Source organism: Peromyscus californicus, unplaced genomic scaffold (genome assembly GCF_007827085.1).
Source record: "Peromyscus californicus insignis strain IS unplaced genomic scaffold, ASM782708v3 Scaffold_9__1_contigs__length_137607984, whole genome shotgun sequence".
Taxonomy (NCBI): domain Eukaryota; kingdom Metazoa; phylum Chordata; class Mammalia; order Rodentia; family Cricetidae; genus Peromyscus; species Peromyscus californicus.
The window spans coordinates 71,196,720-71,268,492 of record NW_026294617.1 but is presented as its reverse complement, the minus strand read 5'-3'; the positions used below and the strand labels follow the sequence as shown (position 1 = coordinate 71,268,492).

Below are 71,773 nucleotides of genomic sequence, written 5' to 3'. Positions count from 1 at the left end.
ATCAATCAATCAATTGGCTAATTTCTTAGCACAAATTTATTTATTTACTTGGGATGGGAAGCCTGAGTGTATGAGAAAGTTGGGTTCTAAAAAGTGGAAGGGCACAGGAATGTATGGAAGAAACATCTATCTTTAAAAAATATACACAGATTTAATAGATTTATGATGCCCTAGTTCAAAAGTTTATTCCTTGGGTTTTCTCAAAATCAGCTGGGGCTGGGCACTTTCCCACTAATTTTGATCTTTACAGAACCCCAGAAGCCTTCAGACTTGGCCTATACCTTCAAAATTGGACGAAACTCTTTCTCCAGAAGTTCCTTTAGCTCATCCTTGCTCAGTGTGCCACATTCTCCATCTTGCTTGGTGTATTTGTAGAATATATCAATGACAGTGACAACACTTCTTAAGAGGTCTGTCATCTTGTTTTCCCCAAGTTTAAATGAACCTAGAGAGAGAAAGAAACAGAGATAGAGATAGAAAGAAAGGGTCAGAAAGGGGTCTCATTATCTTTCAATTTACTAACAGGTCTTATTTTAATGTAATGTAGTGGTTCTCAACCTCCCTAATGCTGAGACCCTTTAATACAGTTCCTCATGTTGTAATTATTTTCACTGCTACTTCATAACTGTAATTTTGCTACTGTTATGAATCATAATGTAAATATATTATATGTAGGATATCTGATCTATGATCCCTATGAAAGGGGTCATGACCTACAGGTTGAGAACTGCTGGTAAAATAACTTAAAACCTCTTCTCTTTCTTCAACCTCCACGTATAAGTATGGCTCAGGGTTTCTGTAACGTCAGTCAACACAGTGGGGACTTTGGGCATGTTCCTAGACCAGCTGGGATGATCTCAGCTCTACATATCATTTATTTGATTAATATATTCTCGATATAATATCTCTGAGTATATTGGTGTCCGGTGTTACTGTGGACTTTCAAATTTCCAAGTCTGTCTTGTCTCTTCTGCTTTCTCCTATTCTTTTCTCTCCATACCTCTTCTTGCCCCTTCTTTTCTTTTCTCTCTTTTTTTCCTTTTCATTTATTTCCTGACATGTGTGTGATACATGTATGTGTTTGTGTGGGTGTGCATGCACATTTGTGTTTGGGGATACAATGTGTATATATGGGCATGTGTGTGGAAATCAAATCATCCTTCACATTGTTTTTATATCTTTCCTTTATATGCGAGTGAATCATGTATGTTATGTAAGTGTGTGTATGATATGTGAGAGTTTGTATGTGTGTTTGTATTTGTGCATGAGATCAGGCACACATGTGCCATGGTGCATGTGTGGAGATCAGAGGAAAACCTCAGCACTTTCCACATTGTTTGAGTCAGGGTTTCCTCCCCCCCCCCCCCCCCCCCCCCCCCCCCCCCCGCCCCAGGCAGAGTTTCTCTGTGTAGTTTTGGAGCTTGTCCTGGATCTCACTCTATAGACCAGAATGGCCTCAAACTCACAGAGATCCTCCTGGCTCTGCCTCCTGAGTGCTGGGATTAAAGGCATACGCCACTGCCGCCTGGCCTCTTGGTTTCCTTTTTGTATGATGTGTGTTGCCAGATTAGCTATAGGAACATTGGGATTTTAGATGTGCACTACTGTGCCCAGCTATGTATGGGTTCTAGGCATTTGAACTTGGGCCCCCACATTTGTACTAGAAGTTCTTTAGACACTGAGCCGTTCCTCCAGTCTTCCACCTTGTATTTGAGACAAGGTCTCTCAGGGAACCTGGAGCTCATTGACTTGGCTAGATTGGCTAGCAAATGAGCTCTGGAGAGCCAGCAGCTTCTCTCCCTAACCCAGCACTGGATTACAAACACATGCTACCACACCCAGCTTTTACATAGGTGCTCAGATTGGCTAGCAAATGAGCTCTGGAGAGCCAGCAGCTTCTCTCCCTAACCCAGCACTGGATTACAAACACATGCTACCACACCCAGCTTTTACATAGGTGCTCAGATTGGCTAGCAAATGAGCTCTGGAGAGCCAGCAGCTTCTCTCCCTAACCCAGCACTGGATTACAAACACATGCTACCACACCCAGCTTTTACATAGGTGCTCTGCATCTGAACGCAGGCCCTTATGCATGTGTGGCCGGCACTTTAACCTGTTCAGTTATTTGCTCAGGCTCTTTTCTTTTCTCTCTTCCTTTCCTTTCCCTTCCTTCTGTTCTTTCTTCAGTCCTTTCTTTCTTTATTTTTATTTTAGAGACAGGATCTCATGTAGCTCAGGATGGCCTCAAAAAGTTCCTTGGTAGCAAAGTTTGGCAATTGACTCCTGATCTCCCTTGCTTCCACCTCCCAAGTGGCAGAATTACATGCATGTTCCCCCATTCCCAGCTGGGGCAAAAGTGGCAGATGCCTTAACATCTAAATCCTTTTTGTTCATCAGAAAGCAAACTAGACCCAAAAGTCCTAAGGAAAATTAAAAATGGGCAAAGTGTCTCAATAATACCTTGGTACTTTAGAACCTAGAGATAGTATCGCCCTTATCCCAAGTCAGAAACTGGCACAATACCAGCCCTCAATCAAACACTATTCCTTTTAAACATTAGCAATCCAGACAAGATGACATATGGAAAAATTAGGGAGACTATGAGATGGTCTAGAACAGCGGTTCTCAACATTCCTAATGCTGTGATCCTTTCATATAATTCCTCAGGTTGTAGCGACCCCCCCCAATCATAAATTTATTTTTGTTGCAACTCCATAGCTCTAATTTTGCTACTATTATGGATCACAATGTAAATATCTGATATACAGGATATCTGACATGCGGCCCTGGTAAAAGGTTGTTTGACCTCCAAAGGGGTCATGACCTGCAGATTGAGAACCTCTGGCCTAGACAAAGACAGACTTCTACTCGATTTATTCTCCTCAATAAAGACATATCGATTTCTAAAGACTCAGAATAAACTAAATTAACCAACCCAAACAGCAAACCAAAAATAAAAGAAGCAACAACAAAAGGAAAAGTAGCAAAATATGATAGTTTCTATGCCTGAGCTCAGACTTAGCTCAGGATATCTGGCACAAGAGCACCAAATCCTATAGATTTAAATTCCTCTCACCTGGTTCACCAAAGGAACAAGTAGGATAAGGCCTGATGCAGCTTGCAGGGTGTCGATAGATTGGGACAGTGACCCTTATATAGCTTCTAGCTTGGGTGCTGTCTTCTGTGGGATGGGCTGATTCATTTCTAATCTAACTTGACTCCACCCCTTGCATGTTTATCTTCCTTCTTCACATTCTCGTCTGTAAGGTGATTGCAGAAAGGGTGTTAATGGCCTCGCCTTCCACAACAGAGACCTGCTCTGGACACTCTCCTTTAGGGTCCTACACAGTGAGAAGCAGAGACCTCGCTGTGGAGGACTGATTTGTGCAATTGGTTTTCATTATCTAGTGTTCAAAGAAGATAGCAGAATGTAAGATACTTGGCAGGTGCACAGTGAAGGGTTTTTTTTTGAATTGCAAATGACCCAGGCCACTAAGCTTACTCAATTCACGGCTTTTGCAATAATATTATGCTACCATTTGTTGAGAATTTACTGTATTCAGATACTGTGTTGAACATAACTCTCTTATCATGTTGTCTCATAACATTTGCATGTGTATGTTTTTCGCCACATCACAAATGAAGACATAGGTTTAAAAGCATTCAAAGTCATAGTTATATGCTGAAAGTGTCGAGATTTGAACATATAACTATCTTATTGAACGCTGTTGCTGTAACCATTATGTTAGTGCAACCTTATTATATAACCATTATGCATAAATGAATCAGATTTATACCATATGTACACCATTTTAAGAATGCCAGGTCTACTGAAACACAATAATATGAAAGGCTAAAGTATGAGATGCTGCAAGCCATGAAAAGAAGAAATATTCTCTGGTTCTGTGTTAGCTACTTTTTTTGACTATCCAAGTGTAGGGTCTGTAAGTAAAAGTAATGTTTTTAAAAATAAGTGTTTAAGATGACTTTAGAGCAGGACTTTCTTCCAGTGCCCTATATTCACTGGTAGTCTGGCATCTCTTGGGAAAGTATGTGTACATAATGTATATCATGTGTGTTTAAGGGTAGCAAAATAATTAGAAAACTGCATTAGGCATGATAAATCACCTCTTCTGTACTCACCACCACGAAATGGTAACAGCAGCTGTCATTAGTGAAGTGATTACTGTCTTCTGTTTTTGCTTACTTTTCTATTTTTATTTCTCAAGTAAATTTGTAAGGTCAATACTATTGTCGCCTCCTTTACAGATCATGAAATGGAAGCATAAAAAAAATTTAAATTGGGACAAAAATCACAGTGGCATCAGAAGGAAAAGTGACTCACCCTACTGGATGCTAAAGCCTGGCCTAGAGTTTCAGGTTCACCACATGTCTGGGGTCTGTCATCTTCTGTCTGGGTACTGCCTTGGGGACAGGTATTATCCAGGCAGTCCCTAGAGCTTGGCAGCCACATAGAATGAATATCTTTTCACAGACCTGCTAATGGATTTGCCCCTGAAAGACACCATTGCTCCTATAACCAAGGGACTCCTAAGCTAACACAGCCACAGAAAGTTAGGTTTTTCCCATGGATATTATAGTCCTTCTAAGTTGTGTGGCTCCTTTGGAATGGTGTTTCTTTTTTGTGAAAGTAGTTTTATCAGGAAGACTTTGGTGCCTTTCATCTATCCTGAATTAAATTTAGAGCCAGTCCTGTACTGGATCCCAGCATTCATTTAGAACTTGGAAACTTTTCCATAGCCTGCTGACTCAGAACTTTAGCAATTCATTTTTTTTTTGATATTCTTTGTGTTCAGTCTTTCTTCTTTTTTTTACTTGCTTAGCATAATGGATAAAATTATAGTCTTTGTAGTCAGAAAGACTTGAGTTCAACTTTCAGCTCTGCCTCTTACCAGCTGCATTCCCTGAGGAACTGAAAATTCTCTTGGCTTGGGCTTCCCAGCTTAAAGAACCTGAATGAAAGCACTTACTCGCTGATGGAGGTGGTATGTGCCCTGTCATAACCACCTAGTAAACTATAAAAGCTCATTTTGGGCAAGTGTTTCATGCCATCCAAATTTATACATAAGAATTGATTTTTAAAAGTGAGTTAGGGGCCTATAATAGGCTCTGAAAAGGCAGAAATACTAAGCCTTTATCAAAAGCATTGTCCAGAAGGTAATTCCAAACTTTTAAAAAAGAACATATCTTTTGAGATATATTTCATATACCATAAAAGTTGGACTTTGAAAGTATACAATTTAGTGGATGATAGTCATGCTGGGCTGTGAACTAAAATGGCCCCTACAGAGTCAATATTCTTGGGAAGTCTCCATGAACTTTCCATTGCTTCTGTTTCCCTTTTGGATAACCACCAAATGTTATTATTGTCTGGGTACAAGTGGATATGTCAGGCCATTTGAGCAGCAGTATGGAATAAGTATTGTCCCTACCTAAGAGGGGCCTAAGTGCCTTCTGTGAAGGAACACCATGTCTGGTATTTTAGGGTATAAAGGTTGCTGTGGTGATATCTGCAGAGACTTTTGCTTACCTAACTTCAACAAGTTACAGTCTGAGGAAGCAGAAGCCCAGAGCACCATCAGGACAGTCTCAGGTATGCAGCTCCTCTGTCCTTGGGCCTCCTTCCTCTCCATTCTCTCATCACCCACTGCTTACCCACTCACACCCACCCTGCTCTGGGTAGTCAGGGGCCATTTGGTGAAACTCATGTGCTATTATATAAGCATACACATCCCATACTATTAAAACAAACTTTAACTGCATGTGTGAAAGTCCCAGCCATTAGCTCTACTGAATGTCTGATTCATTTGTTACTGCATATAATTATACCCATGGGGTCACCTTATCAAAATTAAAGTCATCTTTTCAGATTAAGATCCTGCAATAGGATCCAAGTAAGAATTACTTCTTTGCCGGGCGGTGGTGGCGCATGCCATGCCTTTAATCTCAGCACTCAGGAGGCAGAACCAGGCAGATCTTTGTGAGTATGAGGCCAGCCTGGTCTACAGAGCGAGATCCAGGAAAACAGGAAAGGCACAAAGCTACACAGAGAAACCCTGTCTCGAAAAACCAAAAAAAAAAAAAAACCAAGAATTTCTTCTTCATGAGAACCAAACATTTCCACTCACTGTGGTTCTCAGGAGTCCCTATTCCAGGAATACTTAGTGAACTCAACTGAGAGCTGCCCCTAAGACTTCCTGCAGGTCCATCAGCATGAATTAACTGTCTCTTCTCTTGGAGCAGTTTAAAGATCTGTTCTGGAAGCTTAGAATGATAGACTGGCGGCGGCGGCAGGTGGGCGGGGGAGGGCATTGATTTTTACATCAAGACACATAGATCACTTTTGTACTAGATTTCAACACATACTACCAGTAAAATTTGGGAACATCTCTATATCTGATTGTGTTTACACGTTTGGGAAGTGGGGATAATTACACAACTCTGAGGATAACTTGGTTTAACATTCAGATAATGCTTAGCGTGTAACAGGGGTTCAGCGTATTTCTTTTCTTCTTTCTGTCCAGTTTAATCTTACAAATGAGTAGAGTTGATGGTTCCTAGAGATGATTCCTAACTTGATTCTCTTCTTCCGGCCTCTGTAGGTAAAATCAGACATCAGCATTTGGGATTTGGCTTTCAAAGACACTAAAGAATTTCATTATGAAAAGTCCATGACGAAGATAGGAACTACTAGCTGCATTATATAAGAATGGCTTTCACTTCCAGAGCCCTTTTTCAGTTTTCCACATGATGATGGATATCTGGAGTTCCACGCACCAGGGTAATGGAATCCAGAGGAGAAGCCCACCCACACACCCAGGCTTCAGGAACACCCAGGCTTCAGGAATGCAGCATGGGGCTTCCATAACTTGCTTAGTGCAGATTTAACTCACATATCCCGTCTGGAACCTTCGAGTGTTCACTGAAGCTGACAGAACTGCACATCTCCAAGCTAGGTCTCAGAAGTTCTAAAGGTCCTTGCAGTCAGAAAACCACTAACCCGTGGCACTAGGGTGGAAATAAATTGCTTCAGGATAGATTTGGAAACTTACTGAAAGTCAAACCTGACTGAAGAGAAAGAGTCAAATTAGTACTGACATGATAGACTTCACTCGATGGGCTGGGAGTTTTATTCTGGCAAGTTGAAAGGGATTGCTGTTAAGTAAAGCTGTTGAGGTTTTGTTGCTTGTTTACACAGTCCAGAACCACTGCAGTCAACGTGAAGTCACTGGAAGACATATGTGCATTTTTGCATTTTTTAAAAATGTCGCTTGGTGGATAAAAAAAATTGGCCTTTTAATCATGAATGTGATTTGGGAGCCATTTGTAAGCATTTGGTACTGGGTTTGTAAGTAAAAAAAAATCAAATTAATATTGATTATTACTGTTGGGTATGCTCCCTTTAAGAAATTAATTATGTTTTTTTTTTTAGCCTAGTATAAATAAAGTAATCCACCCACTGACTCATACCTTCTCTCTGGCACTAATTAAGCTAAGTGCTTAAATCTTCTCTGCTCCGTTTAAGTCACCTCTGAACATACAGACTCTAAGAAGCGTGATAAAGTGGGATGTGCGCGAAACCCATCTTCCCTGTCTCATTTTCCCTCAGTGAGAATTCTCGTCCTTAGTGAGTCACGTCTTAGAAGAGGGACACTAGGTCACTAATTTAGAAAGATAATTGCAAAACTCAGATAGAGTAATTATTTTATGTACCTATGATAAGGTGACTAATGTCTCAGGGATCCCCTGTGCTCCCTAATCCAACTGCCCCACCTTACATCCCCAGTTTGGTTCAAGTGACACTTGCAGCTGCAGAAACCCTGGCCTAGGGAGACCGATGCTTCACTTGTAAGGTGTTAAAGATGATGTTTATTCACCTCTGGGGTGGACCTGCCTTGAAAGGGAGGAATCCACACGGAGGGAGAGGAGGGGGCGTTGCTCCAGTAGAAATAGTTTTGAACCTAGGTGCCCACCAGGGCCACCCTCATACCTGCTTCCTGAATTTGCTCCAACTAGAAGACTTGACTACAGATATGACATAGAACTATTAAATTTGTGATTCTTGGGTTATGTCTAAAGAACCAAACCAAATTCCACTGCACAGTGATTGAGCCCTGTCGTTAGCTGTGTAGACCTGTGTTTGTGGATAGCTGACATTTTCTTCAGTGTGTTGTTTTAAAGCCTAAAAGTTTACAGTGTCTAAAGCAAAAAAGTAGTTAAATAACACAGAAATTACAATTTTAACTCAAAATTAAAAAGGTCCTATTTTGTTTCATAGATTTTATTAAAATAATTAGATTTTCTCTTTTAGTGATAATATTGTTATGAAAAATACTGTTACCAGTTTTGTTTTGAGAGCTAAAAATCATATGATAGATACTGCACTTGGGACTAATCATCATCTTAGCATATCTATTATTAAAAAAAAAACAAAGCCTGGCTTATAATTGATCTGCTTCAAAGTTGATTGTACTTCTGGCTCTGTTGGCTGATGAGCCCATGATTAAAAATGACTATTATGCCAGTAATTTTTATGCCACTAGTAATGGTTATGATAATGATGAAAACTCTCCCCCAAAAAGAGAGAATCCTCAGACCAGAAGCACTGATTTTGTGGATACCAGCTTGGAGCTTATCCCTGAATTCATGATACAGAGACTCTATGTTTCTCTTCCACTGGGGCAGGTATGTATGGGGTAACTTACCCTGTTTCTCTAATCTTATATGTGTTTCAACTCTGCCCCCTAAAAGCTCCTTCATGGCTAGTTGCGATCTTTGCCACCTCACCTTCTCCATGAATGCTTACCCATCGATTCTTGAAATCAGGGATTCTTCTTTGTTTTTCTACATAGAAAAATTATATACTTTCTCTTCAAAAAATAGCCAGATACTCAGTAGTCTCTGCTGGATCATAAATTTCTGGATGTCTACTTTCTTCCTCCTGCTTCTCCACCCCATAGGATTCAGACAGATGAACAGTGTTAAGCAGGTCACTCAAAGTGACAGGGAGACATTTCCTGACTAAGATCTGGGTACGATTGGATACTTTGCAACTTTAAGTATTCTTCTCTCTAAATACAAATTGACTTATCAAGCTTCACTGTTATTTCTCCTGCAAGCTACTCAAGGTTGTAAGCTGGAGTTCATTTGAAGCAAAACCCAATCCTTTCAGGTCTCAGAAGCCAGAGGCAAGTTGAGTCAGGTACATACCAGCCAGGTTCAGAACCTGCCTCTTGTTGATCTGGTTCACTTACCTATTACTTCCACAACTCAGCATTCTGGAACCTATTTGTCAGGCAGGGTTCTCTATTTTCAGATGATAGTAAAGGGAGGGCCCTTTGGATGGTTGCTCTTACACTAACAAACATAAATACTGGCAGTTTTGGTCCCCATTTCCATCCATTCCATTTCAGAGATGGCCAATTGAAAAGAGAGTCCTATATGCTTTGGTTACTATACCTGAGAAATTGTCACTAAGGGCAGATGTGCATTGTACCATTGGAAAGGACATGGAAAAGCCTCAAATGCATACCTATTGCTTATTTGGTAGTCATAATAAGAGAGTTAATCCATAAAATTATCTCTGAGATATAAAGCACTATTGCCAGTGGTCATGTCAGAGAAGCTTCAGACAGCAATGAAGCTTATGGAATACAGTCCAGAGTATAACAAAGCTACTCTGGGTCCATCCTGGAGAGGCAAAGCCCCAGGAGGATTGTTTCCAGAATGTCCCTTGCTTCTGCTGTTTCCTTCTCTTTGCTGTTGCCATGTTCCTGCTGCTTTTGGCATGGTGTGATTACTACATGAAGGAATTCCATTGTATCTAGCATAGTGTGATTGTTTCTTGAGAAAATCTCACCCCTCACTGGGCAATTTACTTGCAGCTCATAATAAAGATGATTTTTATAAGAGCAATGAGGATTAGTTTAATCTTTGACTTAATTGGATTTTCTGAGTCACCTTAAGGGATACAGGTGGTTAAGACAATTAGTGAAGATGATTAGGAAATGGTTTAGTTTATTCTGCCAATTGCTCTTAAAAGAGATACAAAAAAGATGAAAATAGGCTAGAAGTTACCTTCTCTTTTGTTAGATATGAGATTTACAGGAGATGAACAATAAGAACAAGGAAGTTTCATGCATTATAGACTCATGAATTCCTCCTGTGGGAAAACAGGCTGATGATCAAAGAAAACAATTATGTCCCTACACCCAAGATTAGGCCTGAGTTCCTTGGTCATGTAACTTACAGAATTAACAACAGGCACCACCTTGAAAAGTTGTAAAAATAAATTAAATGACTCTATTGCGTGTAAAGGAAAATAGATGGTAAATTGACACTCATTTAAAGTTTCTCTAGAGTAGAAGTAAAAATAGAATTCTTTTCCACTAAAGCCACAAACAGCTGCCTGCCAGTATAAAAGGAACTTGCTGAAATATACTTAGCTTGCTAAAACTTTGTTAATCAGTTATAAAAGAACCATTGCGTTTGGGTGAAGATGTTATGGTGGGAAAATTAATACAAAGAAAAATGTCTAACTACTTGTGGGCTTCTAAGGAAAATGTGTAACTTACGATCTTAATATGAATTCTTCTTATGTAAAGATTTTAATTTGTTTTTGTAAAATATGTAACTTATGGTTGTATATTAATTTTTTCTTGCATAAAGATCTTTGTATTAGGAGGTATAAAAACCCTGTCTCGAAAAACCAAAAAAAAAAAAAAGGGATAAGAGAAAAATAAGAGATATAGGAGAAGGAGAGATATAGAAGAAAAAAAGATCAGGGAAGAAATAGAAGGGAAACATCAAAGGGATAGAAGGAGAGAAACTGGAAAAAATATAAAAAAAATACACAACAGGGTAAAGGAACAGAACAGAGTAGGAAGGACAACCAGCAGAGAGAAAAATAAAATAAAGAATTAGGCTTTGGCTCTCCGATAAGGATCCTGTGTGTGTCTGTGTTTCTGATCCAATAGTTCACCTATCCACATCTCCTTTCCAGTTTCTCCGACCTGCTAGAGACCCTGCTCTTGGCAGCGTGCTATTATGATTCAAAATAGTGCAAAGTTCTCTAGAGCTGTAGACATCTGGCTTTTGTTCATCACAGGCTAATAGTCAACAAATGATGTTGCTTTGTATCATGTCCTCCATGTTAAGGTGAGAATTGGCTTTCTTGGCATTTGCACTGCTATAGTTTTGTTCAGCTCCATCATTTGGTGCTGGTACTGTTGGCCTTCTAACTGATTTGCTTGCTTCTGTTTTTATTCTCTACAGTCACAGCATAGTACAAGTTCACAATGGAACACACTAAAACAGGGGTGTGGGCATGTCACTCCTCAGTTTAATGACATTGTTAGTGTCCACTGTCCTTTTCAAAATAAGCCGCAGGTCTGACTAAAGGGAACTAAATATCTCTGCTTTCATCTCTTGCTATTCCTGTTATTATTTTTGCTATGTCCACCTTGGCCTCCTTATGGGCCAGGGGCTTTCTCTTCTCTATTTCCTCTCTCTGAAGTGATAGTTTTGGATATTAGTCTTTCTTCTCCTTTCTGTCTCTGCTCAGTTACTGCCTTCAGGATTTTTGGAAGGATGGAGTAACATGGACTAGATAAACTCTTAACTTTTGACAACTATTATCCAAAAAGAACGAAAAAATCCACAATAGTTTTCACTTCTTGAATAATAAAGAAGGTAAACGAAGTAAGTAAGTACTATGATTGTCCAAGCTTAAAGCCTAGTGCTATTTCCTTGCCAACAGGACAGTAAAGGAAGCTCAGGCAGGATCAGTATCAGTAGGACAGTACAATCCTAAGTATCATATGAACTGATGGAAATTGAAAAAAGACATAGTTATAGTCAGAGATTAAAAAACACTTAATAATTACTAAAAAATCAGAACATTGACAAGGATATAGAAATCTTAAAGAATGCTGTCAACCAGCCTGGTTTAATCAGTATATATGGAATAATTTCTTCAGCAATACCAGAATGTAAACATGAACAGTTATTAAGTATGCTCATTTTGAGTCATAAAATAAGCCTCAATAAACTTTTTAAAAATCCTATGAAGTGTAACCTCTGATCACAATGAAATAAAGATACATAGCGAAGCATGCCTGTTTTCTAGCACTTTAGAGACTGGGGCAAGAGGATCACAGCAAGTCCAAGGCCAGCTTAGGCAAAATACCGAAACCTTTTTCTCAACAAATAAAGAAACAAACAAAAACTGGGAAGGGGGGCGGTGAAATGGCTCTGTAAGTAAAGATACTTGATATCAAGTTTGATGACCAGAGCTCAATCCCCAGGATCCACATAAGAGAATTGATTCCTGCAAGGTGTCCTCTGACTTCCACATGCACACACGTGCGCACAAACATGTAACAAGCAAGTAAATGTAATAATGATGAAAAGCCCAAGAAAAAAGATAGAAACTAACAGAAAAATCCATGAAAACTAAAGGATTTAGAAACTAAAACACAAAATAGATTGTGGCTCAAAGAAAATCAGAAATTTCTCTGAACTAGTTAGAAATGAATATACATTTCAAAATTTGTGAGTTGCAGTCACACCAGGACTTAGAGGAAAATTCATAATACTAAGTATCTGTGTTAGAGAACAAGAATGACATTTCCATCAAGTTCTGGAGAGCATGCAATAGTCTGTAATGTTTGAGGTTCTTTGGGTACTCACTGTTCAACAATCCCATAAAAGAAGACACATTCCTGGCACTTGGAAATTTATTTCTTAGTCTGTGGTGTCTAGGAGGGGCATTGTTGTCCCACTATTGAGTAACTACATTTTTTTCTTTTGCTTTTTTTTTTTTACTTTCTTTTTAAACTTTTTTAGTAATTTTTTTAATTCATTTTACATACCAGCTACAATTTCCCCTCCCTCCTCTCCTCACATTCCTTCCCCCAACCTCCCTTCTACTCCTCCCCTCCATTCACTCCTCCTCCTTCTCCATTCAGAAGGGGTAAGGCCTCCCATGGGAGTCACCAAAACATGGCATATCAAGTTGAGGCAAGACCAACCTCCTCCCCCTTGCATCAAGCCTGAGCTAGGCATCCCACCATAGGGAACAGGTTCCAAAAAGCCAGCTCATGCACCAGGGACAGGTCCTGGTCCCACTGCTAGAGGCCCCACAAGCAGACCAAGCTACACAACTGTCACCCACATGTAGAGGGTCTAGGTCTTTCCCTTGCAGTCTCCCTTGCTGTCAGTCTAGAGTCTGTGAGCTCCTACGAACTTGGGTCAGCTGTCTCTGTGGGTTTCCCTGTCGTAATCTTGACCACCACCCCCTGCTCATATAATCTCTCCTCTTTCTCTTCAGCTGGATTCATGGAGCTTGACCAAGTGCTTGGCTGTGGATCTCTGCATCTGCTTCCTTCAGTTACTGGTTGAGGGATCTATGATGACAATTAGGGTAGTCACCAGTATAACTACAGGAGAAGGTCAGTTCAGACACCTGCTCTACTATTGCTTAGAGTCTTATCTGGGGTCATCCTTGTAGATTCCTGGGAGTTTCTGTAGTACCAGTTTTCTCCCTAACCTCATAATGGCCCCCTCTATCAAGATATCTCTTTAATTGCTCTCCCTCTCTGACCCTCCCCCAACTCGACCATCCAGATTCCTCATGTTCCCATCCCCCATCCCCTCCCCTGTACCTCCCCCCCAGCCCTCGGTTTACTCAGGAGATCTCATCTATTTCCCCTTCCTAGGGCAATTCATGTATCCCTCCTAGGGTCCTCCTTGTTACCTAGCTTGTCCAGGGCTATGGATTATAGCCTGGTTATTCTTTGCTTTATATCTACTATCTACTTTTGAGTTAATACATACCATGTTTGTCTTTCTGGGTCTGGGTTATCTCACTCAGGATCTTCTTTTCTACTGCCATCCATTTGCAAGCAAATTTCCTGATGTCATTGTTTTTCACAGCTGATAATACTCTATTGTGTAAATGTACCACATTTTCTTTATCCATTCTTCGGTTGAGGGGTATTTAGGTTATTTCCAGGTTCTGGCTATTACCAATAATGCTGCTATGAACATAGTTGAGCAAGTGTCCTTGTGGTATGATTGACCATCCTTTGGGTATATGCCCAAGAGTGGTATCTCTGGGTCTTGAGGTAGACTGATGCCCAATTTCTTGAGAAACCACCATACTGATTTCCAAAGTGGCTATACAAGTTTTGCACTCCCACCATCAGTGGAGGAGTGTTCCCCTTACTCCACATCCTCTCCAACATAGGCTGTCATCAGTATTTTTGATCTTAGCCATTCTGACAGGTGTAAGATGGTATCTCAGAGTGGTTTTGATTTGCATTTCCCTGAATAGGTAAAGAGGTTGAGCAATTCTTTAAGTGTATCTTGGACATTTGAGATTCTTCTGTTGAGAATTCTCTGTTTAGATCTGTACCCCATATTTTAATTGGATTATTTGGTATTTTGATGTCTAACTTTTTGAGTTCTTTATATATTTTGGAGATCAGCCCTCTGTCAGATGTGGAGTTGGTAAAGATCTTTTCCCATTCTATAGGCTACTGTTTTGTCCTATTGACAGTGTCCTTTGCCTTAGAGAAGCCTTTCAGTTTCAGGAGGTCCCATTTATTAATTGTCAATCTCAATGTCCGTGCTACTGGTGTTATATTTAGGAAGTGGTCTCCTGTGCCAATGTATTGAAGGCTACTTCCTACTTTCTCTTCTATCAGGTTCAGTGTAACTGGATTTATATTGAGGTCTTTGATCCACTTGGATGTGAGTTTTGTGCATGGAAATAGAGATGGATCTATTTGCTTTCTTCCACATGCCACCATCCTGTTATGCCAGCACAATTTATTGAAAATACTTTCTTTTTTCCATTGTATATTTTTGGCTGTTTTGTAAAAAACCAGGTGTTCATAGGTGTGTGGATTTATGTCAGGGTCTTTGATTATATTCCATTGATCCATGTGTCTGTTTTTATGCCAATACCAAGCTGTTTTTATTACTATAGCTCTATAGTTGAGCTTGAAGTCAGGGAGGGTGACATCTCCAGAAATTCCTTTATTGTACAGGATTGTTTTAGCTATCCTAGGATTTTTGTTTTTCCATATGAAGTTGAGTATTTTCTTTTGAGGTCTGTGAGGAATTGTGTTGGGATTTTGATGGGGATTGCATTGAATCAGTAGATTGCTTTTGGTAAGATTGCTGTAAGATTTTACTATGTTAATCCTACCTATCAGTGAGCATGGGAGATCTGTAGCTGGAGGGTTTCTCTCTGGGTCCTGCCAAGCCCCCATAGTACTGCAACCCACTTATAAAATAAACACTCAGAAGCTTATATTACTTATAAAGCGTCTCCTGACTCAGTCTTCCTGTTCCCAGAATTCTCCTCTCTCTTTGTCCCACCTATACTTCCTGCCTGGCTACTGGCCAGTCAGCACTTTATTTATTAACCAATCAGAGTAACACATTCACAGCATAGAGAACATCCCACATCAGATATCTTTCCATTTTCTGATATCTTCTTAGATTTCTTTCTTCAAAGACTTGAAGTTTTTGTCATACAGGTCTTTCACTTGTTTGGTTAGAGTTACCCCAAGATATTTTATATTATTTGTGGCTATTGTAAAGTGTGTTGTTTCTCCTATTTCTTTCTCAGCCTCTTTATCATTCGTATATAGGAGGGCTACTGACTTTTTGAGTCATCTTGTATCCCACCACATTACTGAAGGTGTTTATCAACTGTAGGAGTTCCCTGGTAGAATTTTGGGGGTCACTTATGTAGACTACCATATCATCTGCAAATAGCAAAAGTTTGGCTTCTTCCTTTCCAATTTGTATTCCCTGATGTCCTTTTGTTGTCTTATTGCTCTAGCTAGAACTTTGAGTACTATATTGAATAGATATGGGGAGAGTCAACCACCTTGTCTTGTTCCTGATTTTAGTAGAATCATTTTGAGTTTCTCTCTATTTAATTTGATGTTGGCTGTTGGCTTGCTGTATATTCCTTTTATTAAGCTTAAGTATGTTCCTTGTGTCCCTGATCTCTCCAAGACCTTTTTAATGAAGGGGTGTTGGATTTTGTCAAAGGCTTTTTCAGCATCTAATGAGATGATCATGTGGGGTTTTTTTTCCTTTCAGTTTGTTTATATAGTGTATTACATTGACAGATTTTCCTATGTTGAACCATCCTTGCATCCCTGGGATGAAACCTACTTGGTCATGGTGGATAATTTTTTTTTGATGTGTTCCATTGATCCTTCTTTAAGCCTTTATAACACTGTTTTCTATCTCCTCTTCTTGAAAGCTCCAGACCCATGGTACCTTACTAATTTTCTGACCTCTATGGTTATTCCAATGAAATATATCTGAAGATACAAGACTACCATCCACAGATGAGAGAAAAAGTGTGACATTTATCTTTCAGGATCTAGATTACCTCATTCAGACCCTATTTCTGAGGATGCCTGGTTCTGGTTCACAGAACGCAGCATATTCTGGCACTGATATCGAAGCTTCATACCTACTGGCTAGGTTTTATGGTGCTGGAAGATGCTGTGCATGCTACCACAGAAAAGTAACCATCAATCTTACCCAGCTGTAAATGATTTCAGCACAATAACAACTGGCCTGGTAGGCCATGACCCCTGGTGCAATAGGGGCATGAAGATCACAGGAGTAGGCTGCTATATAGGTCGCTCTCTCCAAACTGATGACAAGGCCACATTGTTGAAGACAACACCCACACAACTCATTAAACATGGAGAAGTCAAGCTGGAAACTACATAGAGCCTTTATCCCTATGTGCTAGCATGTTTGGTACAGATAGGTACTCTACATGCTACCAAAAGAGAAAAATAAACACTAAGACAGCCACAAACCCTTTGATCTACAGTGGTATTCTGCCTTCAAGATTTAATGGAGCTTGCTAGGCTGTGGGAGTGCACACATTTAATCCCAGCACTCAGGAGACAGAGGAAGGCGGATCTCTGTAAAATTTTTTTGGCCACCGTGGTCTATAAAACAAGTTCCAGGACAGCCAAAGCTATTACATGAAAAATCCTTCCCCCCAAAAAACATACTGGGGCAGTTGTGGGACAAAGCTTGTGCAAGTAACCAACTAATATCTGCCAATATCTGATTTGACTTAAGGCCTCCCTCCATGAGATGGAACCCATACCTGACACTGCTTGAATAACCAAGAACCTGGGACTAGATAGCCTAGGGACCTAGGATAAAACTAAATACTACTGTTCTTAAAACAATAATAACAACAAAAAATGTAGCAATTAAATGACTCCTAATGACATTCTCCTCTACTCATAGATCAGTGCCTTGCTAAGTCATCATCAGAGAAGATTCCTCCTTCAGCTAATGAGAACAAATACAGAGACTCGCAACCAGACTTTATGCAGAGAGGAGAGACTTTGGAAAACTCAGCCCAAAACAGGATGTCTCTATCAAATCCCTCCTCTCAGGAGTCAGGTAATTGTGGTGGTATTGTGTTCCCCAAAATATCGTGCACCCTAATAAACTTCTCTGGAGTCAGATACAGAACAGCCACTAGATACAAAGGCTAGAAAATGGTGGCACTCACACCTTTAATCCTAGCATTCCAGAGGCAGAAATCCATCTGTTCAAGGATACAGCCAAGCATGGTGACTCACGCCTTTAATCCCAGAAAGCAAGCCTTTAATCCCAGGGAGTGATGATGGTAGAAAGCAGAAAGGTATGTAAGGTGTTAGAACCAGAAACTAGAAGCATTTGGCTGGTTAAGCTTTTGGCTGGTTAAGCATTCAGGCTTGTGAGCAGCACAGTTCAGCTGAGAACCATTCGGATATGAGGACACAGAGGCTTCCAGTCTGAGGAAACAAGTTCAGCTGAGGAATTGGCAAGGTGATGAAGCTGTGGCTTGTTTTGCTTCTCTGATTTTCCAGCATTCACCCCAATAACTGGCCTCAGGTTTGATTTTATTAATAAGAACTTTTAAGATTCCTGCTACAGGTAACTTAGTGAAAGAGGAGGCAGAAAGAGTGTAAGAGCCAGAGGGGATGGAGGACACCAAGGAAACAAGACCTCCAAGTCAACATGATCAAATCACATATGAACTCATAGAGACTGAAGCAGCATGCATAGGGCCTGCATGGGTCTGCACCAGGTCCATCTATCTATCTATCTATGTATCTGTCTGTCTGTCTGCCTGTCTATCTACCCACCCACCTATGACTTGCAGCTTAGTGTTTTTCTGGGATTCCTGAGTGTGCAAATTAGTGAGTATCTGTTTCTTGTGCCTTCTCTTGCACTCTTTTCCTTCTGTTTGTTTGTCTTAACCAAACTCTGATGGGTTAGTTTTTGCTTAATCTTATTTTATTTTATTATTATCCCTTAGAAGCCTGTTTGTTATCTGGATATGATGGAAGGTGGGGAAGAACTGAGAGAAGTAGAGGAAGGGGAAACCATAATCAGGATATATTATGTGAGAAAAAGTCTATTTTCAATAAAAGGGAAAAATTAAAAAAAATCTTAATACATGTACATGTATGCATGCAGTAATAATTAGTGAAAAATAAGGCCATGAATTTGAAGGAGAGTTTGAAGGGGTATATGGGAGGAGTTGGAAGCACAAAAGGAAAGGGAGAAATGTTCTGATTATATTATAATCTCAAAATAAAATTAAAACTTTTTTCCTGCTTTTTTAAAGAAAGACCATACAGTTTATATCTCTTTATATGTTGCTTCAATTTATAGCTTATTTTAATCAGTTATTCAATTATCAGAAATTTATATTTATTTAATATTAATAAATAGTCACATACTTTTAAAAAAGATCATGGGAGTAACCAATCACTTTCTGATTAGATTTATGTTTCCCTGCACAAGAAAACCCATATTTGGCACCATTGTTGGACTAACAACCTGTGACTAGACAATTAATAAGCCCCAGGGCAAAACCTATTATCATTATTCTACTAAATGGACATAATATTAAACCTACTTCTAATGGCTTGTTATACCCCTAGATCAGTACATCTCTCAACCCTCATTAGGAAAGCTTCTGTTTGCAGTAGATAGTGATTAAGACCGAGACCCACAACTTACCAGGGTGCAGAGAATAAGAACCTACAGGATGCTCAGTCCTAACTGGATCATCTATTCTCCACCCTCTCCTTCCAAGACTCAGGGATCATTGTGGAAGAAGGGACAGAAATGATGGTAAGAGCCAGAGGGACTTATGAATAGAAGGAAATGGTGTCCCCTAGATACAGCGAGACATGCACATATGAACACACAGTGGTTATGACAGCATGCACAAGTTTTGTGCAGGCTCCAGCCAAACTAAATCTCAACATGGAGATGGGAGGTGGCTATGAAGTGTCACCCCTAGCCAAGGAGTTACTGGAAATCGACGGCTGCTGGGAAGGGGAGAGTCAGTTTTTAAGGGTTTCCACTTGCAGGTCAACTACAGTCCAATAGAATACCACACATTGATGAATACATGGGCAACCCAAAATAGACTTTATGGATTCAAACAAACAAACAATAGAGAGGCCACAAAGTTGGGTGTGGAAAGGGCTGGATCCAGAAGTTGGGGCAGGGGTAAATATGACCAAGACATATTGTACAAAGTTGTCAAGTAACTAAAGAGAGAGAAGAGAGGTGTCAACAATGCATGCTTTCAAACCTAAGAAAATAGAAAAAAAAGAAAAGAACATTGTGCATAATGTGAAAATAAAATGACTAATAAAGATAATGGAATAATTCTTGAAAGTAGAAAAATAGTGGAGAAAAGGAATACAACTGGAATTTAGTTCTTGGCAGTGATAAATAAAATTGAAAGACTGGTTAGAATTACTAGGGATAAAAAGAGATGACAAACATCTAATATCAAGGATGAGAAAGGGGCATGATAAAGTCTATATACCTTAAAAAGATAAAAAAGGGAAATTATAAGTAACTTTATGTCAATAGTTTTCACAGGTTAGGGGGAATGAATAAATTCCTTGAAAGATACTAACTACTAAAGGTTACTCAAAAAGAAATAATATATGTAACTTTGATTTGTCAATATATAATAAAATTAAGCACAAGGAAATGACTAAACTGAATAGCCTTGTATCTATTAAATCAGTTAAATGTGTAATTAAAACATATAGTTTAACAAATTGTCACAAAGAAGCCTTTGGGCCCAGAAGGCTTCATTGGTGAATACTACCAAATATTTAGGAAAGAAATAATACAAATTGTCCATAGAAACTCTTCCAGAAGGTTGAGGGGGATGTAAAACTTTTTAACCCATTCTATGAGGCCAGTGTGAAAGCTCGAGACAAGAGAAAAGAGATCTATTGTCTGATATTCTTCATAAATATACCAATAAACTCTTTTGTTAAAGTCTCATGTAGCTCAGGCTGGCGTCAAACTCATTGGGCAGCAGAGGTTGGCCTTGAATTCCTGGCCATCCTGTTTCTACCTCCTGAAGGCTAGGATTATAAGTGTGTGCTATGTGGTGAGGTGACAAAATTGCTAATGAAAGTTTATTAAATCCTATATAATAATGTGTTTAGATGTGCAATGTGTAATGATCAACTAGAGTTTATTTTTGGAATGCCAGGATGGGTGTCCATTCCAAATCTATCAAGGTACTTCATTATATTAAAAAAAAACTAGTGTAGATTAACTACATATTATCTAGGTAGATGAAAAAGAGATATTGATTAAATTCAACATCCATTTGTGGAAAAATCTCTAGCCTAAAATGGAATAGAAAGGAACTTTCTCAACCTGAAAGTAGTCATCTACAACATTCCTAAAGCTTGCATCTTGCTGAAAGATAAAGACTGAGTGTTCTGCCTTTTAAATTGAAAACATACATCTCCCTTGCCCATGGTCAGCATCCTCACGAAGCTGGTAGCCAGTGTAGCAAGGCCATAGGCTAGAAAATCATGATCACTGATGTGAAAAATCCCAAAGAAACTACCACACAAAAGCAACCAAAAGACCTATTAGGACTAATAATAAGTGAGTTTATCTAAGTCCTGGGATATGATCAGCCCCCCCCTAATTAATCATTTTCCACATACTATCAACAATTAAATTTTTAATTTATTTTTAACAGTTTTTTCTTTCCTTTATTATTTATTTATTAAAGAAATATTTACTTACTTATTTATTTATTTTACATCCTGGCCACAGTTTCCCCTCCCTCTTCTCCTCCCAGTTCCTCCTCCCCATTCCCCTCTGTTCTCACCTCCCCAATCCTCTCCTCCTCCTCCATTTGTTTAGGAAAGGGCAGGTCTCCCATGAGTGTCAACAAAACATGGCATATCAAGTTGCAGTAAGACTAAGTACCTCCCCATGTATTAAGGCTGAGCAAGGTGACCCAATATGAGGAGTAGGGTCCCAAAGTCAGTAAAAGAGTCTGAGACAGTCTCTGTTCCCACTGTTAGAAGTCCCACAGGAGGACAAAGCTATACAACTGTAATATATATGCAGAGGGCCTAGGTCAGATCCATGCAGTCTCCCTGGTTGTTGGATCAGTTTCTGCAAGCCCCTATGAGCCCAGGTTAGTTTGTCCTGTGAGTTTTCTTGTAGTGTCCTTGACACCCCTGGTTCCTACAATCCTTTCTTCCCCTCTTCTGCAGGATTTCCCAAACTCTGCCTAATGTTTTGCTCTGGGTCTGCATTTGTTTCCATTAGTTGCTGGATGAAGCCTCTCTGATGACAATTGGACTAAGCACCAATACGGTCACAGGAGAGGGCCAGTTCAGGATACATATCTGCTATTACTACTGCTAGGAGTCTTAGATGGGGTCATCATTACAGATTCCTGGGAGATTCTCTTCTACCACATTTTCTGAAATTCCATCTTCCACCTGTCAGAATGGGCTAAGATCAAAAACACAAGCAACAGCTCATGCTGGAGAGGACATGGAGCAAGGGAAACACTCCTCCATTGCTGGTGGGAGTACAAACTTGTACAACCACTTTGGAAGTCAGTGCGTTGGTTTCTCAGAAAACTGGGAATCAATCTAGATCCAGCTATTACTGCTCTTGGGCATATAATGCTCAATTAATATATATTATTATATATATATTTTATATTGAGCAATATAAAAATGCTCAATCATACCACAAGGACACTTGCTCAACTATGTTCATAGCAGCTTTATTTGAAATATCCAGAACCAGGAAACAACCTAGATGTCCCTCAACTAAGGAATGAATAAAGAAAATGTGGTACATTTACACAATGGAGTATTACTCAGCAGTTAGAAAAAGGACACCAGGACATTTGAAGACAAATGGATGGAACTAGAAAAAATTATCCTGAGTAAGGTAACCCAGACCAAGAAAGACAAACATGGTATGGACTCATTTATAAGTGGATATTAGTTGTAAAATAAAGGATAACTATGCTACAATCCACAGACCCAGAGAGACTAGATAACAAGGAGGGTTAATGGAGGGATGCCTGTATATCCCTGGGAAGGGGAAATAGAAAAGATTTTGTGAGTGGACTGAGGGCAGGTGGGGATGGGAACATGAGCAATCAGATTGTGGGAGGCGGGTAGAGGAAGAGTACTGAAAGAGACTAGTGGAAAGGGGGGATATTTCAAGATCAGGAAAAATTTTAATTTAAATTACCATTTGTAATACTGAAATTATGAGCTACTTAGGTACAATTTTGAAAAATATATGTGGGGTGTGTGTGCTAAAAACTATAAAACACAGATGAAAGAAATCAAATAAGAACTTGAATAAATGAGGAGTTATACATGTTTACAAAGAGAAAACAGTACTGTTTTCAGTTTCCCCTCAAATTATTTTATAGATAAAACAGTATCATAGTAAAAATCCCAGTGGTATTGTTACATGTTTTATTTTTTTCTTTTGTATATGTAGGCAAATTGATTATAAAATTTATGCAAAGGAACTATAATAACCAAAACAAACTGAAAAAAATTGGAAGATTGACACTGATTGACTTGAGAACTTACTATGAAGCTGCATTAATCAAGAAAATGTCTTGTCAAAAGTTAGTTATTTCGGAAACTGAGGAAGATCGTCTCTGTGGTACTGGAACAAGTGTACAGGAAGTGGAGGGAAGGAGAAAATAGGGATTGTGTGGCTTCGGTTAGGTCAGTGCCCCTCCAGCTCTCAGTTTCCACGTTTCCCAGGCTGGATTTGAACTCCTGGTTCTTGTGCTCCATGTCACAAGTGCTGGGATTAAAGGTATGCACTACCACATTCAGCTAGGTAAGGTTTCTTGGATATTACACTTAAGGCACAGTCCATTTAAAGAGAGAGAGAAAAAAGAAAGATAAATGGGTTTAAATGGGTTTCATCAGAAGTTAGGATTTTAAAAAAAAATACCATCAAAAGAATTATGTAAAAATCACAGACTGACTGGTAAAATGTACTTGAAAATCACATATCTGATAAGATGTGTGTATCTGATTTGTGTAAAGAACTCTTAAAATTCAATGGTAGGATCTGGGGAGCTGGATCCATGGGTAACATACTTGCCATGCAAGCATGAGGACCTGAGTTTGGGGGCCCACCACCCATGTAAAAAGCTGGGCATGGTGACATAGTTTGTAGTCTCAGCAGAGAGAGGTAGAGATAGGAAGGCCCCAGGGCCTTGCTAGCCAGCCAGGATAGCCAGTTGGTTAATTCCAGGTTCAGTGAGAGACCCTGTCTCAAATTGTGCGGAGCACAGTAGAAGAAGGCACAGACATTACCCTCTCATTTCCACATATGCACACACTTATGTGCACCCAACAAACATGCACAAACACACACGTGCATATATCACACAAATAAAACTTCAAGGAGAGAAACAACCCTGGGGAAAAATGGGTGAAAGTTTTTAATGGACAGACACTTTGCTAAAAAAGATACACTCATGGTGAATGAACATATGAAAAGATGCCTACATTATCAATCCCTAAGGAATGCAAGTCAACACCACGAGATGCCATTTATAAACCTATAGAGTAACTTTTAAAATATTTTATTAATTATTCAAGAATGCCGTACAATATATTTTGATCTTACTCCCTACTCCTGTCCCCAACTCTGTCCAGATCCAACCACACCTCCCTACCCGACCCCCCCCCCACTCCCGTTTTCCTTCCTCAACTTCATGTCCTCTTTTTAAAAATAATTCATTGAGTCCATTTTTGGCTGCTCATGTACTCCTGGATGTGGGGCACTCCCCTGGAGTGTGGTCTGCCAGCCAGTGGCTGCAAGCTGAAAGAAAACTGGCTTTCCTTCCTTCAGGAGCCATTGCCTGTCAATAGCTCTTCAGAGGTGAGGGCTCTGCCCCTTCAGTCCTGGAATGTTGACTGGCTCGATCTTGTGTAGGCAGCCACAGTTGCTGTGAGTTCATGGGTGCAGCAGTCCTGTAATGTCCAGAGACACTGGTTTGTTCCAGTCTTCTCCAACCTTTGGCTCTTACAATCCTTCTGCCTGCTCTTCTAAATCCTGAGCATTTGGAGGGGAGGGGAGAAGCATTTGTGGCAGAGAATTCCACAGATGTTTGTTTTCTGCCCTTTGACTGCTTGTGAGGTGTTTTTGTTTTGTTTTGTTTGTTTTGTTGTTGTTGTTGTTGTTAATTGCCATCCACTACACAAAGAAACTTTTCTGATCAGGACTGAGAGCTGTGGATAGAGAGAGATGAATTTAGAGGGCAGTTTGATACTGTGTCCATTTAACGAAGTAATGATGGTAGGTTCACCTGTGAACTCCCCAGCCATGGGTTCTTGGCCATATCTGCAGGACCAGGCATGTGCTTCCTTTTGTGGAGCAGGGCTTAAATCCAATCAGAAAGTGGATGGTTACTCCCATAACATAGGTGCCACTGGTACACCATGAGCAGGCAGTCTTGCCAGGCTGATCATTATTGTAGTTCACTAACAAAGACAGACTAATGCTAAATGAGCCTGTGAAAAGATGACTAACATTATTAACCTCTAGGAAAATGCAAACTAAAACCCCAAAGGTGTAACATTTATAAACCGGGAATAACGTTTTAAATTATTACATTAGTAATACCAAGTACAAAGGAGATGCAGGGGACCTACACTCTGGGAATGAAGGAAGGTACATCTAACATTGGAAAACTGAGTTCTTTACAGGGTAAATGTATTTATGATTTAACTAGAAACAACGTGCTAGTCACTCCAGTAAAGAGAAAACTTACGTTCAAATGAAGCTCTGCGTGTAAATATTTATGGAAGCTTTTCTTGTGATAACCAGTGACCAGCAAACTTCCCAATGCCCTTCATCCAGTAAACAGATGGTCAAAATGTATGGTATATTATCAGGCTATGTAATAAAATGAGTCTCAGATAAATTATGCTAAGTGAAAATCCAGGTTCAATTTCATGCATATGACATTCTGGAAAAAACCAAAACCATATGGACAAATCAGAGCAGTTGGTTGCTAGAGCCTGGATTTGAGAGTAGAGATAAAGGCTGGCTGTGAAAGGGCATGGAGATGCTTTAGGGTGACCTTTACATAGCTATTTTGTCCAAGTTTTCAGAATGATGGAAAAAAGGGTTAAATTCCAATATGAGTAAGTGTCACATGAGGCAAAAATTTTAAAATTTAAAACATTACCTTTATAGTAATACCTCTAACTTAATATTACATATTCTTTTTAGAATGCCAATTATATCTATGCCTTGCTTTATGTTGTTCAAAGCACTTACTGCTAACATCTAATCTAATTTATTACATAGTCTGACGTCTCTACCCTAAACCAGCACACACATTCTGAGTCTCTGCCTATTTCATTTGCTGCTGTCTTCCAAATACATAGGACAGTTCTTGACACATTGTCAGCACTAAAAATGTTTGTTGAATTAGTGACTAAATAAATGAACAAAATCATTGTTTTGCCTATGCCCTTTTGAGAAGGCTGAGTAGATCACACAACTCCATTCATCTGCCTTATCTATAAAATGGGGTTTTTGCTCATCGCGAGGGAGCAGTTATGAGGGTAAAATGGGAACAAAAGCTTAAAACTTTGCTATAAACTCAATAGGACTGCATAAACTAGCATCCTTTTGAGAGTCACACAGCCTTTAACTTTTGCTATTTCCCTTTACTATACTTACAGGACAGCATTTATAGTTGCAGACTGCATTAGTTACATTTCTCATTGCGGTTACAAAATGCTTGGCAACAGACAAGCAGACAAAATTGTAAATTTTTGTCTGCTGGGCCATCTCAGTGGCTCTTACTGACTGGAGAGTAGACTGAGTGGGTTAGAAGACTTTGGGAGAGTAGGAATGAGCCATTGCAATGAGGCAGGAAAGATTTGATTTGTGAAATACGTAATATGAAAAATGTATCCTTCTTTGTATAAATTAACACAGTAGGAAAATATTTTGTCGAATCCCTGTTCTCCAACTCTGAAAATGTGGACATTTTACTATATTTAGTCTGAGTGTGCAACATAGTAACATAGGTGTTGAAGAGGCGCTTCTTAGTTGGTAGATTTGAATTGTTACATGAAGGGGATTAAAAAACGGCTTACCCTTCCGAAATAAGATCGTCTCATTTAGCTTTTGGGGCCCGTAGGCAGTGACACAGCTGGGACCTGGTCCAGCTGGCAGTTTTAGGTGTACGAGGATCAAGCCACGTGACAGCAGTGCGTAGGACTGCTGTAACAGGAATGCCTGCCTCCCTTGTCTCATGCCCTGCCAACACTAGTCATGCCTACTTGTTCCAGAACAAAGAGCTAGCCTCCAGCTCCTTGTGTGAGTGTGTTGAGGATAAGCTTGGTTCCAGCAGAGTAGAACTGGATCCTCTATTATTAGTTAACTCCTGAAGTCTGGAAAAATTCAAGCATGTTTTTTGAGGAAATGTAAGTTTTCAGAGTAGCAGGGAGGTCCTTGTCCAAAGTGAATTGTTCTCAGTAGAGATGATAAAGTCTAATGTGGACCAGGTTTGGATTAAATTCCTCAATGTTACCCATCTGTATCAACTCTTGAGAAAAGGAATGACTCTCCCTGACCCCAATCCCCTCAAACATAAAATTGAAGTCCATTCCATTCAGTCACTCAGTTATATAAAAGTCACTTATTAAGCATGTTCTGGGTATTGGAGAAGGCAGCTCATGGGAAGGGTTGGAAGGAAGAAAGGGAAGAGGGAAATGATGTAGTGTTTCAATTACAAAAAAAAGTAAAGTAAAAACAAATACAATGGTAACTAAATTGGCATGGTCTCCTCTGACAGAGGATTTACCATCTCAAGGATAGCAATAATAATTCACAGAATTATTTTAATAATAAATAGTCTTGAGTGTAATGAATACTTTGGACGGTTTTCCCTAATGATAACTTTCACGAGAAAAAAGACAATGAATGGCTTTCCTCAAAGTCAGTGTAGTGTGGTCGCCTTGTTCATCTTAGCATGGTGTTTCCAATGGGGAAAGATTAACTCTAGGCCCAAGCAGCTTGTGAACAGCCGTAGATCCTGGGGGGCAGGAATACACATCTCACAAGAAAGAGCAGTGAAGCAAGGAGCAGAGGCAGATGATGAAGGACCCCAATGTCTTGAGCCTTCCTGCCTCCGGCTTTGTCTTTGCCCTTGGGTTTATGGCAAATCCCAGTGTCTTTATCTGTGTAGTAATTCAAACTAGCCCCTACAAGCAAAATACAACACTAACAGTCACTCAATAAATGTCAGCCAGTCAACTCACTTTGCTTTCTCTACCTCTGTCTACTGGCATACTGTCTACTGTCTACAGACCCACTCTCCCAGTTACTCTACATCCTCAGAGTTATTCATAGTTTCTCCTTCCTCAGTTTCTACATCCAGCCATTCTATAAGCTATGCAGATTTTGCTTCCTAAATACTTGGTAAACTCCTCTTCTGGACTTGCTCTCCAGTAGGGCCTCATCTTTCCCCAGGACTAAAGCCACAGAATCTTATCAATTTTCTTTCTTTTTGTCATTTCGTTGTTTTTAGTTTGCCCTCCTTACGTAAGGTGCAGTGAATTACATAGAAAGTTGATAAAGTCATCTCTCCCACAGAGTGAACAACTGTCCTAGTTGTACTTGATTTCCCTTTCAGAGGGGATTTCCTCGACCATCCTTGCTACAACCAGGATAATACCAAGCAAAGGGAAATGGTTACCTATTAAAATTAAGCTGTTAAAATAATTTTTTCACTACCTACAGAATCCAGGTTTTTAGCACAGCATGGGAAACATCTCTTTACTTCCCCTCCTCTAGTTTCTTACATAATCCCTGCCTTTTTGCTTCACATGAAAACACTAGTATTAAAGCCCTGTGTGATTCTCTAAATTTATGGTGCTGTTGCATACCTCTGTGCTTCTGCATGGGGATTTTCTGCCTAGAGTAGCCTTTCTTCAACCTTTCTGAGAAGTGATTCATGCCTCTAGACATTGCTTAAGTCTTCACTTGCTCTATTACATCTTTATACTCGTTTCTTCCTTTAAAAGACTGCTCTTTTATCTACTGTCTTAATGCATACTCATTTTTTTTGGTGATTATGTTACATATGCTCTTTAACTTGTGTTCTGATAATCAATCATGAGCAGGAAGTCTGAGGTTAAATTATGTAATACACCCAAACTACTGAGAACTGCAGCTTATAAGGCAGTGCACAGGCGCGTGTTTGCTGGTCACTCTCATGATGTGCCTGACTTACTACCCCTACCCAATAGTCTAGTACTATACCACACAATGCTAGCTTGGTGAAAGTTCAATTTGTACTATATTAGTATTTTTCTTATACAATCTTAAAGTCAGTAAGTCCTAAGTCAACCTATTATAAGTTGGGGACTAGCTATAAACTCTAAGAATTTTGGTTACAGGTCTTCTAGAACATTTCTTGACATTGGTATTTCAACATTTACATGTCATAGGAGCATAATATGAGATAAGGAAATATTTGTTGAGTAGAACCAAACCAAGTTTTAATAACTTCTGGTTGACAAAGTGTGTTTCTATAATTAGTTCATTTGGTCCTCGCAATAGCCATTAGAAGTATTATCTTCATATTGACTGAGGAAATGGGCTAAAGAGGCCAGCTGAATTGCCTAAGATAATACAAGCATAGTCCAAGCTATGGCATCTGGCTTGAAGTCCCTTGTTATTAGAACTGTATGCTTATTTATCTAAATTAGGTCATAATGGTAGACAGAATAATGGCCTTTCAGAGATGCCTACTTCTTAATTACTGGAACTTCTGAGTTATATGACAACATGGGTAAAGCAAATTTGCATGTGTATTAAGAATCTCTAACTGTGGAAGTGATCAGACTGTCTGCATGGCTTGCTGAAATCAAAAGGGACCTGAGAAAAGGTAGATAAGAGGGTCAAAGTCAGAGAGGAGATGTGACGATGGGAGCTGAGATTGAGGAGGAAGGTCACAGCCAAGGAAGGGGGCTGCCTCTAAAAGCTGGAGAAGTCAAAGAAATGGGCTTTCTCTAAGGACTGCCAAAGATCACAGCCCTGATAGTACCATTCACCTTGTAAAGTGCTATAACATTTACCTAGCATGCACAGGCCCAGAGTTTGATTCATACCTTCTTCCCCTCTCCCCAATGATTCACCTTGTAAAACTCACTCCAAACATCTAACCTTCAAAACTGAAAGAGAAAAATCTCTGTTGCTTCTAAACCACTAAATTTGTGGCAATTTCTTATAGTGGGAATAGGAACTGATGTAGTTATTTTTCATTGTTTGTCTCTGTCAGTGTTTCATGCCTTTATATACTCCCAGATGGCATGGTTCTTGTCTCTTAAATTAACAGGTGCCATGTCAAGAGTCATGGCGTGACTGTTTTAATCAAGTTTAGGATAGTCTGAGAAATGCTTACTAGTGATTTTTGTAATATTGATGTAGACACTAACTCTCTATTGGTTGGTTGACATACAGTCTATCATCTATAAATATGTTTCCAGACTCAGACGCAAAGTACCTCCCAGTCTGTGAGCCTTCCTCCACTCTGAAGTACTATTTGTCGTTTTCCACTAGAGAGATTAACTCACTATGAGATAAATCATCAGTGGGAATGTAGAAAAACCATTTAGACAGATTTCTAAGGGGCTAACATATTTTTATACAGTTTAGGTCAGTAACATTAAACCTGGACACATGTGACATTTTGGATCATCTCAATTTCCACTATCTGCCTGTCAGTGTTACTTATTTTATAACTTTACATCTGTATACAAACTAATTTGCCTTATTTGGGAAGAACAATCCTACTACTTTTAAAAGTGACATTTTATGTTTTCCAATGGGAGAAGAGTCAAGAATTGAGGATATAACTCCATGCTAGAACATTTACCTAGTATGTACAAGTCCTAGTATGTACAAGAAAGAAAGAGAATTAGGAAAGTCCAGAGACCTGTGTCTGATTGGATTTTTATGAATTATGTGGGTGGCTTCCTCCCTAGCAATATATGTAGATGGAGAACGTTCATTAGGGATGGGAATGAGGGGAAATAGACAGTGAATGGATGAGTAAATATATGTTAAGACAGATGGTGATAGTTACCATGGAGTAAAATAAAACAGGATCCGGATGCTAGGAGCTAAAGAGAAGGCTATTTTACATGGAGGCAGGAACAGGAAAGTTCTAAACGAGATGATGTTTGAGCAAAGAGACCTATGTCAGTGAGGGATCAAACAGAAAAAGAAAACATCAAGTGCCCGATGGTAAGAGCTGTTTGGTGCATGTAAAGGATAACAAAGAATCATTGTAGCTGCAAGGGGGAGAAGGTGTAAGTGCTTATGAAGCAACACTTGGGTAGGAAAGTTTAGGGATATAAGTCAGTTCAAAGAGTAACTTTACTCAAGCACAAGTGGAAGCTGTTTTGCAGTGTTTCTTATACACTGGGTGGAGGTCAGGGTGGAGAATACATCTGATAAGCCTAGACTAAAATACCTCTATTTCTCCCTTTTCTGAGAGGAAACAGAATGTCAGTGAGAGCAAGAATAGAAGTCAGGTTTTAATACAGAGCCTCTAAAGACATTATTTGAAAGTAGAAATATAAATAGCACTTTAAATATATTATCCCTTTAATCTTCTGTTATTATCTCTATTTTACAGGTAAGAGAGTTAGCTTACTTCAAATCAAACAAAGACTTAACTTCTGGTAGTCTGGCCATAGAGTCTACACTATTAGTCACAAGAATTGGTTGCTAAAGAGAATTCTGAAGCCCAGGTTCTATACAACCCAGGTAAATCATGTCCTGTATGGTTCAAACTAAGTAGGACTTGCCTGCTAAACTAGATAAAGTTTGCTCTCTAAATTCTGTCACATCCTACCAATGTGCCAACTTACTCTGTGTACATAGCTGCCTTGGAGCCTGCACCACCTGGGACATGAGATTCCAAGTGCTGTGGAAAGAAACTATTTTGTCTTCTAAACAACGGTTAAGTCATGGTGAATCATGACTTAGGAAGGTGCTAACAAGGATCCAGGGCCAGCCCTATGATGTTCCAGATCCTACATCCATTGCTGGTGTTCTGTTGGTGAGTGTTGCCAAGAATGCTGAGGTTTAGCCTGAGATGACAGTACCCAATTATGTGGGACACTGTGGGAATGATGACACTCAAGAAGCCAACTCACAAGAATGCAGAAAGCATTCTAGGTGGCAAGACGTAGGAATCCAAAGCTGTAGTATGTGTCTTCCAAGCAACACTGCCAAGGAAAACAGAGTTGAGTGGAGGTCAGTGTAAATAGATCATGTTTCTTCATTCTTTGATGTCAGCCCTAAGCCTGGTGCATCAAGTTTGGACTCAGTCAGGAAATGAGTATCATTAGGATAAGTGATATGATGTAGGAATCAGAGCTCACATAAGCGCAAGAGGGACCAAGAGAATGAGGCTTGGTTGGCCTCCGAACATTTATAGAAAATAATTATTTTGGAGAAGTTCTAGAAGCCACCATATCTGGAAAAATGGCTTCACTGCTCCCAACTTCCAAATCTCATGTATTTTTTTTCTTTTTTTTTTTTTTTTTTTTTTGGTTTTTTTGAGACAGGGTTTCTCTGTGTAGCTTTGCGCCTTTCCTGGAACTCACTTGGTAGCCCAGGCTGGCCTCGAACTCACAGCGATCCGCCTGGCTCTGCCTCCCGAGTGCTGGGATTAAAGGCGTGCGCCACCACCGCCCGGCTCATGTATTTTTTTTCATTGGTAAAATATAGAGATCCAAACAGGGAACAAGATTTGAAAGGATTGAAAGGATTGGTGATGGTGTCAACTTTGTCTTACATAATGCTGCACACCTGGTGTAGAATTTCCATGAGTCCAATGAGTCCAATTCTCCTGCAATGGGAAGAGGTTACAACTCTGGCTCGGGGCTTGGCCTTGGTGTTTTGAATCCCATCGTCTCCCATATTCTCATTAAGGTTCACTTCTGACAGTTTTATTCACAGCTCCATTCTCTCCATTTGTGCAATGCCACCATCCTCTAATTCTGATAATATTCTCAGAATTTTTTTTTTGTACCTCTTCTTCCCTTTATGCATACTTTTAAAGACTGTATTGTTGTGTACCATCTAAAGTCATTTTTTCCCATTTATTTGTATAGGTTTTAGGAGAGACTCATTCAGGTCCATGGCTTTGACCTTAGCACAATTTGATTATAACTGATAACTCTCCTCCTTTCCTGAACCTTAAGCTAATATAGTGGACTATCCATATCTCTATGTAAGTATTGTATGAGGTAGGCTAAGTTGCTGTAACAAAGGACTCTAAAATTTGGTAGCATAAAGAAAAATAAGCATATTTGGCTATCAGGTTAACAACCAAGATGAATATTTAAGTGAGTGGATAGCTCTGGTATTTGGGGACCCAGACTAAGGGAGGCTTTGTTATTCTCCAGGTCATTATGATTATTACCATCCTAACCAGCAGAAGGAAGGAGAGGTGGAGAGTCAGGATTGGTGTTTTCTTAACAAGTCAGAAGCTGCACATGCTGTTCTTTGTCATAGCCCATCAGCAACATCTTAGGCATATACCCATTCCCTGCTACATGGAAGGCTGGAAAATGTAGTCACAAAGGAGTACTGGGCAGTCATGTCTTAGCTCCCATGTGGAAGAAGGAGAAGTAGATTCTAATAGACAACTAGCAGAATCTTCTACAGGTTTCAACATGTACAGAGTGGAATTCACACCCTTTCTCATGTCAGGATTATTTTCCTCCCTGTCCTTTTCTGTGTTCATTACAATTTACCCTTGTTGCACTGAACAGGAACCTGAGAACCACCCTGAAACCCACTCTCCTTGTGCTTCCCAAGCCAACATACCATAACATCCTGTCAACTTTGTGTCTTAATACTTTCTTGACCCAGGACCTCTCTCTTGCCATCCTGAGTTTCTAGAATAAGTGACCTGTACTTAATTCCAATCTTGCTATTCTCTAAATAATCCAGTGACCACCCTCCAGAATGATCTTTTCTAAAACACTAATTGGATCAAAGGGCTTTCAAGTCCTCCACTAGTTACTCAATAGTTGGGATTAAACCAAAACTTTTAAAATTGAAAATAATTTTTCATGCAATATATTTTGATTATACTTTTCCCTCCCTCATCTTCTTACAGATCCTCCCCACCCTTCCAACTCCCTGATTTCTCTGTCTCTATCTCTGTCTGTCTGTCTTTCTGTGTGTATAGATAACAAACTGATAAATAAAGAAAACAGATTAAAAAAAACAAGCAAAGAAACAACACAAGAAACACACACACAACCCATAAAAACAGAAAATTGAAAACCATAATACACAACCAAAAGACCAGTAATATTTAAAATAACCAAACAAAGCAATATGAAACAACAACAACAACAAAAAAAAACAACCTTGAAAAACATCATTGAGTTCATTTTGTGTTGGCCATCTACTGCTGGGCATGGGGCCTGCTCTTAAGTGTGGTTTGTATACCCAGTGAGACTCCACTGGAGAAAATTAATTTTTCCTTTGCAAGTGGTTGTCAGTTGGAGGTAGCTCCTTCGTTAGGAATGGGAGCTCATGTCCATTTTGCCCTCTAAGCATTGGGACCCCATCTGGCTTGGATCCACGGAGGCCATGTGCACATTGCCACAGTCTCTGTGAATTCATAAGTGCCTCAGTCCTGCTGTATCTAGAAGACACTGTTTCCTTTGGTTATCCATCCCCTCTGGATCTAACCATCTTTCTGCCTCCTTTTCTGCACAGTTTCCTGTGCCCCGAGAAAAGGGGTTTGATGAAGACATCCCATTTGGGACCGAATATTGCAAGGTCTCTCACTCTTTGCACTTTGTCTGTATTAGTTCCTACACACTGCAGGAGGAAGCCTTTCTGAAGATGGCTGAGCGAGACACTGATCTATGGATATAGCAGAATGTCCTTAGGAGTTTTTTTTATTGCTATCTTCCTTTATCAAGACAATAGTATTTGGTTTTTCCCTAGGTTCATGGTCTAGGTGGATTTCATCTCATGGAGTGGGCCTTAAATTCAATCAGATATTGGTTGACTACTCCCATAATGTTTATGCAACTGTTGCACTGGAGTATCATGCAGGCAGGCCACTGTTGTAAATTTCAGGGAAACCTAAACTTCTTAAAGCCTGGATTAGGAATCTCTTGTGAATACACGTTTAATACATATTTATTGGATGAACAAAGGATTTAGCTCTTGTCTGCTCTTTGAGTCATAACAGTGACTACACCCTTACATTTGTCAATGTCACTGGACTAACATATGCAAGTTCTTTAAGTTATTTTTATCTGCTGTATGTTTCACACTACCATGCTTTTACTGGACCTGCTAAATCTACTCTTAATGCCTTCTATCTCCTAAGACTTTTATTTAAAATATTATTGGTTCAAATATTCCTTGTCTCCTAAGAAATGTTTATGCACAGTATAATGCATATTAACTTTCCTGTAATTTTATATGTATATATATATATGTGTGTGTGTGTACATCATTTAATATATTGCTTCATATACACTTACAAATGCATGTACATAAATGTGAAATACAAACTGTGAATCTGAGAATAATTATAGATCACTAGGAGGTGGCATAGTAGGGTACCTCCTTTAGACTGATAGTTTAAGGCCAGGAAAAGCCTCTCTGAGGAAATGACTTTTAGGCAGAGACCTGGAGTTTAGTTGGGCACTTGTCTTCACTGATTCGTCTTCTGCATGCTATTTGACCTGCTGCTTTAACTCCTGCCTAGAGCTTTATGTGTGTGGTTCCCTGTGCTTCGAAAGACCTGTCCTGCTAGTTGTTGAAATCCTACCTGTTCTCTGAGAGGCAGCCCCAGCTTTGTTTCTTTTGTGAAAACACCCTGGCTCTGACAGGCAAATAACAATTTATTGCCAATTAAACACCCGCTCTTAACCACCTTGACTGTAAGCTCTTGGGCATGAGGACCTAAGTATACCTCCTATGGCTGCTGTTCTGTTCCCTTTGAGTCTGATGAACTGTTTCTCTTTTTCAGTATAACTATCCCTGTTTATCTCAAGCATTCTTTTTATGATCTGAGCTATAATCCCAATGGGTTTTTGTTGTTGTTGTTGTTGTTGTTGTTATTGTTTTATTTGAGGCCCGGTCTTGCTATGTAGTTCAGGCTGGACTCCAATTCACAACACTGCTACCTTGATCTCCCGAGTTCTGGATTTAATCATTCTTAAAATGTGTCAGCCTTAGCTCGGCTTGGTTCTAATGCTCTGGCCTGGCTGCATACTAAAAGAAATAGCACTAGCTCTCTTACTCTAAAGCTAGATTTTTGACTTCTTCTAGGCTTCTGTTGAGTTTTTCGGCAATTGTATGACAATCTGAAACCACACTGAATTGTGAATGGGAAGTACTAGTCCAATTCAACCCTGCCCTATAGTTATTGCTGGTTTGTTTGTTTGGTTTTTGACTCAAAGAACTTTACATGTGTTCCCTTTAAAAATTTTTGCTTTACTCAGTTCATCACCCAACCTGCTGAGAGGTTTTAACAGTTATTTCTATCTGAAAGTATTTGTTATCCTTCCCAGCTTTATGTCATCAACATCCAAGACATCAATAAAGTATTAACCATAATAGCTGTGGTTTTAACTCTAGCATGGCACTACATGCTTTCTTAAGAACATTGATTCATTAATCAGCACCTTTATTTAGTTCAGGCAATTATATAATTGCTATGCACTCAAGAGTTCTTACTTTTCCATGAGAATGAGTAACTTGTCATCCCTGTCAAAGTTCAATAGCATGCCTACTCAGCATAATATCATGTAGTAAATTTAAATCGGGAGTGAGAATATCTCCTAAAATTCTAATATATTTATTTTTTGTGTATGGGTGTTTTACTTGCATGTATGAGTGAGTACCTGGTTGCCTAAGGAAGCCAGAAGAAGGATCCACTGCTGGAGCTACAGATGGTTGTGAGCCAACTTACGGATGCTAGGCGTTGAGCCTGAGTCCTCTGGCAGAACAGCTCTTAACTACGGAGCAATCTCTCCAGCCCAGGAATGAGAGTACTTTTATTTAGCAAAGATAGAATGAACAATGAAGATGGCTTTTATTCAGAGTATGATCAAGGAGTTAATTACCAGAAAGCCAGGAGAGTGAAGGCAAGACTTACATTTAAAAGAAAAACTTGGAAGTATAAAGATTAGGATAGTTGATGGTATTATGAGGGGCTGTAGATATGACAACCAGAAGACATTTCAGAATGAGAATACAGAAAGTATAGGAATAAATTAAAGGAAGAGATCTGATGAGTGATGTTGCATGTCTTCCTCACTTAGGCACTGAACAAAACCGAAGGGGGTATTTTGGCTTAAGAAGTAACTTCTGAAGTCTGAAGTTTGTCCCTGAAAATAAAGCAGGATTTCAACCTAAATTCCTCAGCTCAAAAGCCTCGGGAGCTTTCACTCTACTAGGTTTTTAATTAAAGAAGAGTGTATTTTAGGGGGAATCCAAAATTTAGGCAGCATCAGAAGGAACAATTCAGAACAGCTTCAGGATGGATTGTTTCTGATTCAGAGGATAAGAAAGCTAAGCTCAGAATAGCGCAGGACTAACTTTAAAGAACCGACAAAACTGGGAAGTTCAAGGAGGTGCTAAGACACACTCATTCTGAATGAAAAGCATGGTCCTCCGAACTGCAGAGGAGGCTTGAACCTAAGATACCAGGTTGCATGCAGCACAGTGAGCTGAGAATGTAGATTGTACTGGAATAAAACCTAGATGAATGTGCTGTTGACAAACCCTGGGGGACTTTCTGGCCATTCTCTTTAATTGCCAAATACATAAGGGAATAGAGGACAAAGACATTCAGCAGAGTCCCCAAGGACATATCTAAGGTGGCATTGAATACAGACAGCCTGACTTCAGAGTCCACACTCAGCACCCATAGCATGCAGTCTCTATGAATGCTCCCAGCACTGTGAAGCCTCCTCAGACTCTCCGTGACAGCCGCAGACTTCATCTTCTGGGTTTTTGCTTTTGTAAATTCACTTTGTTTCTTTTGTTACCTGGCATTGCTGTCTCTTGCTTTTCCATTTGGATGGGAGGGCTAAGAGCAGGCCTGAAGCCAAGATTCCCAGCTGTAAGTTATGGTCACCGGCAAAGGCTTATTTAGGCAGTACCATATTTTACAGGAAAAAGAAGGTATACAGAGTCAACCAGAAAACTGAAAAGTGCTGTTAAAATGTGAACAGAAAACCAGCAGCACAGACAAAACAATAAAAGAATGGTTACAAAACCTGTTCAGGTTGTCACATCTACTTGGTTAAGAGCAAAGACAAAAGTTAGTTACTACTTGAAGACACTTAGAAAAATGTGCCGTGTTGTAATGTACTGATGCCTGCTATTGCCATATGATCTGGGTCTGGAAGAATACCAAGTTTGTCATCTGGAGGAGGGAGAACAAGGGCCTCAGCCCAACAGTCCACTTCTACGCTAAGGGAGTTTCTGGGGCTCGATCTACTGAGGACAAAACATAGCAGGAGGTAAAGCAGGAGCAAAGCACAGGGAACCTGAGCATGAACCAAAGACAGAAGGCAACTGGGCAATGCCCTGTAGATCCTTTCCAGAATGAAGTCCTTGTTTAGAGTGTACTCCATTAGTGATGGCTTCTAAACAGGGCAAGTGATTTGCACAGTGCACAGGATGTGCTGGGTTGCCTGAGGTCCTTGTAATGACAAGTGGTTGGGATTACCTGCTGGAAACAGGACAGATAGACCAAAGGGCTGGAGAACAGCCTTCTGAGTACTGTTGAGGTCGTATAAGGATATCTAGGTGCAAATTTGACTGCAACCCTGTAAAGACACTTTGGAATACATTGACTCTCAAATTCTGGACGAGTCCTTTGGGAAGGCTCCCTAGAGGAGGTGAGTCCTGAGCTCAAATTTCAGAGGCGGGGGCCATAGATTATATTAAGCCTCTTATCCTACTAATGAATGATCAAATGCTCAGAGAAAGGGGATGACAAGGATCACTGGCCTATGGACAGATTGCAGAATTGTGATGGCCAGCTTCTGTTGTGGCCACTCCCTTACTGCATTCTGCTGCTGCTGCTGCTGCTGCTGCTGCTGCTGCTGCTGCTGCTGCTATAGGAAGCCTCAGCCCAACTTGCTTGCTCCAGCAAAAGCCCAGACATAGCTCACGGGACCGTATGAAGGCCTCCCTCATTACAACAACCATAAACCCGTATACGCGATTCGGGGAGCTTGTAAATATTCTGCAGCAGTGCCCGTGTGTGAGTGAGAGGCTTTTATGATGACCGCAAGGCTGAAATTGCCTTGTGAAAACTGAGAGCAGGTCTAGAAAAGAAGCTAGTCCCTGATATGAACTTCATACTTATCAGCTAGTCAACCTCCTCCATCAGAGGAAACAGCCCGTTCATGGGTTGATGGGATCTAATGGTTTAAAGAAGCCATTTCTTCCTTGACTGTAGAGTGATATGTGTGTAGTAGAGACACTGCAAAATATAGGAAAATAAAAAGAATAAAATAAAAGTGTAACTTCTCTATTCAAGTTTTGCAAGCCCCTGGTAACCCTAGCTTACAGCCTTTCAATGTTTTGTGTATGTATGAATTACACAAATGTATTATATGTTTGTGTGTGTGTGTGTATATATATATATATATATATATATATATCTCATATTGATTTTTATTGCAGTAGAATATAGGCAGCATACAATTTAACATTTTACCCTCTTTTAGATTCTTTGACAGTACTTCAATTGTTTTTATGTGAAAAATCTTTATAGACAATTGTTTGAGAGCTGGGTTTGGAGGCGTGTTTCCACAATTCCAGTACTTAGAAGGCGGGAGGATTGCTTTGAGTTTGAGGCTAGCTAGGTTGAGTTTCATAGTAAGACCATGTCCGGAAGGAAAGAAAGAAGGGAGGGAGGAGATGATCTCTTTCCTCAGGAGCTGCAGCTGAGCTCCAAGAAAGTCAGCCTTCCTTTGTAGTGCCTGATCTTTTTTCCAAGCAAGGAACATTTGGGAAAGGCCTGTCTCTTCTTGTTGACTTCTCCCTGGGGATGCCATCACAGATTCTCTTTTGGAAGCCTGGTGAGCTCCTCTAGACATCATTGTGTCTGGGCCTGCGGTGCCCTCTCTGTGCTGAGAGAATTGTTTCTGGCAAGTGTCTTCGCCTGCTTCCATTAGGCAGTCTCTATCAGGTGCATGTCCTAACCAGTATATGCTTAGAGTGTAGTTCTGCACTCAACTCTTGGTTTTCCTCATTGTAACCAGGGAACTGTTCAGTATCATGGACAAACCTCTATCTGCAGTTCTCGTCAAGGACCCTAAAACTTAATTAGCAGTAGTACCTCTGGCAAGGCTTATGAAGCTGAGATCATGGTTGTAAGAGTTATATTAGAAGGAGGATTTGAGGAATTGTATTAGAGGAAATTAAAGAAATTTCTTGTGTGAGAAAGTAGGAGTACATTGGTGAGGGTGGTGGGGCTGGGTGAAGACGAGAAGAGGCATCACAGGGCTCAGGAGCTCTTGAGCCTCCCCATGTGAAAGTCGCTTTGTGTATTCTATTAATCTTCCAAGCACTCCAAAAGGGACATAATTTGATCCTCATTTCCCAGTGAGAAAAACTGAAGCTTAGAAATATCCAGAAGTCCAGAGTCACACACAGTTAGGTGGTCCAGTCAGTTCTCTGACACTGGCTTTGACGTCTGTCCATGGTAGTATCATCATGTTCTTAGGAGACGATCTGCACCCTGAGATAGTGAAGACAGAAAATTTTCCAAAGTCAGAACTGAATTTTATTATTAGTCCCTGGATTTGGGGAGAGGTAAAGGTTGCCATGCTGTGTGGGATAACAAAATGTGCCTTCATCTGGGGGACAATCAAATTCCCCTGTGAAGAAGTGTGGGCTTAGCGTCTGTGGCATGCCACTGAACTAGATACACTGACTGATTTCAACAGATGCCACAAATCCCAGCTGAGCCGCCACTAGCCTTCACATCTACCTTGATGAAGTACGTGCATAAGGGCATAGAGTAGGAAAAACCAACAGAGAAATCTGATAGGAAAACCCAGAGGAGGAGGTAACCAGAACCAGTCAAGTGAGAAAGAGTAGGTCATGGGTGGAAAAAGCATGAATCTGTGGTTTGCTTTAGATTCTTGCACTGTTGTTAATTTTGGAATAACTAATACCCTATGTATGTGAAGGTGTGACTTAATTTTTCAATGACTATGGATAAGATGGTGTAATTGCATTTTATGACACCCATTCATAAGACAAACAAATACTTCAACAGTAGGTATGGCTACTGATCTTATCATGAAATAATAGATGGTAAGTGGAGCAGTGAGTTCCTGGCTGGTGTGTCATGGAAAATAGGTAGATTTTAGTTGTGTGGTTTATAAGGGCAGCTATGTGTTTGTTGTGAGTGACAGGCAATGGAAAAAGGTCCCTGGTGAATTGACAGGTGTTTCGGGAGGGAAGTTCATTGCTGTGGTGAGCAGAGTCCCATTAGCAACAGGTCTCTCTGCCTCAGGGGAGGTGGCCCAAAGTGTAGGATCAATGGTGAACTATTCTGTAGCCACTGGGAATTTTTATCAAGCCAGGGTTAGTCTAGGGGGTCCACAGGCAGAGGGCATGGTTACCTAAAGGTGCTTCTTATTGTGTCCATTAGTTACATGCAAGCTCCTTGACATAAGAGTAGACCTGGTTCATGTTATAATAAACACAGTGTCACGAGCGTGTGTGTGTGTGTGTGTGTGTGTGTGTGTGTGTGTGTGTGTGTGTGTGAGAGAGAGAGAGAGAGAGAGAGAGAGAGAGAGAGAGAGAGAGAGAGAGAGAGAGAGAGAGTTCATAGTCACATACAAACCAGTGAGTAGCAGCATTTTTATTTGTATTTATATTTGGGGTCAAAATCAAGAAATTGGATCAATAACAGCTTATGTGTGGGAATTCTCTTCTGTGTGTGCTGAAATTACCTTAGAAGAAAAAAAACAAGACTTAAGTGATGAAATGTATTATGAAGCAAACAGAGAAAAGCCAATTTTCTTGTCTATATGGCCTAGCTTGTTCTACTTTGTTAATTATTAGTAAGTCAGATGCTGCCAGTGCAAATGATTGACTGGCCTCTCCAGCTACCCACACCCTCCAACCTTCTCCCTGAGTCCTATGGAAAAGTAAGCCAGCTGCAGCCACTGCCTAGCTTCTTGTTTGACAGCTTATTGATCTTGAGAGGGAGAAAGACGGAGCAGTGACAACTTGCTTCTGTCCCAGTGGACCGAACCGTGGCCTGGGAGGATTGGTGGTGTACCTGTGCATTTAGAATAGTACCGATTTGTCCCTAATTGTTGGGTTTTCTTTGAGTTGAAAATCCTCCAATTATCCATGGTCATTGCAGCTGCTAAAAGCCAAAACTATTTTTATGGGAAGGAATTATAGTCTGTGAGGATCTTCTGTGCTGGTCAAAGTCTTTCTGATTAGACCCACTCCTTCTTAACTCATTCTTCGCTTTGTAAATGGCTGGCCTGAATGCTTCATCCAATTCTTCACATTTGTTGAGGGCTTACCATGTCATTTGCTAGGAATTAAGTGTATGAATTTATTTATTCTCACACCTACCCATGAAGAAGTATCATTATTTTCTCCACAATAGAGACAAAGCTATTAAGACCAAATGCATTGATCAGAAGCTCATCTCTTGGAAAGCACTTAACTGACGTGTGACCTTTCATTTGCATGCAGATATAATGTATATAGTTGACACATAAATGTATAATTTGTAGGTATTTGTACATATGTATTTGCACATACAGAGATACATTTTCATAGAGATATTTTTATGGTAATTTATATAGAGGAGAATAGTCTGGAAGGGTTAAATAAAAATGACTATTTCTGTGTAATAGTTAATTTTTTGTATTTCTTTATTTCTTGGGTCTTTTGTGGTTTTCCTGATATATATATATATATATATATATATATATATATATATATATATATATATTTGTAACTAAGTTTGTGTCTCATTGTTTAGGGCATTTAAAATCATGCACTGACTGAGTTCCTGCCTACTCCATACAAGATGACATAAATCTCAAGCAAATCCCTGCATCTAATACAGCATCTGGCTGCTTGGGTTACCTAAATAGTGTACTTTTCTTTCCCAGACACATGGGCAGAGACTGCTAATGACATGTGTTGCCATTTCTTCTCTCCATTCCATGCTCTATCTCTTCTCCTGGAGAGATGATCTGTGCCACGAGAAGAAGGCTTGTGGTGACAGAAGTCATGATGGGCAAGGAATGGTGCTGCCTTGGGAATACAGTCTCCTCTGTTCTAGCGTGTTCCATAGCCTAACCCACAGCCCCCCAGTAAGAACTGGGCCTTGGGGATCTATAAGCCCCTGAGCACTTATGCAGGCACTAGAGAAAAGTCATGTGGATGCCTTAGTTTCTCTCCTCCTCTTAGTTGGAAATATGAAGGTAGAGGGTGTTCCCTCTCCAGCCCCAACACTGCTCACTTTATGCAGCTTCTAGCATAAGGAGCTGGCATTCATTACTTGCTGCTCATATATAAACAGGGGACACTAAAGAGTGTCACACAACACTGTGTGGTCTACATCAGTGCTAAGAAACAAATCCACCGTGTTCCTGTAAACACCCAGGACAAGAACAGGATAGAGCTTGGATCTCAAGACCTCTGAGAAAAACATACAGATCACGTTTTCCACCTTGTGGAAGGAAATCCATAGGATGCTTGCCTTCCTACTCACCAAAGGAATGTCACTAAGCACATGATCCCCCGGTGAGAAAATCAGTCATCTGCGCCACAATACCTACACAGTGGTACCAAGGTCCTTGCAGGTGATGTGGCTCTACAGACACAGAACCATTTGGTGGTGGGAGTGGCTGTATGAAGGTCACTCCTCAACAGAGAAACACAACAGAAACCCCATTGCTCAGAGAAACTGGGAGTAGAGCGCGCCTGAAGCTTCCAGGTCATTCCCTGTGGTGTTGCAGTTAAAGACTGCCACTGCGCTTCTCCTGTGTCCCACTCCAGAAAAAACAATTTCCCTTCCGGAAGATTTTAGCGCCGCTATTCCTAAGTGCCACTAGGGGGCGGCAGTACAATATGTCTTCCCTCTTTAGCTAGCCCTGGGAAGCTACCTGGCTTGCTGGACTTTGGAAGGCCTCAGTTTGAGACAGGGCCACTTTCCATACTCTGACCAATGCAACAGGAGCTTATAAGCATTACAGCATACACACACACACACACACACACACACACACACACACACACACACACACACACACACACACACACGTGTGGAACAGAAATAGATGACTGCTTTTCTATAAGTATGCAAAAGTTTTTTGCTGTGTATGTGTAGAATATGTACATGTTCATGGACTTATGCATTTGTGGACGCTAGAGGTGGACATCAAGTATCTTTTTCTGTTGTGGTACACCTGAGTTTTTTGAGATGGTTCTCCTCTCCGAACCTGGTGCCCACTGACTCCTACATACCCCTCCTTGCTCTCTTTCAAATTCATGGCCTCTTTTTCCATTAATTGATGTTACATGCATATGTGTATATACATCTACGTATATATCATATACTTAGACAATCCTAAGTACAACCTGCTCAGTCTGTATACCCTTTCTTGTATGTACGTTTTCAGGGCGGAGCATGTGGTACTACATAACCGACTGATGCCCTTCCCTGGGGAAGCCTGTCTCTCCTGCTCTCAGCACTCCTTAGCCCTTAGTTGCGTGCGCAGTGCTGAGACTTCACCGGCTTTCCCCATTCGCTTTGGCTTGTCTGCTGGTGTCACCCTTGTTTAGGCAGTCACGTTGGTGAGAATTTTTTTGTGGCCTGCTGTTGACTATTCCACGTGTATTTTTTTATTGCTAGGTTATGAAATAATTTGGTCCATATTAAAACTGACTTAAAAAATAGTTAATTATACAGGGCCTGGGGAGATAGCTTAGTCATTGAGGAACTTGCCATGCAAACATGAGGACCTGATTCAGATCCTCAACACTGATTTTTTTTTTTTAAAGGCCAGGTACTGTGGCAAGCATCTGCAGTTCCAGCAATGGAAAGGCCTGAAGCTCGCTGCTGGCTAGTCTATGTGAATCTGAGAGCTCCGGGTTCAGTGAGAGTCTCTGTTTCAAAAAAATACTGTGAAAAGCAATTGAGGAAGGCACCTTATATTGGTCTGGCCTCTACAAGAACATAAATGCATGCATGCACACAAACATATGCATACACATTCATTCACACATTCACAGAAAGTTCTTCATACAAAAACCATACTGAGGGATGGAGAGGGTCAGGATTTAAGGATGGTTTCAATTTTTCTGTAGGACCCAATTTCTGTTCCCAGCACCTATGTTGGGTGGCCCACAACCACCTATAACTCCAGCTCCTGCATACATGTGGCACAGACACACACACACACACACACACACACACTTAAAATAAATACATGTGTACCATATGGGTTCGGCTGTTCTTTCTGTGCATTTACTGTGTTGAACTGAGGCCGTTGAGGGCTTTATACTTACAACTTTGCTTTCTTTCATTTTTCCCTCCTGTCTCCCAAAGTCTCTACTTTATTAGAGTTGGCTATTATCAAATGCACAGATACTAAAAAGTGTATCTTTGTTTGGCATTTTAAAGTGTCCTCTTGTTTTCAAGGTCTGGTCATATATTTGTCACTCCAAACAATTCTTATGTTTTGACTGGATGCAGAAGTAGAAGCACTCAGTGAGGACAGCTGACATCACTTGGAAATCTGTTCCTGGCATTTTTCTTTGGTGTCCTTAATTCTCTTGGCCAAAAAAAGGCATATACTGCTGCCTCCTTTTTATTTTTCTTAGTGTGTTGTTTCTTCAGACCAGTACATTGGCATTTATGTTGCAGGACATGTGGATTCACAAGATGTTGAATTGGGAGTGCTTGGGGCTCCTTACCTTCTTTGTTTAAGGGTTTTTGGACAACATATAGGTGGTCATTATCTTTTTTAGAGAGATTAGAAAAGTTTATGGATTCTGCTAGCTCTTTTGGGTCCCAATAACAGAGGGACAGTGGATTCTGTCAGGCCAGGAATATTCTCCCTCTTTGCTCAGATTGGCATCCACAATGCATCCCCAAACAAATTTAGTTTCTTCTCTCTGGTTCTTCTTGGTCTATAAAAAGAATGTCCCTTACTCAACAGCAGGAGCACTCTGCTGTGGGTCAACACATCTTACTTCATGGGAAGATCTTGCTTGTCATTTTCATCACTGATTTGGACCACATAACCCTTCCACTCATCACCCGGAGCATCAGCAGCTACTTCTGTGAACATACACTTTTTTTAGAAATTTTGAAGTTTGCATTTATCACCCACTTCAGTGAGTTTCTGACATCCAGTGTCTGGGAAGGAGATATTCAGCTTCATTTTGATACACCTCTGTCTAGGAGGCATCATGGAAATGGGGCCAGAGTGCTCTTCTTGGCCCTTCTTGTTTTATGGCCTAATCTGAGATCAAGATCTTGACCCCTGCTTTTAAAATTTTATTTGAATCTTTATTTCCATGATAATTATTAACTCACCCATTTAAAAGATTATTTTATAAGTCCCTTCCTCCCTCTAACTCTTGTTCTCTCTTTGTTTCTTTTATCAGATAAATCTAATATAAAAATTGTTCTTTCAATAGCAAGACAAGCCCTTTACATCATTATAAATTGTATCAGACACTTTTCCTTTCATATTATTTTGTTTCATGCTTATAGAAACATGTGGTATGCATAAGTTACATTGTTCTCTGTGTTTCTGTTTTATTTACCTTATTTCTGAACTGTTTTTTTTTTTTGGTGTTGCACAATGTTCACCCATTTGTTCTATCATCATTGTTGCAGTGTATCATTACGTATTGCATATTCCCTATCCCCCCTTACCTATTGTCTATTCATTCATTCTCTAACATAAATAATAGGGTTTTCTAGAACTTCATAATTATTTTCATATACTCCTCCTTTTCCCCTCCTCACTGTCTAATTTGAAGTGAATTTTTTTTACTCCTTGTTTTCCCTTGTAAGTGTGTACTTACATGAGACAACCAGCTCCCCAACTCTGCTTTCCATAGACTTTCTCTTTTTGTTAGCTGGTTATATTTATGTGTTCAGAGCACATAACATTAAATGCTGTTCTGTCACCTCGTCCACATCCTTTTGTCTTAGTTCTGCACTTAGATGTATTTAAACATGCTTTATCAGATTGTATGCCAAATGTTTCTGCAATTTCGGCTTTGTGCCTGTGTTCATTCTAGAGGAAGAACTCATGGCAGTGACATTCCCTGGGTCCTTCAAGTTCCTTTCTATCTATCTTCAGCCTTTATACTCAAAGTCCTGTGTGGGTGGATAGGAAATTAATTTATCCTCACAAAGACCAGCCCTGCCTTCCCCACATACTTACACTTGGCCTCGGTGAGGGTTTTTTTGCTTCATGTTCATTTTTTATTTCTACTGTCACAAATAAACATAAACTTTACAACTTAAAACTACAGAACTTTTATTCCTACAGTCCTGGAGACCAGAAGTCTACAGTGAAGGTGCTAGAAGGCCTGCATTCCTTCTGAGGGGGAATAGGGGAATTCCTTTTCTAACTTTGAGAGTTTACTTACATCCCTTACCCCTTGACCAAAGCTCTAGCTGTTGGTTCCACCATATCTCTCACTAACCTTTGACCCCCTTGTTTCACACTTATAAGGACCTTTGTGTTTATATTGAGCTCACCCAGATAGGCAAGAATCAGCCCCTACCTCAGTGTCCTGCAAAGCCCCTTTGAAGGTATAAGGAGATATATTCACAGGTTTCTGGAATTGGCAGAGGTACATCTTTGGAGGTATGGAGGTATTCAGTCTACTAGATTTTTGTTTTATTCTTAGAAATTTTCACAAACCAGCAATGCAGTGAAAAAATAGGCTTTCTTCATACTTGGTATGGGAGATCTTTTAGACTCTCCATTCTGTACTACAAGTATCCACCCACTAAGTTTATAAACATCAGTCACAAGCTTATCCCAAGAGTGAAACTCTTACCTTCCTGGGCTAGACAGATGGTTCAGTGGTTAGGATCGCTTACTGCTCTTGCAGAAGACCAGGTTAGATTCCCAGCACCCCAATGGCAGCTCACAACTGCATGTAGTTTCTGGGAGATCTAATGCCTACTCTGACCTCTGAAGGCTCTTGTATGATGCATATGCATATACTCAGGTACATACACATACCGATAAAAACAAAACAAAAAACCCTGCCTTCTTGGTGATTCTCAAAGTAAAGAAGAGCTGAGAGTTTCTGCCCTATGTCTTGTTGATACCCACTGAGTGAGGCAATAGGAAGGATTAATGTTGACACAGAGGTGGGGGGTGAAACTCAGGGCCTCTCACTCCTGGCTAAGCCCCTGGTAATGCATGTCTTCTTTCCTTCCCAGCACAGTCCCTGAGAGTCTTCCTGTATTTATTAGTAACCTCAAGGCACTGTCCTCTGTGACCTTGTGTGGAAATAGAGTCTTAACATTCTAGAATTAGAGGAAATGAATGACAGTAATTTTACCCATGTATATATCTTAGTGGTCCTTTGAGGGGTGTCACAGAAAGCATCTTGTGGAAGAAGGCAATCCCTGACTCATCTCTGCCAAGTACAAAATGTGCTCTCTCCTCTATTCAGCTATTTCTAACTCTCAGGATCACATTTTCTCAACTCAGTGCTCTTTGAGTGATGAGACTGTGTTCAAGTCAACATCAGAACTCTAGAGCCCACAGTTGGTCACATCAGTAGAAATTATTGAATAGAACATGGAGGTCAGAGCTTAAGCTTTTATTGATTTGTTTGGGTGGACAGATAGCAGAGATAAAACAGCTCTGAAAACCCCTGCAAGCTAAGGGGAACTCAGTGTAAAGAGAGGACCTCTTCCATGTCTTCCTGTTTCTGAGAGTGTCTGCACAGCAAAACAGGCAAGAGATGTGAGTTTAGACAAGAAGGCACCTTGTAGAAATGATCGCTGAGAAAGAAGCAATTGAGAAGCATCATGGCTTTCCATCAATGTTCCAGGGCAGGGCAGGGTAGGCTAACCTCACTCCAGCTGTCTTTTGGTATTGGACACTGGAGTCAGGAAAAGTCATGGCTGGTCTGTCTTCAAGTAGGAATATTGTCCCTTGGCTGGGATTCCTTTCTTCTCCTCCATCTGTGCTGTATCCTGGCCCTGGGCTGAAGGAACAGGAGAGTGCGGGCTACCTGGATTCTGGCTTCGGATCACTATTTCCCTTGTGTGGTCATTGACCCACTCATCTCTAATCACGGTGGGAACACTCTCTCTCTGCCCTCCCTTTGGACTTGGGTGATTGCTGCTACAGTCTTGTCTTTCTTCTACAGTACTTGTCTCAGTCTGGACCTGGCCTCCTAGTACTGGCTCTCCTGTCTCACAGTGGCTTACTGGTGTCCAGCCTTGCCCCATACCTGACGCTATCTGGGTTTGTCTCTTTTCTGGAGCCCCTATCTGACTTGCAGACTGGCTCCTATCATGCTCCAAGGTCTGAGAATATGATCCTACCTGTGTCTGGAAGTGTCCTGTCCCTACCTGTCCTGAACGACTACTGTCTTGCCCATGGATCTCAGTCCTTCTATTTTGGTCATAGATGGACCCATGTGTCTGGATGCTACTATTTCCTGCCTGCTGACTTCTGCCTTGTTCCATCGTCTGGGTGTGTGTCTGAGTGTATGACTCTGCCTGTGTCTGGTGGTGTTCTTTAGCAGCCTGGCCTGCCTGGTTCCTATCTTGGCTGTGAGTCTCAGTCTCTCTGTTCTGGTCATAGATGGATTCCTGTGTCTGGATGCTGCCACTTCCTGTCTGCTGCCTCCAACCCTGTTCTACCATCTGGGTGTGTGTCTGAGTATGAGACCCTGCCTGTGTCTGGTCATGTTGTGTAGCAGCTTGGCCTGCCTGGCTCCTGTCTTGGCTATGGCTGTTAGTCCCTCTGTTCTGGCCGCAGGTGGACCCCTGTGTCTGGAAAGCACCTGCTTGGATCTGAGTTGTGGCTCCAGCTGTGGTCTCCTCTGTCTGTTGGCTAATCTGTGACTGCCTCTCTGACCTCCTCTCTCTGGTCCAACTCTTGTCCTCAGTTCTCGGGGTCTGCTCCACTTGTCCTGTCACTTGTGTTTGCTGGCTTACCATCTTCTGTCTCTGAGACTCAACCTCCCTGTCATGACTGCTGACCTGTGTAGGGTAGCTCTCCTGACTCTGGGTGTGTGTCCCGACCCTGACCTGTTCTTTAGATGCCTGATCCCTCTGCCCACAGCTGCTGTCCTCACAGCACTGCTCTGCTGCATCCCTCCCAACTCCAGTGCCGCCTATCTGGCCTTGCTCCAGCTCTTTGGAGGATCCAGGATAGCAGCGTTCAGACTTGTCAGACATGCCAGCACCCTTAGGAATCTCGCTCAGTGTCTTAAAGCAGGCTCGAGCAACTTTAAAGACTAGGACCAGGAATTCCTTGAACTCCACAGTCCCTGTGTTGTCTTCATCCAGCAGGCGCAGGATTTCATCCACAGTCGAGGGATCATGGGGATTCTGAGGGAGAGATGAGACCTAGTCAGCACTGCTCTCTAAGGAGAATCTGGCTTCTGGGCTCCCTCACCCCATGGCAGACTGGGAGCTCTCAGACCCACAGCACTGCCCACAGCATCATAGTGTAATGTTTTGTTGTTTGTGTCTTGTCGTAGCATCTCTCTTATTCAAGGGTAGGCAGCACCTTTGGTTTTATATATCCTCGGTTTCAGATCTGCAGGATGATGGACTAGGTAAAGATGTGTTGAAGACAGAACGCATGTGCTTGTATGCAACTGTCTAGGCTCCTGGCTCCTTCATGTGGGTGCCCTTAGTACTTTGCCCCTGGCAGCAACCCCACCAGAAGCATGGCAGGACAACAGGCTGCTCTAAGCACCTAGCACCATCCTAGTGTGCCAGTCTTTGTACCTAAGAACTTCATTATTCAGTCTTCTGTAGATGTTAACCAAAGGCAGAAAAGTGCATTAGGGCTCTGGCTTTGGTTTCCTGGGTGGGGTTGGTCTCTCGGAGTCCCCTGCACCCACGGCTGTTCAGAACTAGTGCTTCAAAATCTCACTTTTGACCTGACTAGTGAGCTAATATTTCTAAGCAACTGATTTGTGCAAGGTGGGAACAGGCTCTTTATGGATGCTAATAAGCAATCAATTTTCAGAGCGGTGTAGGAAATGCTATTGTGTCAGATTTGAGAAGCGCCAGCCCTGCTAGACCATTTGAAGTGTCCATTCTTGCCTGAACTGTCTGTCTCCTTGGAGTCTCTTTACCTTGTCTTGAAATTAATTTAAAGAGAGAATAAGACCCAAGGATCTGCCCTTTCTCTGAGGATCAGGATGTGCCGCCTGCAGTGACCTCTTTCCCTCCATGTCTTTCGTGTCTGCCTGCACATCTGCCAACAGAGCTAGCAGGCTTGACTTTGGCTCCTTGCTCTTTACATTCCCCAGGTAAGAGCCCTTGCAGGAAAACACACTTTGGCTGTCCTTGTCAAGTTTCTCCCTCTCATCCCCACAGAGCATACCACTATGACGTCAGCAAACTCCTGTTCCAGGAGCCTCTTGAGCTCCCCCCGCGTGAGCACTTTGCAGCCACCCTCTGAGCTGGCATAACGGCCGAAGGCTTCGATGATCCCGTGAATGTTTTGCAGCAGCTGAGGCATCTGCGAAGCTAAGCTGGAAGATATGAAAAGTCCCTTCATGGGCACCATAGTCAGCCCCTGCTCTCTCCTTACAATACTCTGTGACTTAGCCCTTTCACTGTGTCTTCAGCTATATTTTGGGTCTCTCTACCTTCTTTCATCCTTTCCTCAAAATGCACTTGATGGTGGGAAGGAGAAACCCCCAGAACTTGGAAGGAAGTTTCTAAGTTATCATTTAAATGGCAGGCTTCACCACCTACCTGATGTGAGCTGGTCCAAGATGCTTCGCGTTTCTGAGCCTCAGTTTATTCACTGTGAATGAAGCTGACACTTAGCACTTACTTCAGAGAGTTGTCATAAAGACTTAGAAGATAATCCATAAAAGGCACCCTGCTGATGCCTGGTTTATGCTAAGTGGTAGCTATTAAGTATCATCATCATTATTATTATATACACATACATGTATATAATTTGTGTACATCTATAGACACTGTACTGCTCACAAAGCACTTTCCTGTATAACATAGCTTATGACCCTTATTATCACTAGTATTTTCATAGGTGAGGGAAAGGGCTCAGAGGAGGTGGATTTGTGAAGGCCACACATTATTTTCTTTTAACCCATATGCAATTAGTTCTTTAGAATATACCTTTGGACAGATTTTTTTGCCTATCTCTAGGATGATAATGTCCTACTGGAAATATCAGAAGGCAGTAAGTACACACAGAGGTTAGCCCATCTTTTGGCTTGAAGCTCTCCAGAAGCTCCAAGGTTCCAGCCCTACCCTCTCATCTTCCCTGGAGAAGGTATTCTTGAAGAAGGTGGGATGCACCTGTTGGGGATACTAGGGTTAGGGGTGCCTTCCTGGTGCCGAGATGCTCTGCTTATGCTCTCTGCCCTCAGTCCTGGAACCTGTCAGAGAGGTAAGCTTCGGTAAGAGATACGTGGTCCATCTAGTCTAAAGGGCTGTGTCCTGTGATGGATGGTTCCCAGTCAAAGGAGAAAATGTTCATTTCCATTAAGCAGGCGAAGGTGAAGACGTGTGTGACTGAGTGGGCAAGAGGCATAGATGTGTTCAACAGAAGACTTGGGGAGACCTGAAGGAGAGGTGCCAATGATGATAAGGTTCCAGTACAAAGGGTGATGGAGGCTTGCAGCCTCTGGAAAACCAGGGAAGGGACCTTGGAGATGAAAAGGAGGATTGTGGGGGAGAGGATGGCATAGGTAGAGAAGCAAGGAGTGAGGGAAAGAAGGTGACATGGTTCAAGAAAAAGCAAGTCAGTGTGGCTGGAGGATTGAAGAGGTCTAGACCCCAGGTGGGCTGTGACTTAGACTCTTCCCTCTGTGTGCCTTAGGGCATATAACTTCAAATATCTCCCTTAACACAGATGGAAACCTCCCACCCCTGTGTTTTTAAACACATGACACTCTTTCATCACTGACCCATAAGTAGCTAAAAGAAGAAAATGTCCTTTTAGTGACGATTCAGATTCTTAGACTAAATCTACAAATTCATCTTGCGTATATATAAACTTAGAGTCAGGAAGGAAGTTCATATTAGTCCCTTCCTCCATAAGACAAGAAGCTTATGACGCAAGACAAACTGATTGTGTTTCCACAGGCTCTGAGCACTGCAAAGAACCTTCCAGAACCTTAGGGGGAAAAGTTATGCTGATCCAGGAAGGTGCGTGGGTGGTGGGTGGCCCCATTGCTGCTTCCCACACCATCCAGTGAGAAGAGCTGCAGGCTAGAGCCAGGGAGAGGAGAAAGCTGGATTGTCTCAGAAGAAGAGCGTTTCCCAAGAGCTTTGGCTGCAGCCTGCCTGAGACTCTGTGGGAACCCTTCCTACCTCCAGCTAGGCACTGAGTCCTGACAGCTCACATCTGACAGCCCTGGATTCATGAGCTCAGCTTGCCAAGACACTGAGAATGAGCAAGAAGTTACTCTGGAGGGAACTTACCTAATGCCCAGGCAGGATGGGACAGGATGGGACAAGTTTCTGTTAAGCAGTGTGTAGCGTACTTGTCAGTGGGATGAGAACCTTTTATAGAGGATTTAATGGCACTCGTATGTATTTTAGACAGGATGTCTCCACCCTACAAGAAGGCTTGATTCATCCAAAGCTCAGCCCAGCCCAGCCCCACCTCCTTTTTTCTCCAGCTCACCTTCTGACCCAAGGCAGCTTCCCTTTAATTACAGGCCCTTTCTACCATGGCTGAAACTGTCTCTTGCTGTGTCTATCTTGTCTCTTGCTGTGTCTATCTTCTTAGGACTAGGAGGCCCCCTTTACAATGAGTTGAGTTCAGCAGTGCTTTATACAGGCCTGAGATCCTGGGGAATCCTCCTCTCCAGGAGCCTGCAAAGCCGTAGAAGTCTTGTTTCTTTTATTCAAGCATTCAAGAACATATCTGTTTATTGAAGATTATTCTTTTCAAAGTGTTTTTTCCCCTTTCTGACTAAGTAACTGCTGCTGTTACTTAGACATATTCTAAGTTCTTATTTTGGAATTGTCTAGTTTATGAGCCCCTAAAAGGTATCAGTGTGTGCCTGTGTGTATGTGCACATCTGTATGTACACAGGCATGGAAGCTAGAGGTAAACCTCAGATGTTGTTCCTCAGGTACCTTCCACACTCCATTTTCTTTTTCTGAGGCAGTCTACCACTGACCTGGAGATTGCCCATTTGGGCTGGCTGGCTGGCCAGTGAGCTCCAGGAATCTGCCTGTCTCCACTGCCCTGGTGTTGAGATTGCAAATACACACCACCATACTTAAGGTTTCTTATTCTGGATTCTGGGGTTAAACTCAGGTCCTGCGCTTTTAATTTAAATATTTTACAGACTGAGCTATCCTCACGCCCCCCCCCCCGCCCCGACCAGATGTGGTTTCAATTTTTTAAATTTATTTTACATCTGGACCACAGTTTCTCCTCCCTCCTCTCCTCCTAGCCCCTCCCCCATCTCCCCTTTGCGGGGGGGGGGGGCGTCCCCACCATCCACTCCTCCTCCGTTTCTATTCAGAAAAGAGCAGGCCCCCTATAGATATCAACAAAACATGGCATATCAAGCTGCAGTAAAACTAAGTACCTCCCCATGTATTAAGGATGGGCAAGGTGACCAGTATCAGAAGTAGGGTCCCAAAAGCCAGTAAGAGTCAGAGACAGATCCTACTCCCACTACTGGGCATCCCACAAGAAGACCCAAGCTACACAATTGTCACATATACGCAGAGGTCCTAGGTCAGTCCCATGCAGGCTCCCTAGTAGTCTGTTCAGAATCTGTGAGAGCCTATGAACCCAGGTTAATTGATGCTTTAGGTTTTCTTGTGATGTCCCTGATGGTTTCAATTTTTATTCAAACAAAATAACCCCAATTTTCTGCTCTGAATAGGTAGCATTTTACAGCTGGTGAGAGAAAAGGCTTAACATGATCATGCATGGTCTTTTTCCACTGGACAGAAGGAACCCAGTGGCCCTGTGGATATGAGAGGCAAGGCCAGAGGAAAGAATCTTTCCTCATACTGACTTGTACAAACCCCTTTCCTCCACACTTCATGGCAATATCTAAAGTGAAAGTATCAATAATTCAGTCTGGGAGAGCAGCTGAGCTTTCACAGTAGTGATACCCTCCTTTGGGTTCTCTCCTGCCCTATTTCATGGTCACCGTTTCTGGGCCACAAGAGGAATGTAACTGTCAACTGTATCTGTGCATGCTCCCACACTTGCGTGCTCGCATGCACACGTACACACTAGAGGCCATTGTACACAGCTCGGCGGACTCAATATCATTTGTTAAGTGTCTCTTCTGACGTGGTGTCATATGCGTCACCTGTCAGATCACCATTGGTTAGTGGGAGAGACACCAGGGCATTTCAAGGGGTGAGTGGCAGGTGACTTCTCGCAAAGAAGATTCTTGAATGGCCTCAATTTCTATCATCATAGCAGCAGCCACAAATCCATCCTTTACTGAAAGCCTGCTCATCAGATCTTACACACACTAAGAAACACACAATGGTGAAGTGTGGGGTAGCTAGAGGGTGGCTACTTATGCTGTACCCCCAAAGTAGCAGACAATGTTAATCAAATTTGCCTAAAAACACTCACATTTTGAAGATATTCAGAAGACTGACGGATTATTAACTCCATGATTGTGGAGTTAGAATATTACAGTGAGAGCCAAAATGACCTCCGGCTATCCTTAATACTTTTAATAGCCATTTATCCTCCACCCGTGTGTCTGAATTCACACCAACTTGACTTGCAGATTAAACTTGGAATGCATTGCTAAGCTTGACCTGTCTAGCTTGTACCAATTCAGGAGATGAGGATGTCACCAGAGCACATCTGAGACTTCTAGCAGAGATTTCCTGGTCTGGCTGTCACCCAGCTGCATGATGTCCCATCAGTATGTCCAGCAAGTGTGATTTGTAACTATCTTTTGTTCCGAGTCTGTAAAAGGTTCGTGTAACTTCCAGGATGGACCATGTTACCCGAGACACCCTGAATCGGTGCTGTCAGGTCATGGTCCCTCATTTTTTAAAGAATAAACTGTTCCCCTTGGAGCAAAAGTTGTTTTATGTCAAAAGACCAACGCATTCCATAATTTTTTTTTCTTCACTTTGGAAAAAGAGTTAAACATTTCTGCAGACTAGAGAGCTGTTTCCAGAAGCAGCTGTATGAAGAGAATTTGATGGTATTTGTTGCCAACATATCCTAATTAAAAGAAGGGTGACAGAGACGTGGTTCTTGGGAGGGAAACAAACAAAAAATATAACAGTCGACAGTTCTGAGCCTCCATTGTCCTCTCTCCAATCCTTATCTCCCCAAAGCGCCCTGCAAAGAACACCCTGGAAACCCAGTAAGTAGCTCCGAGTCAGCCCTGGAAATGCCAGACAGGGTTAGGTAGATGCCTGATAACCCTGCTGACAAGAGTCTGGTGACTTAGGATATGTCACTCCCGAGTCTAATCCTTGACTGACAGATGGTTCTGGTCCTGTTGTTTCTCAGTTATGATCCAGGCAGTGCGTATAGATAGTGTCTTCAGCATCCTTAGTTTGTCCAGAAAAGCTGTAATCTGCCATTTCCAGGACTCTCAATTTCTCAATCTTCATAGAGGAAACAAACTAGAAATTCCTAAGCTCTTTCCCATTGAAAAAAGAAGAAGATTCATGGCAAGAGGTATTGGGGATAAGGGGGATTTTCCTTTTCCTGCTTCATCAGAGTCCTTCTCAGAACTCCAGTGTCCTGATGGTACAGAAGGTTTGTTGACTCACAGGAAATGGGAACAGATATATTTCCCACTGTGTTCTTGCTCTTATCGTAGTCTCTAGTCAAAAGTATGGACCTGTCACTTCCCATCACACTTGACTTCCTGTGAGCCTTTCTGTACTAATGCTTCCTTTCTATCATCTACACACAGAGACCTTCCCCTGTAAATGGCACTGCCTCCTCTTTCGTATGTTTCCAGATTGTCCCAACCAGATGAGAGTGTTCCTATGCTCGGTAGCCTGCTCACAGCACTCTTGCTGGGGAATATTTACAGCTTTTGTTTTACTGTACTGTCACTATCATTAATTGTCTGTCAGCTTTCTTTCCAGAGTATGCCCCTTTTAGAGAACAAAGCACAAAGCAGTTCTGGAGTAAACGTGACAACTTCCAAAGGAAGCCCTGTCCATGTTTTTTGTTTGTTTGTTTGTTTGTTTTTGTTTTTTCAGGAAAGAGTCACTGATACATGAAGATTGGGTGATACATAACCCAACCCAAACCATGCGGGTAGCCAGATTTCCACTCCACTAGAGCTACCCCTGTGTTCATGGGGATAGAGTAGAACACTTAGTGTATTCCAGGACCAAGCTGGGGTAATCTCTGAGGCAGATCTGCATCAGGGTGGACTGGATTGTGCAGGTTTGGATTCTATAAACCTGATGGTATTGTTCTCTAGTAGGGATGGTTAGTATTTGACTGTTTCCTCCTCCATTAACCAAACACTGATCCCTCCCAGAAGTATCCAGGATTAAAGGTAATGGCTGATGACAGTCCTGAGCAACAAAGGAGCACCAAGGGTGTGCAGAAACTAAGTAGAGGGTTATGCTATGGGCTTGGAAACACAGTTCTTATTTGATGAGAATAGGGTAAGGTGCTGAATATTGAGAACTTTAAAAATAATTATTTTTGACAATTTAGTACATATATCCACTGTATTATGATCATATTTACCTCTACCTTGTTACCTGTTCTTTGCCCCCAATTCCTGCTAGCCACCTTCTTCCCAACTAGAATTCCTCTTGCTTTCTTGTCTTTTTGTAGAACTTTTGAGGTCATTCTGAAAGCCACTGGACATTTTCTAAATTTGCACAGTCATTCTTTGTAGACCACCTTCACCAGGCTGGTACTGGCAAAATGAGAAACATAGGCATTGTTCTTATCCTCAGGGACAGAGACACTGCTCCAACATGTGACTGTCTATATGGTCTAATAAGTCTCAATTTATTTACCTGTAAATACCATGACCTTTGCTTATACCAGCTGGTTATGGTCAGGTTACAATATCCATCAAGGGGCTGTGCAGATAGTGTAACCAGGAAAGATTTTGCCATGCAAGCATGTGGAGTTTGAACTCCAGAATTCATCTTTAAAAACACACTCTCTAAGCTTGGTTTTCTTGAAAGCAACTCAAAGTGAAAAGGGTTTATTTAAGATTACAAATTACAGTCCATCATGAAGGGAAGTCAGGACAGGAGCTCAAGGCAGGAACCTGAAGGCAGGAACTGAGTGAAAGACCATGGATGGACAATGTTGTCTATTACCTTGCCCTCATGGATTGCTTAGCCTGCTTTCTTATACAAAATAGGACCGCTTGCACAAGGGTGGCATTGCCCACAGTAGGCAGTGTCCTCCCACATCAATTTTTCATCAAGAAAATCCCTGCACAGACTTGCCTAGAGGTCAATTTGATGGACCTCAATTCCTCAATTTCTGTTCCTTTCCCCATGTGACTCCAGTTTACATCAAGTTGACAAAAACTAGTCAGTATATACATATACACAATAAATGTGGGATTACATTGTAAACTGATGAACCCTAAATCATGCCTGGGTTATTCCTGGCATTTAAAGTAATGATAATGAATGGTATATCATTCGATTACCAATGGTAATGATTGGTATATAATCTATAAAACTTCATAAGTCTTTCTAAATGTTTGTTTCTGCTCTTCTCTAAAGAAATTTATCACTATTGGTCTTCTTGTAGTCCCAGTCCAATTAAAATTTAAAGCTGGCTTTGGATTTGGAGAATGGCTCTTTCCTTCTTTAAACTCAAGCATGTTGTTAAAAGGAAAATGCAAACTCCCTGTATCATGCCAGAAGAAAGAGCCATCTTCTGATATGGGACAGGAGAAAAACCAAATTAATTAAGGGACTATTCTATTACTACTAATCTCAATTCTTTGATTCTATCCTGATTCTTTAAACTTTTCTTAAAGTATGAATTTTATATCAAAATTTAAAAGATTTATATATATATATATATTTTAAACTTTGTTAAGATATTAATGATCATATAGAGTACTAATTCTAGAAAAAAAGGCTTCAATTAGCTGCCTATACATGTCTTTGTGTTTGAGTCTTTATCAGTTTTCTGCAGAAAATCATGGCCAGGTCTAACATCAATTGAAGTCTCCAGGAAGAAGATGGGGCCCCACAACAACAACAATTCCACATGGACAATAATAATACCACTAAGCTGACAAACATCATCTACAGATCAGCTTTGGACTACAAACTGCTCAGAGCAATTTTGAGATGGCTAGCTGAGATGATCCAGTTTCAAAGACTACTTGAATAAGGACTTGAGATAAGCCCTGAACTTTGGCATTATGCACAGACTGGACAACAAAGGATATAGCTACCTTTCCTATAGTTTGACAATTAACCCAAAATTTTTCTTTTCAGAATAAAGATACCTTCGCCCATATCCAGCAGGAAGCAATTTTAAGAATATAACACCCACATTCCCAAAGAGGTGGTGTGAGGTGGGTGGTTTTTTTTTTTTGGTCTTTTAATGAGTTTTGAGTCTGGGATAATTTTCATCGTTTAGGATGGTTGGTTACAAGTTGTTGTTAAGGGTTAGGAAAAGGGCTAAGCAAAGGAGATTAGATTTATGGTTCTTGTTCAAAAAAAGGATATATGGAAATGATAGAATAGAGGGTAATTATTGAATCTACTTGGAAAAATAAAGAGAAGATATAGCTGTGATATAGATAAAAAGATAGATTATTGAATCTACTTTTAAAAGACAATTACTAGTTTTAAGTACTTTACATTGGATTGGATTTTTGTATATTGTATACAAATTATATATATTGAGATTGATATTGTTAGAAAATGCTATACGTATATTTCTAATCTTGTTCAAGTTATTGTACTTATACCGTTCAATGTAATGCAATTTGCTGATCCTTGAATGCTATTATTACCAACTATTAAGATATAAAGAAATCAAAGTTAGTAGTTAGACATTACAATCGAACTTGTAGTCATATTAGGTATTTATTGCTTGTATATATTGTATATAGTTATTTTACTTTTTGCATATAGTTTTTCTTATATTAGTTTTAACTTTTTTCCTTTTTTCTAATAAAATAGAAAGGGGGAAATATGGTGATATTTTATTTGTGCTGAAATGTGATTTTATTTGTATGTTAATAAATAAAAGTGCCTGGAGGTCAGAGCTAATAGCAAGCCATAGCAGAAGCCTGGCAGTGGTAGCACACACCCTTAATCCTGATCACATGACAGGCAGATCTCTGTGTGTTCAAGGACACCACCAGCATGGAGACACATGCCTTTAATCTCAATACCAACCATAGAAGACCTGGAGGTCTTTATAGACAGGCAGTGACGAGGAGGTCATGTGGTTGGGTTTACAATCAATGAGAAGGCAGAACAGAATCAATAAAAAGACAGACACACAGGAAGTAGGTCTCTTTCTGAGGGGGAAGGACGGCAGCGGCAGCAGGTGGTAAGAAGGCCGTCTTGGTCTCAGCTCTCTGACCTCTGGGGTTTTTAACTCTGCATTTGGCTCTGTGTTTCTTATTTAATAAAACCATTCAGATTTACATCTACACTTTTGATTATAGAAAGAAGGAATATACATGAGATTAATAATCACATGGCTCAAACTATTCTTTAAAAATCAACTAATAAATAATTTGTACAATTGCACAATTACAGAATAATTAGAACTAAAGCTAATGATAGGTGTCATTTTTTGCAAATTCATTGCAAGTGAAATTGTAGTTATCTATTAAACAGAAAAAAATAATATTCAGTGGATACAACTTTTGTGTCTTTATAACTAGACATAGCTTACTATGATCCAAGCTCATTGGCAGCAGATAGGGACTTTTGGAGATTGTGGTCAGTCATTTGGGTCCCCGATCCTGTAATTCCAAGCCTGGAAGTTCCAGATGCTTGGTGGCCTTTCCATGTATACTGAGGGAGGCACAGATCCACATGCCTGACAACTGGTGCTGTGTATAGAAGCATTATACCTGTGTGTGCCATGAGATTTTCAAATGTATGCTTTGGAAATGACAACAGTATCTGAGACAACAGTAATTTGTCTCTACAAACCCCAGCATGAGCCTGACTACTGGGTGTAACACCAGGGGAGCTGGTTACAGGCAAGGCCTAGAAGGCTGGATGATACCAGTGCTGCATCACAGAAGCCAAGAAGTCCAACCAAGCCTGCATTCTAGAAGCCGAATTCTGGTTGAAATGGATGTCCAGACCACTGTTATTACAAGACCATGCAAAGGAAGTCTGTGCATGTGCTGGGGTCTGGAAGAGACCTTGTTTGAACGTTATGCTCAAGTTCAATCACTGACGGTGGGACTGGGGCTCTTTGCAAGGCTCAGCAGCTGTTCATTGTGCAGACTGTGCTGATTATTGAGTTACTGGAACTTTACCACACTGCTTCCTTGCTTATCAGATACCAAAGTGTTCTCACATACTGAGAGGTTCTTACTGTTCCTGTGTTTCAAAACAGAGACCTGAGTTTCAATGAGGTAAAACGTCATTTCCAACGTCACCCTGGTGTTTAGGGGTAGAGGTGGAACCAGAACTGTGAGTTTTCTTCCTGGTTCCATTGGCTTCTCACAGCATTTGCCTTGATGGAGGGCTGTGGTTGGGGTGGGGTGTGTTGCTAGAGTGCTTGTCTACGTGTAAGCCTCTTCCACAGCCCCAGGATGGTATGGGATCAAGGACCTAGATGAGAGATCACACTAGGGGTCAGGTCTGCACCATGAAAGGGAAAACCTCCACAGGCAGCTCTCCAAGGCTGAGGTATGGAGTCCTGAATTATCATGTATTATCTCACACGACAATGGATTTTAACCTCTTCCTCTGATGTCGCTAGCCAAGAACTTGAGACCTTCATTCTTGCTTCTGAATCTTTCTCTTCCCAGGATATATTTAGGCAGACATGACCTTTTATTGTTGTTCAGCTAGAAACCGAGGGTTTGGGGAGGTGGCCTAGTCAGTAGATTATTGTGTCAAAAGCATAAGGATCTGAGTTCAGATCCCCAGCACCCACATACTAACTAGGTGCAGCCGAGTGTCTACAACCCCAGCACCAGGGCTGCAGACACATGCAGATTCTCAGACTCACTGGCAGCCAGTCTAGCTGAATTTGTGCGCTTCAGGCTCCATGAGAGACCTTGTTTCCAAAAATAATATGGAGAGACGTTCAGAAGAAGCCTGATGTTGACCCCTGGCCTCCACACACACATGTGCACACATGTCCACCCACACAAGTATGTACACAGGCACCCCTGCACACACACACACACACACACACACACACACATACACACACATATACACACACACACATACACACACACACACATACACACACACATACACACACACACACACACACACACACACACACACACACACACACACAGAGGCCTCTGTATGTTAGCTGACTTCAGGCTCCTCTAAAAGGAGTTCAGAGACTTCAGATAAATCCTATAAATCTTTGAAACTTGGTCTTTTGTCTGAGAATGGAACTTGTATGATACTTTTCTTTCATGAGTGGTGTATAGATTTAGGGAAATAATGAGCCTTAAAAAGTTTTCCTGGTGGCTGTTGACAGTAGGCCTTCAAACAATAGTAGACTTATGATGCCAGTAATGAAGACAGGGAAAAGGTGATAAGGGAACACTGGCAATTCAGAGTTGAGCTCATGATCCTTAAACAAGAAGACTTAATGTGGTTAAACAGAGAGACCAGAGGCTCCTGTGGTCACAAACCAGGCTTTAGAGTATGACATAGTTGGATAATGAGCATGTGTGCATGGTTGTGTCATCTGTAGATACATCTACTGCAGTTACAACATGCCAAGTAGCAAAGTGGGGTCAGAAGTCATCTGATTCGCAGTGGATGAAAATTCTGAACAGCTGACCACAAATGGACATTTGTCAGAACATTCTCTGTTGCTTTATCAAAGCTGTGGCACAGGGATGTGAATATTTGATGATTGACATAGAAACAGACTACACAAGTAGAAAACCCAGAGGACCACACCCGCACGGCTCCACAGTTCTCAGGAAGAAGATTGGAATTCACCCCAGAAGCACCTGCATGCTATTCTTAAAGCTACTGTGAATGTACAGTTGATGCCTTCTGGAAATAAAGCTCAAATGGTTTTAAGATTATGTGGGGTCTGTCACTTTGAATTCATTTTGCCCACAGTTCCTAAGGTCTACGCAAGTGTCTTGCCCAACCAGAGAAGGAGAGCTTGCTGCCTTCCAGAATCCAGTGCTCAAACTGTACACACAGGCCTACAGATCCCATATCTTGCAAGGAAGGCTTGGGGACACCATATTTTCTTCATGTACTGTTCCTGATGCTTCCATTCTGGTTGTCTGCCTTGGCAACTACCTCAGATGGAAAGCTAGCACAAACCCTGCAGGGTGGGAAGTATGTTGGGGGGTGATGTAAGGTCCTCAGGGTGTATCACTTCAGGAGGAAGTTCCAGCTCAGCTCCACTGTGGTGAAAGGTGCATTTTTGTTTGTTCTTTAAACGTGGAAACTGTATTCTTGCATATCCCAATGTCAACAAGTCTATGCTTTCTGACATGGTAGCCTCCCCTCCAGTGAGGGCAAGAGGCCAGCTCTCCCTCTGCTCCTAGAGCCCTGGCTGCTCCCGTTCAGCCTGGTTTCTTCACAGAGTGTGCTAATTAGAACTCTTAAGGGACACAGAACCACAGGATGCACCTAGATACTTCTGTGAAGACAGGCTTTTAGTCAAGAGCTTACCTCGAGGAATAGTTGTTCACTCCATTTAGGGGCTGGGAAGTCTGAATTTTTAGGACTAGTGGGTTGGAAATTTCAGTGGCAGCTGACAGCGCACTGAGTCTGTTGGCAGGCTCTCTTCCTCAGAGGGCCTAGGGCTTTTCTCCGCAGTCTCTCTCCTGCCTGTGTGTGGCCCATCCACCTTTGAAAAGATAACCTGCTTTACTCAAAGTCTGCTAATATAAACATTAGCCACATCCAAAAAAATATCTTTCTGCCAACGTCTGTATTGGGTTTGACCAAAAATCAGGTATCAGAATTTGTTACATTGACACATACATTTAGATAGTGCAGCCTGCAGTTCCCTCCAGACATGGCTTCTCACAACGGAGGGTTTCCCCCAATGACTTCTCAGTATACCCATAGTATCAATAGTTTCTCAGTAACTGGGGGTTTCATTTGTTTGTTAGTTTTAGTCTAACTCCTCAAGAAGTATATGAAAGCCTTTTTTAAAAAAGATTTATTTGTTGTTTATTTAATCTGTATGAGTGTTCTGCCTGTGTGTGTATTTGTGTGCTCCATGTGTGCCTGGTGCCTGTGTGGAGGTCAGAAGAGGATATCAGATCCCCTGGAACCACAGTTTCAAATAGTTGTGATCTGCCACATACGTGCCAGGAACTGAGCCCAGGTTTTCTGCAAGAGCAGTGAGTGCTCTTAACCACTGAACCATCTCTCTAGCCCCCAAGTATTTTAATTAAGCAGCTTAAAATTCTTATTAAAAGTATATATGTACTTGAAAGAAAGATCAAGACATCAAAAGAAAAATAAACATCATTGTAATTCTATTACCCAAAGTAGATTGTGTATCTTTCCAGTCATTTATGTATACAGATAAGTGATGACAGTAGTCCTCTATCATAATTCTCTACTGAGCCCCAGATATTGACTCAGTTTATCCTTCCAGTAAGGTAGAGGGTACTGTTATTTCCATCTTCAGACAAAGAAAGAAAAGTTAAGTGACCTAGTGTAAGTTACAGTCAGTGAATGGTACTTGACCCTTCAGACCCAAGCACCATGGTCCTGGAGTTTGAGCCTTCTACTTCATTTATACTCTCTGTCTCTCTGTCTCCCTGTCTTTCTGTCTGTCTGTCTGTCTGTCTGTCTGTCTCTCTCTCTCTCTCTCTCTCTCTCTCTCTCTCGTGTGTGTGTTCACACATAAAATATGAGGCGTTAGTCTATATTTGGGTAGTAATTATTCAGTTTATTTTACCTGATTTTCATATAATTAGGAGAAATTTACATTTTAAAGATCATTAGATAATGTTCAACAATTTATATCATTCTTTTTAAAAATTCATTATTTGTATCTTTGTTTTTTTTAATTCATTCTTTGGGAATTTCATATCATACACCTCAGTCTCACCCATCTCCCAGTCCCTCTGCATCCATCCCTCACCCTTGTAGTGTCCCCCCCCCCAAGGAAAACTAAAAATGAAATAAAAAAGAAGATACAGATTTAAAAATAAAAAATAATAAATAAAATACAAATAATAGGGATGGAGAGATGGCTCAGAGCACTGACTAATCATCCAGAGGTCCTGAGTTCAATTTCCAGCAACCACATGGTGGCTCACAACCATCTATAATGAGATCTGGTGCCCTCTTCTGACCTGCAGTGCAGGCATACATGCAGACAGAACACTGTATACATAATAAATAAATAAATAAATAAATAAATAAATAGACAGACAGATAGATAATCTTTAAAAAATACAAATAAGAATACCAATTTCAATTAAAAAACAAACAAACCAACAAAAAACAAGTAAAACAAAACAGAACACTTTGCTCCTCTGTCTTTGCCTCTCCATAGCCTCTTCATTCATCTCAGTGGCATTGGGAGCTGCTGTACAACATGAAGTATACCCTTTGTCCAAACAGCTTTCCTTGCAAATGTTCATTATATAATGTGTGTTGGTCAGGTTTAAGGCCTCTGGCCTCTGGCAGACCATCAACACTGGACCGCCATGGAAACTCCCCAGACATCATGTTCTTGCCCCAAGTCATATAGACCAAGTGGCCACGGCTCCCCAGGACCAATCCCTTCATGATCTCCAGTAGGTCATAGAGATGGTGTAGATGTTAGGATGTGCCATCTCAAAACCCTGGATCTGTACCTGGGTGGTTTCTGAGTTGGTCAGTCCGGGCCGCTAGGACTATTCTCCTCTGGTGAGGGTTGGGGCCATCTTTCCTAATGGGGAAACAGCTCTCTTATTAGGGGCGGGGCCAGCTTTTTTGTGCTGGGGTGATTGAATCCATTATCCCAGGGCCATCGAGGGATAGGGTCAGCTCTCCAGTGAGGGACAAATGGCTCTCCCCCAGGCCAGTGATGAGCAGAGTCTGCTCAGTGAGACCCTTGCACTTCAACTCATGATTCAATACATGGTTCAACACATGGTTCACATGGGCCACTTTGGTAATACAGGCAACAGACATCAACACAGACCCCAGCTGCAGCAGGACCACAGACCCAGACATGGCCAGCAGCAGCAGCTTGGGCCCAGATGTCACCATGGCCCCAGGTGGCAGCATAGGCTTCTCAGATTGGTATGGGCCCAGCATCAGCGTGGTCCCCAGATTCCAACATGGTCCCAGGTGGTGGTAGAGACCTTGAGCAGTCACACTGCCCCATGGCAACAAGAGTCACAGACCTCAACACAGACCCTGGCTGCAGTAGGGCCACGGACTCAGACATGTCCCCTGCCACAGCATGAGCCAGACATCAATATGGCCCCAAGTGGCAGAGCAGGCCATCATGGTCTGCATGGTCCTAATGGCAGCATGTTCCTGGGCACCAACATGGCCATGAATTGTCAGCCCAGACTCTGTGCATCTGCACTGCCTTTGATGGTAACTTGAGCCACAGACATCAACGAGGACCAGGGCTGCGGAATTTATATCATTATTAGTGGCAAGCAACAAAGAATTAATTAGTCATCCTTTAGCAACTTTTTTGTACAAAACAGATAATCATATCTGTAGCTAGAGTTTTCCTGCCTAGCCCACAGTCAGGACAAATCTCTATCACCCGCCAGTCCCACAGCCGCTCATACCTGACCAAGTAAACACAGAGACTTATATTGGTTACAAACTGTATGGCCGTGGCAGGCTTCTTGCTAACTGTTCTTATATCTTAAATGAATCTATTTCCATAAATCTATACCTTGCCACGTGGCTCGTGGTTTACTGGCATCTTCACATGCTGTTTCTCATCATGGCGGCTGGCAGTGTCTCTCTGACTCAGCCTTCCACTTTCCAGCTTTATTCTCTTCCTTGTCCCACCTATACTTCCTGCCTAGCCACTGGCCAATCAGTGATTTATTTATTGACTAATCAGCAACACGCTTGACATACAGACCATCCCACAGCATATATCATATCCTTCTTTTAAAATAATCAATGCCAGGGTGCTGTGCATGCCAGGCAAGCGTTCTGCCGCTATGCCACATACTAGGTCTTCAGCAGGCACATCCCTAAACATGCACTGAATGTCTGCTTAGAAAAGTTGCCTTAAGACATGTGTCTAGCCCAGCTATACTACTCTTGGGCATACACCCAAGGAATGCTCAATCATACCACAAGGGCACATGCTCAGCTGTGTTCATAGCAGCATTGTTTGTAATAGCCAGAACCTGGAAACAACCTAGATGCCCTTCAACTGAAGAAGAGATAAATAAAATGTGGTACATATACACAATGGAGTACTATTCAGCAGAGAAAAACAATGACATCATGAGGTTTGCAGGCAAATGGATGGATCTAGAAAAAAATTATCCTGAGTGAGGTAACCCAGACTCAGAAAGACAAACATGGTATGTACTCACTCATAGGTGGATACTAGATGTAAAGCAAAGGATGTCCAGACTGCAACTCACAACTCCAGGGAGGCTACCTAGTAAAGAGGACCCTAAGAAAGACTCAGGGATCACCCAATGACAGAGAAATGGATGAGATCTACATGAGCAAATTGGATGTGAGTGGGGGTAATGAAGGGGAAAGAGAGCTTAGGGGAGCGGGAGATTCCAGCTGGATCAAGAACAGAGAGGGAGAACAAGGAAAGAGAGACCATGATAAATGAAGACCCCATGGGAATAGGAAGAAGCAAAGTGCTAGAGAGGTCCCCAGAAATCCACAAAGATACCTCCACAATAGACTACTGGCAATGGTCGAGAGAAAGCTCGAACTGACCTACTCTGGTGATCGGATGGCCAAACACCCTAACTGTCGTGATAGAACTCTTATCCAGTGACTGATGGAAGCAGATGCAGAGATCCACGGCCAAGCCCCAGGTGGAGCTCCAGGAGTCCAATCGGCGAGAGAGAGGATGGATTATATGAGCAAGAGATATTGAGACCATGATTGGAAAAAGCACAGGGACAAATAGCCAAACTAGTGGAAACACATGAACTATGAACCAAGAGGAGCCCCCATGGAACTGGATCAGGCCCTCTGGATAAGTGAAACAGTTGATTAGCTTGAACTATTTAGGAGGCCCCCAGGCAGTAGGACCGGGACCTGTCCTTAGTGCATGAGCTGGCTTTTTGGAACCTAGGGCCTATGCTGGGACGCTTTGCTCAGCCTGGGTGTAGGGAGGAGGGGACTGGACCTGCCTCAACTAAATCTACCAGGTTGAGCTGAATCCCCAGGGGAGTCCTTGCCTTGGAGGAGGTGGGAATGGGGGGGGTGGATTGGAGGGAGGGCGGTGGGTGGGTGGGAGGAGGGAGGACAGGGGAATTTGTGGCTGATATGTAAAATTAAATTAATTATAAAATTTTAAAAAAGACATGTGTCTAGAAATGAAGCTATGTAAGTACAGCAGAGATCGTACAGTGTTTCCATATCCTGGATTGGCGGGTCTCCGCAGAGTGCTCTCAGTTTACACCCCACCATGGTCAGTCCCTGCCAACTCACCCTCCCATGAGCTACCTCTTTTAAACCTGTAATATTAGCAGATGAGTCTTGGGGCAGGACCTCAGTTCTGTCATCATTTTCAGGACATCTTCGCTGGTTGTTTTTGTCTAATGTTCTGGCTCATGGCCTTTGTGCCTCTGTTTTGGGGATGAAACTTAACTATGGTTTTCTAAATCAATTCTTTTGAGGGTTACTTTTAAAACAATTGTCTTACTTTGGCTTCTGACTATGCTTCCCTTTCTGTTTTTTGATCATCTCTGGCCTCTGGAGTCTTTCTAGACTCTCCTCTTTCTTGGCAGTGGGCATGAACAAGGCCAAGCTGCTGCAGGGGCTCTGGGCAGAGGCAGGGGCAGATTCATGGGAGGCAGTTCTTTGGACAGGCTGTCAATGCTGGGGCTCTGGCTGATGCCTCAAGGCCTGTCATCCACCCCTTGGGCTGGAGGCTGCTTTGGCCCATAGGGGCCTCTGGGTGGGGTGGGGTACACAGAACCACTTCCAGAGCTAGCTCCATCCACCTTCTACCCTCCCTTTGCTGGCATGTCCATCCACTTTGGGTTCTGAGTACTCATGGAAAGTTTGGATAGTTCAGCTCCTTCACAGGGTGTAGAGGGATCAAGTGCGAAGGTGTTTGCTGATGATTATGAGTCACAGAGAAGCAAAGTGATTATTCTTTTGAGCTCTAATCGTGCCTCTGGTTTTCAGGGGAAATGTTGGGTGGTTCTTGTGGGCAGTTCTAGATATGTCATGCTTGCTAGGGGGATGGTTGGCTTCCATAGGTAGGAGGGTGCCAATCACCCTGAATTAGCTTTTATCTCTCCAATCCCGTCTTACCCTAGGTACTCATTGCATCTCCATGTCTGAACCAGTGGAGTGTAGATCAAAAACAGTACTTGCATTGAGCTATATAACAATTAAGTGATTAATGTGCACATTAATTTACGAAAAGGATTAGATTAGTTTTAGGGCCTTGTAAGTGGCTTTCTTAGGTTAACACCTTTACTCATTACATAATCTAGTGAGTGTGATTTTTTACCTCTGTAAGCGAAGAAACAGCTTGGAGAGGTACAGTGGTTAGCCCAAGACTACACAGCTATTAAGTGTCGGGTGTTTGTTTTGAAGGCCACATCTCCATCCACTGTGATACACTGTTGCTATCCTGTGCTGGGGTGGAGAGGGAGAAGGGAAGCCTGGCCTTTCTTTCCCAGAAGTCCTAATGACAGTCGGGCTCCTGAAGGGATTGAGTGTCTGCACTTGGTAGCCTCCTCCAGCCACACCTATTCCAGGAATTCTTCTGACATCCTCCACCTACAAGACCCTCTCTCTTTTCTCTGCCTGCTTTGAATTCATTAGCTTTTGCTTGCTTTGAGAATTGGTGTTCAATTCAATGGGCATCTCCATACCAAATCAGAGATGAAGGAAATACTGATGGTCCCTGACAGACATCTACATACAGCCTTGCCAGGGACATAGACAAGGCAGTCGTATGAGGCACAAGTTAAAACTTGAGTGTTGTAAAGGAAATACGGACACTATGGTATAATAAGTGTAAACGTGGGGAGAGAGATTTCATTCAAGCTGGTTGGAGAGCTCATAGCAGGCCTCACACACTGAGTATTTGTCTTGAACAGTGTACTGTGAAAAGTAATCAGGGAAGAGCCTAGATAAAGCTCTGGCCTGAGAAATACCAGGAAATACAAGACAATGCTGCTGCTGTTACTATGGCTGCTTTGCTCTTCCTGTTAGTGAGAACAAGAAAGAGTATGTTTGCATTTCCTGTACGTTGTCAATCTTGACTCTGCGGTCTTTGTTCAGAGTCTCCAGCAGAGACTGGTTCCTTCTCTAGTTAGTGTTTAGCTGTGTTGTTCCATTCCCACCTAGTCTACAAGAGGCAATGTGAGAGCCAAACTGAATCCTGGCAGAGTCTGCATTCTGCTCAAGAGTGAGGCAGGAAACAGTGCCCAGACTTTTAAGAGTGCAGATAAGAAGTAGGTGCGGTCTCTTGGCTGGAGGATGGCATCCAACTGGGTTGCTTTGTGTTGTTTGGAAGTCCTGGGTCTTCATCTCACTTCATGATTGGTTCTGGGATATGGAGAAAAATCAACATTCCAGACCACCTCTGTATGAGCAGGGAACTTTTTGGAGCAATTTATCTATCCATTTTCCACCACCCAGTTACATGTCCAACAAAGATACATCTTACCTCTTCTCAATGTATGTCCCTGGACTTGGTACAAGGGACCAAAAGAACACAGTTCTTGACTTTAAATTGAATCTAGTAACGTGATCACACGACGAACACCCTGGACAGTTTGATTGAGGAAGCATGGAGAAGGGGAGTCCACTACAAAGCTAGGAACAGAGAGTTAATTGTTCTTGAACTGAATCTCAGTGAACAAAAAGGAGACATAAGACATGGTTGGATGGAAGGTGCAGGGAGATGAGGGCATTGGGGGCCTGTGGGAGTTTGAGAAGGTGAATGATAACAAGCCATGTGGCAGAGATCGTGGGCATTGCAACAGTGTTTTCACATCCTCTCAAGTACACAAAAAGACTCTGAACATCAAAATGACCTGTTTAGCTTTGCATTTTAGAACAGTAGGGTCTGTTGGGAGGATGGTGCAGTGTGGAAAGCCAAGAGGGAGTGGGTGATAGTTAAATGGCGCTGGTTTGTGGTGCTGGTTACCGGCGGAAAAGTCACAGGGCATGGCAGAACCCAGTGGTACCTTTTAGAGCTTTATTAGTGGGGGAAGGGAAGGGAGCCAGGCCTGGAGGGAGGCAGCAGAGCAGAGCAGAGAGGAAACAGAGATTGAGAGAAAACAGAGAGAGAGAGAGTTGGGGTCCGGCTTTTTAAAGGTGGGTACGTAGTTGCCCGCGCCCGCTGATGATGTAAGACATGAGACACAAGATCCCCGAACTGCACATGTACAGGAAGGATCCTAACAGTGGGTACCAAAGCCATTTTGGATGCTGTAGTATAGACTGACCTGGGGCAGGGTATGGGGCCTAGAGGGGGAGATATTGAAGAATTGAGAAGTGACTATGGAGTGGCTGTGGGTGGGGGCAGGGAGGAGTCCACAGTGGCCTCCACTGCTCTGACTTTGGCCTCTGTTGGTTCCCGGATGAGGCTTTTTGCTGAGGCAGAAAGAGGCGTATGAGGCTGAGGACAGACAGATGAGTTCAGAGCTGCTTGGTGAGTCAGCCAGAGATAAGAGGGGGTTAGCTGAGCAAGTCGGGTTCTGAGAAAGGTTTGCAAATCTCCAGTACAGAAGCTCCCACTAAAATGTTGCAAGTTTT

At 41.6% G+C, this 71,773-nt stretch overlaps 2 protein-coding genes and 1 long non-coding RNA gene across 3 annotated transcripts in view; 1 reads left to right on the top strand and 2 right to left on the bottom strand.

Moving 5' to 3' along the window:
• The window catches only part of Flg2 (filaggrin 2), a 10,954-nt gene extending 10,417 nt beyond the window's left edge, over positions 1 to 537 (bottom strand). The window contains exon 1 of the mRNA XM_052732186.1: positions 282 to 537. Coding sequence (XP_052588146.1) covers positions 282 to 419 — 138 coding nt within the window. The 5' untranslated portion in view covers positions 420 to 537. The remainder of the gene's footprint in view (positions 1 to 281) is intronic.
• A 12,821-nt stretch (positions 538 to 13,358) lies between these two features.
• Positions 13,359 to 31,851, top strand: LOC128106091 (uncharacterized). The gene is made up of 4 exons (XR_008216595.1): positions 13,359 to 13,472; positions 17,329 to 17,487; positions 31,100 to 31,230; positions 31,348 to 31,851. It is a non-coding gene; the product is annotated as an uncharacterized LOC128106091 (long non-coding RNA).
• Positions 31,852 to 42,463: 10,612 nt separating this feature from the next.
• Crnn (cornulin) lies at positions 42,464 to 62,855 on the bottom strand. The gene is made up of 2 exons (XM_052731484.1): positions 51,090 to 62,855; positions 42,464 to 50,080 (listed from the first exon to the last, which is right to left on the bottom strand). Exons 1-2 carry the CDS (start codon positions 51,273 to 51,275, stop codon positions 48,635 to 48,637), a joined length of 1,632 nt encoding a protein of 543 aa, XP_052587444.1. The 5' UTR covers positions 51,276 to 62,855; the 3' UTR covers positions 42,464 to 48,634.
• Positions 62,856 to 71,773: the final 8,918 nt, after the last annotated feature.

Excerpts from the sequence above, each read along its gene's own strand:
- Crnn (XM_052731484.1), bottom strand. The coding sequence starts at position 51,275 with ATGGTGCCCATGAAGGGACTTTTCATATCTTCCAGCTTAGCTTCGCAG. Across the intron at positions 50,081-51,089 it reads AGTTTGCTGACGTCATAGTG|AATCCCCATGATCCCTCGAC; the intron begins GTATGCTCTGTG and ends TCTCTCCCTCAG.